The sequence below is a fragment of the Grammomys surdaster genome, unplaced genomic scaffold (assembly GCF_004785775.1).
Source record: "Grammomys surdaster isolate TR1022 unplaced genomic scaffold, NIH_TR_1.0 128, whole genome shotgun sequence".
Taxonomy (NCBI): Eukaryota; Metazoa; Chordata; class Mammalia; order Rodentia; family Muridae; genus Grammomys; species Grammomys surdaster.
Genome location: NW_021604586.1, coordinates 6,715,929 through 6,786,989, shown reverse-complemented (window position 1 = coordinate 6,786,989; position 71,061 = coordinate 6,715,929). Strand labels below are relative to the sequence as shown.

The 71,061-nt window shown below is 51.5% G+C and overlaps 1 protein-coding gene and 1 non-coding gene across 3 annotated transcripts; one reads left to right on the top strand and one right to left on the bottom strand.

The window, feature by feature from the left end:
• Nucleotides 1–15,505: 15,505 nt before the first annotated feature.
• Nucleotides 15,506–57,230, bottom strand: Acsf3 (acyl-CoA synthetase family member 3). Of its 2 annotated transcripts, none has more exons than XM_028753640.1 (10): nt 57,152–57,230; nt 51,908–52,597; nt 50,972–51,127; nt 48,787–48,941; nt 46,838–46,983; nt 42,140–42,249; nt 29,913–30,039; nt 20,337–20,471; nt 19,798–19,909; nt 15,506–15,960 (listed from the first exon to the last, which is right to left on the bottom strand). In XM_028753640.1, the coding sequence occupies exons 2-10, from the start codon at nt 52,571–52,573 to the stop codon at nt 15,819–15,821; spliced, it is 1,749 nt and encodes a 582-aa protein (XP_028609473.1). In that variant the 5' UTR covers nt 52,574–52,597; nt 57,152–57,230; the 3' UTR covers nt 15,506–15,818. The 2 variants fall into 2 exon arrangements, with proteins under 2 accessions (XP_028609473.1, XP_028609472.1); XM_028753639.1 differs by having other exon boundaries at nt 57,114–57,215.
• LOC114609527 lies at nt 32,714–32,834 on the top strand. The gene has a single exon (XR_003709545.1). It is a non-coding gene; the product is annotated as a small nucleolar RNA SNORA72 (small nucleolar RNA).
• Nucleotides 57,231–71,061: the final 13,831 nt, after the last annotated feature.

Sequence of the window (71,061 nt, the reverse complement as noted above, 5' to 3'; positions counted from 1 at the left end):
TGTTGGTCACGGAATGTAGCGCAGGATACCCCATAGCCTTCAGGGCCCATAGTGGGGCCTATTGTCCAGAAGCTCTCTAAAACATACACAAAAAGAACAGTCACCTGCAGCCGGGTGACGGTGCCACACACCTTCAATCCTAGCACTCAGGAGGCAGAGGCAGGTGGATCTCTGAGTTTAAGGCCAGCCTGGTCTACAGAGTGAGTTTCTTGGAGAGACAGTACAGATGTCTACTCATTGGATAGAGAGTCCATGACAGACCAAGTATAGCTACACTGAGAAACCCTGACTGGAAAAAACAAACAACAACAGCTTTGGCTGCTTTGTGCTGAGTGGGATGAAAGCCATTGAATGACGGAGGTGAGGGTAGAGGCACGCATCATGTCTATTGGGAAGCTTTGTACTCAACAGCACTTCAAATCTCCCTCAGCCTCACCAGGCTTCCTGGGCACTGATGCTGGCAGACCCAGGCGGGTTCACAGGAAGATACCTGTGGAAGCTTTCTCTGAGCTGCTGCATAAACACCGTGACAAAAATTGTAACTTGGGGAAGGAAGGATCCTTACCAGTTACAGTCCATCACTGAGAGAAGATGCGGTAGAAGCCTGAGTCAGGAACTGGGAGTCAGAACTGAAGGACAGAGGAACACTGCTTACTCGATTGCTCCCTCTGGGTTCCTCAGCTACTTTTCTCACGAAGCCCAGGCTCACCTGTGCTAGGGATGGCTCCGCCCACAGTGGGCCAGGCTTATTACATTAATGAGCAATGAAGACAATGTCTCTCAGGCATATCCACTGGCAAATCTGTTGGAGGCAATTTCTCAAACAGATCCCCTCTTCCCAGATAACTCTGGTTTGTCTTAAGTTGACAAAACCCCAGCACGATACAAACAGAGCCAGTGAGGACCAGTGTTAATGTGCTGTTTGAGGTGGATTTAAGCAGTGAGTGTGGAAATGTTCCTCTCATTACTAAAGCAGGAAACCAGGATTGGCTCACGGCACTGAGATCTGGTTCCTGGACTGAGCCTTAGACTAGCATTTTCTCACAGATACCTCATGGCCTGTTATCCCCTGCTCATCCCCCACCTAGGCCGGCCCCTCTGGCAAATGTGCCAAGTATGTCGTTAAACCACAGGCCAAGCGATGGTTCAGTATGTGTGAACTCATCTCCTGTAACACAAGCCTGCTCATGGAGGAGACCAGTCCTTTGTGAACAGGCAAAGAGTTTGCCAGCAACAACACGCTCTTCCCACAAGGGAAGGGCCCAGTGCAACCTGTAAGCCGCTAGAAGGGGCCTAACCCCTCAGCTGCCCTACCTCTAAACCCTCTGGCTCTAGAAATACTGTCCTAAAATAAGTAACACTCAGTAGTGATTTCAGCACACAGGTGGCCCTACAGGTGTCCCAACCTCAAACTTTCATCACTTTTTTCCTGAGTGGCCCTGAAATCCAGACCTTTTCTCCGCAATCAGGCAGACTACATGAGTTCTCCCCAGGAGTCCTGCCCTGGGTAGGCTGTGCCAAGAGCCACCCAGTACCAGCGAAGAGTTTCAGACCTACTGAAAGCATTCCTCTTCCTATACTCAACCCTCAACTTCTTAGCAGGTATTAGGAAAATCCCGCAGACAAACTCTTGACCTGACACAGGAAACGGTAGCCACTGATCGCATCTGGCCACTTAGGTTACGCAACACTCACACCCTCAGTAAAGCCACACTTGAGTGTGTGCATGACCTGTAGGTCTCATGTGGGATACTACAGAGGCAGGGAAGGTTCCTTCAACAGACACGCTTCCCCGGAAGCAGGAGAATGTTTCATCCCGTTGTTCTTCAGGTTAGCTCGTTTTTTGTTAGATAATGTTGGTGCCTTAACTCGATGAACTCATGAAAAGGCTTAAAGACAGTTTTATGTTTATGTTTTTTTTTTAACCTGGCAAGGCTATTCTTTTTTGCAAAAAAGTATATGTCATAAGACTGGAGATATGGTCCAGCGATTAAGAGCAATCATTGCTTCTGCCATGGACCCGTATGCAGTTCCAAACACCCACTCCAGTAAGGGATCCAGCATCGTCTTCTGACCTACACGGGCTCCTGTGCACATGTGGTGCACATACATGCACTCAGATGCACAGGCACGCACATGGAACTTCTGGAAGGACACTACATGGTCACCTAAGCTGAGCTGTCGAGAACTCCAGGACACAATGCTCACTTAGTTGTAGTCTACCCTGACTGTGTCTCATCTCAGTGGTGGGAGTGCACCCTCACGGTCTGATGTGGCTGGCTAATTCATACGGCACGAAGGGGAGGGGCGTTAAAGCAAGTCAAGTCTCCAGGACATCTGGGAGCTAGGCAAACAGGCATGCTCACAGTTTCCAAAGACCAGAGGGCTTTACGGAGTTCTGGCCCTTAGCAGCCCAGCCACCTTTGATCGACAGGGGAAAAAAGTTTCTAAAAAAGTCCTCTGTCTTTATTATACATTCTGGCTGCCGAGCCCCAACCCCCTCGAACTCATCCGGCATATGTCGACTTCTTAAAGTCTCTGGTAAAAGCAGACTCTTGTTCTAAGTGACTGGAGATTGTTTGGCTTTGATAAACCTTTGGGTCCCTAGGGCAAGGAGTTTCTAATTCTAGCTCTCTAGCATGGCTTCAAGTGAGCCTGTCTTCCTCGGAGTGGTCCCTTGACCGGGTGACTGACTTCGCTCAACTAGAATGTTATGTTTCCATTCAGGCCAGAAATCTCATTCTCTTGACCAGAGGACCTTTTCTCTTTGTAAGCCCCAACTGCTCCTGTAGTATCACCCCCTCTAAAGAGGTGACCCTGGAATCATTTAGGGACCAGATCATTTGGAACCCTTCATACACTCAGGTATCTCTGGCTTCTGGCAAGAATGAGGCTGTCAAGAGGTTTGGAGTCTTTTTTTTTTCCTCCAAGATAGGGTTTCTCTGTGTAGCCCTGGCTGTTCTGGAACTCACTTTGTAGACCAGCTTGGCTTTGAACTCACGGAGATCTGCCTACTTCTGCCTCCTGAGTGCTGGGATTAAAGGTGTGTGCCAGCACCGCCCATTCTTTGGAGTCTTTTGACCCTAGACTGCCAGTCCAATCTTCCCTTCCCGCTCTGTTCTCATCATCCCCTGCCCCTGTCAAGGTACCAGAACTGCTAGAAGGAATTTAGGAAACACCCATTCTGGCTACTTCCAGCTGACGGGGGTCGGGAGTAGTAGTAGTAGTGTGTGTGTGTGTGTGTGTGTGTGTGTTTGTGTGTGGTGCAGGAGCACCCCTGCAGTGGGCCAAACTAAACTTTAAAAAAATTCTATTCATTTATTTTCTTTGTATGGGTGTTCTGTCTGCATGCCTGTGGCTGGTCTTTACGGTGATGAGCTCAGCACCTGCTTTCAGGACCCTCGATAGCTGTAGAGAAGCTAGCATCAAAATGGGGTTCCTCCCAGATGGCGTCTGAAGACTCCCCATCAGCCTGGCCCTGGGGGGGGGTCCTCCTTCCTAGTGCTTGTCCTGTTGGTATCTCCCACTTCTGTGGCTGGTTCCTGCCTCTGGTGGTGCCATGCTGGCTCCTGTGGCAACCCCGGGTATGTGCTGCTTAGGAATATGGTGTGACCCACCCTGTCCTGGGCTCCACGGGCCACAGTGGCTTCCCAGGTAGTGAGAAGAGCCAGCAGTTCCAGTCCAGGTGACCTAGGATAAGTCTGGCAGTCAGACACCATGCTTCATCACATGTGTCACCTTTGGTGAGAACCCAATTTTATCTTCTTTATGTCCTATACCACCACCAAATCTCACTTGAGTTATTCTTTTTTAAATCTTCTACATAATTCCACGTTCCTGTAAAAGGGGGAGGCACCAGGACAAACATAGGAAGCGGGCAAGGGAGGAAAGGAAGAACAGAGTAGCCACAAGGGCTATCCTGGAGAAGGTCAGCCTGGGTTACAGAGTGAGGCCTTGTTTCACCCCTCCCCAGTATAATCAACCAATTAATTAAAATACACTGGGTCTAAAGGTCGCATGTGAAGCCACTCAAGAGGCAGAGACAGGAGGATTACTAGCCTGGGCAACTTAGATTCTGTGTCAAATTAAACTAACAAAGGGCTGGGGCCTTGTCAGTGGTAGAAAAGGCTAGCCCAGCACACATGAGACCCTGGATTCAGTCCTCACCAGCAGGAAAATAAAAGTATGGAACACTCCAGATCTATGGACAGAGAGGCTGGGTGGAGCAGGTAGGATCCAGTAGCCTGGCTGCTGCTGCTGCCCCTGCAGGCTCCTGCGTCCCCAGAGGCTGCCAGTCCCAGTGCCACAGGGGTTAGGACAGGGCAGGGATGCTGGGTCCTGAGCTCCAAACCTCTGGCTTTGGGTATGAGCACCGATTCCCCAGCTCTGGTGCTGGCTGAATATGTCTTCCCATCAGACAGGGTACCTATGCAGGCAGAGGCCCAGCCTTGAGCTCACTTGGCTTCCTGCGTGTCCTAGCTAGGGCCAGAAAAGTCCACGAATTATAACTGGCTTCTCAGTATCTATCTGCTCAGGAGATAGCCTCAGCTCAGAGGTTCCTGCCATGTCCACTAGCAGCAGCAGGGGGCAGTGTGGCTCCAGGGACACAGTAGAGGACGTACCTGGTCCTGTGGCTTCCCCTGTCATTAGACCAGGGCTGGCTGAGAGGTTGGGGGTGGGCAGAGGACAGGGGTGCAAGGGCAGGGGTACAGAGGGCAAGGGTGCAGAGAGCAGAGGGCAGGGGTGCAGAGGGCAGGTACTTACCTACACCCCCTGGTTGAGCTGGAATAGTTCTGCTGACTTCCTGGGAGAAGACAGGGTGAGCTGAGAGCCTTGAGTCAGGATTGGTGGGGCAGGAAGTCAAGGAGAAGCAAGAGTAGGCCCTAGAGCTTGGGACATCGTGTGGTACACAATGGCTGAGCCACACACACACACACCCCGTGTGGCTTTACCTCCCAATCTAGTTAGTGTGTTGGCCATGCCAAGGGCCAGGTCCACAGGGCACTGGATCTCAAGGGGGCTGCATGGTCAAGAGCTGGAGGCAGCTGGAGCACCGATGGGGGAGGGGGAGCTGGGGCAGAGGGTATCCTGAGGTGGTTATGTTTTCTTAACAGAAGGGTTTATTCAGGGCTTAGAGTTCACGAGGGATGGGAGTTCATCAACAAAGATCACGGCAGGGAGCATGGCACCAGGCAGGGCACTGGAGCGGCAGCTGAGAGCTTGGTATTCTGAGTCTCTAATGCCAGGATGTTGGAAATGAACTCCGTTCACCAGAGGCCTCAGTGTGTGTCTGCTGTTGTCAGGAAAGTTCCGTGTTGGTTGGGGTCATCTCGGACAGGCTTCCCCTGGGGTCGAGGGAGGAGAAACCTTGTCCGCCAAAGTAGGAGTTGGTCAGGTGGAAAGGCCGGGGGTGAGGCACAATCCCCTCCTCCGTTTCATCCTTCCCAGTCCAGCTGCTCTGGGAGCAAAGAACAGGGTTGTGCACAGGGGCCCGGGCCAAGCTAGAGCCCTGTCCCCACTCTACTCTGAACTCGGATTGTTGTCTTTCGCTCAATACCAAGAGGGTTGGTGACAAATTTGGGAGCAAAGAATCTGAAACAGCCAAATAAATCACATTAATGACCATTCAGATAGAATCAGTCAATGGAATCGAACCCATTTAGCTGATGAGACGTCTCTGCCTCCCCCTACCACCAGTCCCGGTGCTTTCCAGCTGGCCTCCTCCAAGGATTCCTGGCATGGCTTCACAGCTTGGAAAGAGGGGAGCCACCTGTGTGTCCTTTTTAGCCACAGAGCTCAGGAGAAAGGCTGAATCCATGAGGGCGATGGGAAACATTGCGTCCCAGGGGCCAGTCCCTGCCGCTGTTTTGCACAAGAACATGGGCCAGCAGATTCCAGGAAGGGGGTTCACGAAGAGCAACATGGGAGCCTGCAGCCAGGTCCAGAGTTCCAGGCTGTGCTGGGTGTGGCCATGAGATCACAGAGAGTGGCCAAGGATGTCGCTGGTGCTGGGGTCTGGTGAGGAAATCCGCTGGAGCACACTTGGGCCTGTCTGGCTCCTCTGGTAGGGATGCCAGCACACACACTGGCTAGGGCTGCCCCTCCTTGACATGTGGTCTTGCCCACTTTAGATGGTTGTTAGGCACACCACCACATCAAAGGCAGGCCACCTCCTGCCAACATGTCACTGTTCCTTCGTGGCTCTGTATCCAGACCCTCCATACAGGTAGAATGTTCTGGACTCCCCCCTCAGTCTTTGCACACCCCAGGAACCTGCCCTGTGGCTGCCTCCTTGGTCAATGTCTGCCTCTTGGTCTCCTGTGGGCAGCCGACCTTTCTAGATTTGGCTTTGTCACATGTAGTGTCTTGTTAGGGTTTCTGCCGCCCTGAAGGGACACCATGATTGCATCAACTCTACAGGAAAGCACTTAGTTGGGGCTGGCTTACAGTTCTGCGGTGTAGTCCATTGTCACGGCGAGAAGCATGGTAGCATACTGGCAGACAGGGTGCTGGAGAGGCATATCCCGATTGGCAGGCAACAGGCAGAGAGTGAGCCATTGGGCCTGGTTTGAGCTTCTGAAATCTCAAAGTCCACTCTCCTGTGACACATGAGGCCACACTTCCAATAATGCCACTTCCTGTGAGTCTATGGTAGCCATTTTAATTCAAAGTACTACACCTGGCTAGGAGTTCTAACATCCCCAGCTCTCCCAAAGCACCTGTGTCTCCTTCCTAAAGGGGACATTGGCTAAGTCACCACAGAGTCTCCTGCCATGCCTGGCTTCTCATTACTGCTAGAAGCAGTGCCAGACCAGAGCCTCACCACAAGACTCAGTGTTAGCCAGGATCATCTTGGGGCAAGGATGAGGCACTGGCCTTTAGTGGGCTGTGTACCCAGCCAGGATCTGGACTTGACACCTTTGTCTTCTGTGGTTACATCTCCCAAGGCTGTGCCACAGCCTTGCCACCTCCCTGATCCCTACCTCAGTTCCTTGTGCTGGTCCCACAGATGGAAGTTTTGCGGCGGCCTGCCTGCATCTGGTGGACTTGTGTTCTGGGTGAATGGCTGTGTGTCCTGCAGAGTTTGGGTGTGTTCCAAGAAAGGGAGTCTTGCAGGGAGGGACCCTGGGAGGCGGTTCCTTAGGAAGGTACCGAGAAATGATTTTCTATAGGATTCCCTCATAAGAGTGTTCCACACAGGGCATTCCTACAAATATACCAGTTAGGATTTGTGCCAGGCGTCTGCCAACTTCCACAGTCCTTTAGGCCTCCAGGACAGGGTGTGTCTTTGATTGGAAGGATCCTGCTGATAGTTGCAGTTCTGTGGTGGGGACTAGTGGGGCCTGACCTGGTGGTCTGTCACCGAAGGTGGCTGGGGCTCTGCAGGCCAAGATTCTCTCCAGAGCCCCTCAGATGTCCTGTCCTAATGATGTAATCTGAATGTGCAAAATGCAGGCCTCCATTAGAGCGGGCAGGTGGGGTGGGGGAGTGTTGTTGGCCTCACTCCATGAAGCCACCACTGGCCTCCCAGACTCAGGTCAAAGAAGAACTGAGTGTCAGCCTCTGGCTTGAGAGAGAATTTAAACCTGAAGGGAACAGGCTCATTCAGAGTGCACTCAGGTGTGTGTGTGTGACTGTGTGACAGGGACAGCCACCGGACTGTTCAGCCACAGGGGAGGGCAGACACTGGCGGATGGTCTCCATCTATGTCTGGGTCACCACTGTAGCAAGGACAAGGGGTGTCTTAAATGCACCCCTGGAAAAAGACCAATTGATTTGGGTGTTAAAAGGGCCAAAGGCAGTGACAGTGGCTGAGGCCAGGAGCTGGAGTTACCCCCACACTACCACCCGGAGTGAGGGGAACGGAGGTCGATTCGGGTGTAGATCATGTACCACTTGATGCTTAGTGGGAGAACTGAGCCTGTGGACGTGTAGCCCTTGAGCCGGGAGCCTGTGAGACAGTACGCTCTCATCCTTGCTCTTAAAAACCACACCTTTACTTCTTGTGCCAAACAAAATACAAGGACAGTCACTCGGTTGGCTGAGGCAGGAGGATTGAGAGTTCAAGTCCAGCCTCGGCTACATAGTGAGACCCTGTCTTAAAAACAGAAGCAAATCAAAAACCAAAACATAAAAGAGACATTTTAAGAAATGCACCAAGACAGCAGAGGGGCACCCTGTGAAAGTCAAGTCTGCCCACGAGGATCCATTCAGTGAACAACTGAGAACGCAGTAAGAGAAGACATGGCCAGCTTTATACCGAATATGCATTTAGAAGTCTTAAAGGAACTTGTAAAAGAACATAAGCTTGATTTGTAGTTTCTAAATAATCTGAGAGGGAAAAATGCAGAGGTTAATACAGAAGAACAAGGAAGCCCGATGGACAGCCAACACGTAAGACACGTGGTCTACGGAAGCCCAATGGGAAGCCAACATACAAGGCACATGGTCTACAGACGCCCAATGGGCAGCCAACACATAAGACACGTGGTCTACGCAAGCCGGATGGGCAGACAGCACGTAAGACAGGTGGTCGACATTTATTGATAATCACACCAGATGGGTTAATCTTATATTGAATTAAAACCACAAAACTGTTACTTAATGAAGCCGTGCAGGAAGTGAGGGAGAGACTTAAAAGATGGACGAAGTGCCAACCCGGCCGTCGGACCAGCAGGGCAGTGGATGGAGAAAGGGGTTAGCAACATGCAGCAATCCACAAGGGCCAGGATCTCTGGGCTGCCAAAGGGCTGAGATAAAAGCCTTGCAGACTCTATGGTGGCCACTCTGTGAGGTCAGGCCATTAGGATTAAGCTTAGACACTGGCACTGCTGTCCCAGAGGGCCTTGTCTCAAAGGCCTGGAAGGCAGAGGTAATTTGGGCAGGCACAAGCTCAGCTTGGGCTCTCAGGAGGAATGCTGAATTCATCTAGAAGGGTGGGTGGGTCCACAGATGAGTCACCCGAACACTTCCTGCAGGACTGAGGAAGGTACACAGGACACACGGGCAGACACAGGCCTGAGCTGCCTTATGCCCGAAAATCTGAAACCTGCAAGAGACCCGTACACGCTCACGTGTAATTCCAAGTAAGCCAGGAACCGTTAGAAAATGGAATCTGGAACCAGACACCCCAGCCCTCCTCCTTCCCAGCTCAGAGGTCATGAGGTTTCAGAGGCCAGTTTACTATCCTGCAAGATCGCTGATTAAAGGTAATTCTGCAGCCTGCATCCAGAGCCCATGGCAGGAAGTGTGTGTCAGATCTGAACTTTCAGCTGTCTCCGAGGCATGGAGACACCTGGTATGTGACAACCAGCAGGGTCTGGGGTTGTTTCCAGAGCTAACTTACTGTAGCTCCCAGCATGACTTGCAAAGCTTCTCACCAAGTGGGGTCCGAGACCAGATGGAGCCCCAGGCGTTCGGCTCAGTTTTCTTTGGGAATGAGTTTGCAGGAAACAAAAACACTAAAACAAAACCCAAATATCGTTGCTTTTCGGAGCCTTCTGGGTTTTAGGATTGGAAATAGGGCCCTGCAGAGTCACAGTCAGATCTGACAGGGAGCTGTGTCCTCACATATCCACAAACCTGTTTAGCAAACGGTTCCAGGAGCAGGAGGGCCTGCAACAGGAAGTCCCCAAGAGAGACTGGACCCAGAGAGGACAATCAGCTTAATGGTGAAGAGAGGCAGTGTTTGCTCAGGGAGTGTGGTAGAGGAGCCAGGGTCCTCCACTGCCCTGGGGAAGGAGCTGAGGAGTCCGGCAGGAGGAAGGAGCCTCGGGGTTTATTTCCTTGGGAGTTTCCAGATTCCTTAGAGGAAAGAACGATAAGGGAGGAAACAGAACTCTGGACAGGTCAGAAAAGAAACCAGGGAGGGACCCAGGCTTGGAGGCTTGAGGATAAGGCAAGCCACCCAAGAGCACCCCAGTAAGCAATTTAAAAATGAAAGACAAACCCATCTCATCCAGGGTCCACCAAAAGCTGCAGATATCTGAGGTCAAATCTCTCCAAAGACAGGAACCACCCAGAGGGAAGTATGAAAGGTGGCTCCAGGCTGTGCGCTTTCAGGGTCAGATTCACCCAAGTTAACCTATAAATTCTGCAACTTCAATAACAATCCTAGAGAAGGTTTTGTGTAGAACATCTTTGTTAGAAATAAGTTCAGGGCTGCAAAGAAGAGAGAGCACCATTCCAACGGAATTGTCTGGACAGAGCAAACCCGAGTCTTGGTCAAGAGGGTGTCCTTGGAAGAGGGGGCTAAGACAGCAAATGACGGCCTTTTTCCATGTTGGCTGGGTCTGACCTCACAGGCTTATTCAACTGTTCAGTCTTAAAGAGTCATTTTATGTGTCTGCGTGTTTTGCCTGCACATAGGTATGTGTACTACACACATATGTCTGGGGCCCATAGATGTCAGAAGAGGGCATCTCATACCCTGGAACTGGAGTTACAGATGCTTGTGAACCATCATGTGGGTGCTGGGAACTGAAGCTGGGTCCTCTGTAAGAACAAATGCTCTTAACTGCACCCATCTCTCCAGCCCCAGATTATACAGTTAAATTAGCTCACAAAGTAGTGGGTTTCCATAGGCGAACATTTGAAAAATTATATATGCTTTATATCTATCCACATATATACATATATACATGTGTATTCATTCCATATTTATTTAAATAAACAATGAATCTGTGAAGTTTCTAAGTGCAACAAACCCAAACACATCCATACTACAAAAGCCCAGGCTTATAAATGGGAACAAGCAGAATACCTAGGTTACAATTATAATTTAAAGGAATATGATCTATTTGTATATAATGGAACACATGCATACACACACACACACACACACACACACACACACACACACACATGAGACAAGGTCTACGTCCTGGCTGTTCTGGAATTTGCTATGTAGACCAGGCTGCCCTCCAATTAACAGAGATTCTCCTGCCTCTGCCCCCCAACACCACCCTAGTGCCAGATTTAAAGGAGTGTGCCATCATTGCCATTGTCCAGTGCCACCACCACCACCATCACTGCCCACTGCCACCACCACCACCACTGTCACTGCCCACTGCCACCACTACCACCACTGTCACTGCCCACTGCCACCACCACCACCACTGTCACTGCCCAGCTTTGTTTTCATATTGCTAATTTTAAGGTACAATAAAATCCATTAGGAATATTTTTCTCATTCTTCCTTCCCCATCTTTTTTTGAGACATAGTCTGCTGGCCTCGAACTCATGACAATGCTCCTGCCTCCACCCCAGTGCTGGAATTACAGTTATACGTATACCACCACGCCTGTCTGGCTTTCCATTGTGCCAAGGTGGATCACATCACATCCTGGACCGCCCACTAAGACACACCCCAGACACCTTCAAGGGCTTCCATCTGCACAAACCCTCCAGTGGTCTCTCCTACATTCCCAAACAACCTTCTGAGGCTACAGTCGTATAAGAACATTGAATGCCAACTGACTTTCATATTCGCCACTTATAATTCATCCTTGAGTGTCCAGCATCTCAAATTCTCACTTGTGGTTAGATGTCCACTAATTCCCCAACTTTCTCCTGAAGTCCACGGAGAAGCTCCATTTTACAAAGGCATGCTAGAACTCATGTAGGGATGAGCCCCTTCCCTGTGGTGGTGAACTCATCCCAGAACAGTGGAGAGTGCTTTGGGGTGTGGGATCACATTCTGTGAGCACTCAGGACACCAACTGTCTTCTCCAGGTGGAGGTGCAGCTGATGTCGAGAGAGCTCCACCTGTAGATAGACCCAGCTGGGTCCTGTGTCACCAGGAAAGTCTGGGTTTTGCTTTTATTTTGTATATTTTTTAAGTGAGCGTTTGGCCTGCATGTATGTCTGTACACAACACATATGGATGCCTGGTGCCCAAAGAAGCCAGAAGACAGTGTTGTATCCCCTGGAAGTGGAGTTCCAGATAGCTGTGAGCTGTCAAGTGGGTCCTGGGAATCGAACCTGGGTCCTCTGGAGAGCATCCTGTGCTCTCAAACACTGAGCCATGGGTTTCACTTCTTGAAGATGCCTGAAGCAGACGCAGCATGAGCCTCTGACTCAACAGACTGGTGTCTGTTGTGGGGAGCGGCAGCTCCTGTCCTTCCACAATGCTTAACACATCTTAAAGAGTGATTTCCCTCTGCACTGGCCAGGCTCGTCGCTGTCCTGGGACAGGAGCAGGTGTCACAGGCAGGGTCAGTGCAGAACTGGTAATGGCCCATGCACCTTCTTCCAGAACACGTAACTCTGCTCTGGCTGACACCAGCTGCTGGAGCCTCCAAGACAACCAGCATTTCACTGAGCAAGGCATTTCTGAGACCAGAACTGTTTCGTCTGGACAGCCGAGTACACATGTGTTTCATGTATGTTCAATGCATGACTGTGCCTGGAGGCGTGAGTCCAGCCAGTCTGATGCAGTGCTGTCCCTTTCTTTTTACGGAGTAGCTCTTTCCTGTTAAAGCAGGTGCTGTAGGAGTGGCTTAGGCACTGATGGTGTGGCAGCTGGTTGTCGCTGGTTCTTTACTGGGGGTGGGGTGGGGGAAGAGCTCTGACAGTCTGGATGAAGGACACTTAATGGTCTATCATCTTCAACTGATCAACCTGTCATTCAGGGTTATACCCTGCAGGTCAACGACCTCCTTGTGCTTCAGAGGTGATCCAGAGAAGGGGGTAAGGGCCACCAAAGATGGGACATGCAGATGTGCCTGACCCAGCTGAGCCTGGTCTGAGCCTGTACCCGAGCAACCCATGTGACATCCACAGTCCTCAGGAAAACCTTTTACAAGCCTGAACACAAACATGGTTACTTGTGACAGACACTAGCCTCTCCGACATGTGCTTTTACAGAGTCAAGCGTCCATGTGTACCACGTGTGCACGCACCAGTTCCACAGGTGTTCACTCTGATCACACACAAATGCCCTAGGCAGGTGGGGAAGAGGTGGGACAGACTCCAGAGAGGCGGCCAGGACGGATGACAGTCTAGGGCTCTGGACCTGAGCAGTGAGTGCAACCTCCACTGTCGCCCCCTCTCTCTAGGATTAGGACGACCAATCTTCTGTTGTTTCATTTGCAGTCCAGAGGTGCCCCCCTCAGTGTGTGAAAAGCAGCCGCAGACGGGGGCACCCAGTGTGTCTGCTTGGGCAGTACCCACTGCCACCTCTAAAAAGGGCTCAGCCCACAAATGGTGCATCTTGTACCCTGCCGGAGCGAGGCAGGTCCCCGTGCCTGACCTGTGGCTATCCTTCACCGGAGCTGACAGCGCTTTCCTGGGCTTTATTAACGACCGTGTCAGCAGCTGGCTCAGGATGCTGCAACTGTCTTCAGGTGATAGATCACAAAGGCCTTCCACGGCTATTTATTTCCAGTGACCCCCATCTCCCCTCCGCTATTGCTCACTTAAGAGTTATGAAGGTGAATCAGGATAATTTGATATCGATCTATTTGCTGAGCTAAATTGACCGCATGGTGGATGTTAGCAAGGGCACTCAGCTCTACTAGGGCACGTGGAGGTGGCTCTGACCTCCTGCTCATGGCTACAACAGGGACACAATTACAGGGACCAACACTGAGGGCCAGGGTCCCAGGTATCGGGGAAGTGAGTCTTCTTGGATGTTGGAAAGTTCTACAAGGGCCATGAGTCCCCAACACTGCACCCACAGGAGTGTGACAAGTGTGACAATGGATGTTTCCCATTCTGGAATGTGATGCTATGTCTAGAAAACAGTCAAGCAACAGTGGCTTTGAAAACACCATACAGAGAATGGCAAGAATGTCTGTGTGTGTGTGTGTGACACGTGTGTGATATGTGTGTCTGTGTGATGTGTCTCTGTGATTGTGTGTCTGTGACATGTGTGTGATGTGTGTGTGTATGACTGTGTGTGTGATGTGTCTGTGTGTGATGTGTGATTGTGTCTGTGATTGTGTCTGCATGTGTGTCTGTGATTGTGTGATGTGTGTGTCTATGTGCACACTCACGCAGATCTCCGGTGGTGAGGCTGACTTTCCTCTCCACTCTGCAGAGCTGCCTGAGCTAGTGCGGCTCCAGTTTCAGGCTTACACAATGGTTCCATGACATCTTACCTTTCGCTATGCTGGGCCCCATCAGGGCTCCAGACACCTGCATTACCACTGAGGATGTGGGGGCTACAAGGATCTTCGCCCTGCTGTCTTCTCAGGCTCAGTTTACCAGGAGAGCGCAGAGTTGCTCTCTGTCTCCCAGGAGCACGAGGCTTCCCTGTGAAGGAAGACCTTGATGTGCTGGCCAAGAGCCAACAGAGTAGGTGTGCACAGCACGGGTGTCTCCTCCCATGATGCCGTGAGGATGCCTTTCTTGAAATGTAAGGACTGAGATCTGGGCTGGCCTATGACACCTGCTTTGGAAGGTGGGCTCCAGGTGCAGTTGGCTGCGGCAGCGGTGACACTGAAGGCAGTCAGAGAGCCAGGGATGGCGAGGGAAATTTAAGAGCTGCTGGGAGGAGACCAGCCTAAGTGTCAGCAGCTCCTATGGCCATGGCCTAGGCAGAGTGACCTCTGACCTGGGGAAACCATTCACCATGGCTCACTTAGGCTCAACACACAGAAGTCAACCTTGCTTAGGGCATGGATGTGGCTGAGAGCTGACCTTACATCCCACCATTCCTGAGACTGTTTTGTACTGACCTCGAGTCCAGGGTCTTGGGCTCAGTAGCAGATGTGTTTTCTTTAGTGAGATGGTCCAACACAGGGTGACACTGCATATGGTCACTCCCACAGACTGCACTGGGATTCTCTGGAAGTCCTGCCCTTGGGGATCACCACAATGGACTGGCTTCAGGAAGGCCCAGATATCTGACAGGACCTTAGGCATTCTGGTTTCTGGAGCCAGAGCATTTTCCTTTCTACAGATTAATAGTCCAGTCTAACCTGGGGCTCCACCAGGCCTTGTGGCAATGTCAGAGGCCCCATCACTTGATGCCTGCAGATTGCTGAGGGCCATGTGTGGACACAGGGCTATCATTAACACAGCTGTCAGTAGCCCCAAGGGGGTGGGGAGAGACAGACAGACAAACACAAAGAGACAGACACAGAGAGCTGTATCTCCACATGGCCTGAGAGCACATAACCATGGATGAGTCTGAGCTGGCAGGACATCTAAGGTCTGTGGGCTGGAAGACTGAGGTCAGGGAAGCTTTCAGGAGCAGAGCAGGAAGAGGTTTGAGAAGAAGACATCAAAGGGGACACAGAAGACCAGAAAGACACCAAACTGGGGAGAGACAAGGTTAGGGAAGAGAAGCTTCAGAGCCATTTGGGGATGGCCCTGGGTGGCTACAGGACTTCAAGTGTTCTACTGCACACACAGCAGTTCCAGGCCGATAGTCCCAGCAGCAGGAATCCTGGTCTGGGGGCTGTAGGCTCCACCCAGTGCTATTCAGCGTCCTACGTGAGCCAGGAGCTGTGACGGCTGCAGGAAGTGTGCACGCAGACACGCGACTCGGTCACAGGTCGTAGTTGGGAATCACGGACATGCATTGTGTCTTTATTTCATCTCTTCTCACTGTCCCCTCTAACTCTCTGGGGTCTGCCCTCAGGAGAGGCAGCAGCCTCGGGCACTGGAGAGCTGGCCACACACTGGACCACCGAGGACACAGCCAGCGGTCAGGGTCACCTGAGCTCGACAATCAGCCTGGGTTGGGGAAACTCACTCGATGATTCATCCTAGTGGATTTGGTTTCGGTCAACCTGATTGCATGGGAGAGGGTTCCATCTGAGGGTCTCTGGAGCTGCTCCGAGGCCCACCCAGCACACGATTGCTGCTCTCTAGCCTTGGGCTGGCTGGCTCCTGTCGTGAGGGTAGAACTGCTGGAGGAGATCCTTCTTGTTCACCTTGCCCATCTGGTTCCGTGGGATCTCCTCCACCAGCAAGAGCTCCGAGGGCACAGCGTAGGGTGCCAGGACACCTCTGCAGAGACAAGCATAGCCTGAGAGAACAGCATGCCACCCCTGAGAAATGTAGGCATCTGATATACCCAGAAGCCATTGTGGTCACACCCTGACTGTGACAGATGGCAACAGGACCGTCATCTTCCCTCTTGCTTCCTGCAAAGTCAGGTTGGAAGCAGCAGTGACGTGGGTAAGGACACACTTAGAGGAGGGAACAGAGGAAAGGGAAGAAAGCGAGCCCTTTGCTCTCCTCAGCCAGCCTGGTCTCTTCTTGTCCTGGGTATAACTGACCACAGGCTTGCCTGCTGTCATTCCCTCCAAAGGGAATGAGCTGGCACAGGGGAATGGCTCCTGTAGGTGGCAAGCATGGTCAACTACACACAAAGCTTCTGGGTACCACTAGAATTTAATCAGAAGGGAGGCACAGGTGGGCGCCCTGTGTTATCTTTCCTTCCTGTTTTTGGTAGGGAAAGGCTGTGGTTCTGTTCTGAGGCTCAGACGGCACTGACAGGGATGTGAGTCCTACAGATGTTCCCCTGCTCCGTGGCACGGACAACCAATCAGAGATCACGTGGAAGGCCTGGGGCAGAATCCATGCCTGCCCCCAAGTTCCATGGACTTTACCCAGGGCTCTAAGTGACACCCTCAGGAATCTATAGGCGTTTTAACTTTAGATACAACTTCCAGCCTTCTATGTCACACGTGTTCCTACCTGAGCCTGAGAGCCGGTGACTCTGGTGTGACTGCTCAGATCTCCCAGCAGAGCTGTCGGGGGCACCGTGGGTGGCACTTGAGCCTTGCTTCTCCAGCCACCGTGGACTGTGTCCTTTGATCTGGGTGGACTGGCCTCATTCCCTATGACTTTATCCCAAGAGATCCCAGCCCCTCCCCTTCCTAGCTTGTGGTCCCCATTCTTCCTGGTACCCCCATCTTTTTCCTCTTGTCCTGTTCCGTTTACCTGGCCTGTGTATTTCTATGTGTAGAAACTAAACTGGGCAGGTTTTTACAGGAAGGGCCAGTGCAGTGTGATGTGGGGACTGGGTACAAACCTCTACAACTGGCTCAAGTGGCTGGCTGGCACTCAGCCCCAGACAGAAGCACAGCATGCCCACTGCCTGGACTCCCTGCCCCATCATAAGTAACAGACACATGAGCTTCCAGATGAGCTGTATGTCTGGGTGGGACTGGAAGACGTGGGAGTGGGCTCTTGCCCCTGAACACAGGAGGAAATGTCCAGTCTCGATTGCAGTGGTCCTCAGAGCCCCTCCCTCAGCTCGGGAATGTTCCTTCTCTGGTACTGCTAGAGTCTCTGCAAGTGACACCAGCATCTAGAAATGCATGTTCTCTGTCTACTGATGACAGCATGGCTTTCACTCTGTAAACGTGCCGCACCACATGGCTGGATTTCTGAATGCTTAACCTCCCGTCTCTGGTGTAAGTGCCACACGATCATGATGTGTTGGCTCTTTTGTGAATAGGACCTAATTTCTAGCATTTGGTTAAGCATTTTGTGTCTGTCTGACAGGAAACTGGTCTGGGTTTCTTGTCTGGTTTCGGTAGTAGGGTCGAGGGTGCCATGAAGTCAGGTGGGAGTGTCCCTCCTAACTGGAATGGACTCGTATGCACTTTGGGGAGTGTCCCCTGAGTGCTTTGGGCCTGGCATTTGCCTTGTGGTTTTTTTTAAAGCTGGGATTCAGCTTCATAGACACAGAACTCTTCAGCCCTGGCTCTTGGATTAGTTCTGGTAATTTACAGACGTCACAGGTACTACCAGCTACAAGGAGGACACACTCAGGTCTGTGTGGACCTCCTGATGATCATTGGGCTGCTGTGAGGTGTAGGCTGTACCTCATAGCAGGTGGAAAACACAGGTGGATGACACAGGTGGAAAACACAGGTGGAAAACACAGGTGGAAAACACAGGTGGACACAGTGACACCTGTGTTCTCTTTGCTCCTTCCTGAATCTCCTTGTTCTCATTTTAGCCCAGGCTGGCCTTGAACTTGCTATGTAGCCAAGACTGAGTACTTAAGGCCCAGACCTGTGCCACTTCCCTTCCAGTCAACATGGAGAAAATTTGTTGTTAGTGTCTTCTCCAGACAGTCTCCTTCTGGAACTCGTATTAGCCAACTACAACCTCAGGACAAACACTCTACTCTCTCCCCTTCCCACCACGCCTCCAATGGAGTCTGGACAACAGAGTTGTCCTGTGGCCTGAGACAACAGGGTCACCAGCAGCAAGCAGTATCCACCAAGATGGACCTGGCCATCATACGGGTGAGGATCTCCTGGGCCACATGGCCCTTGCAGATATCCCCAGAGGAGGAACACCAGGGAGCTTAGACACTCTTCTCTGAGGACTGGGTAGGGCTGGGGTCCCCTCAGGTCCCCAAACACAAGAAACAACTGATGGGAAGGCTACCCACTGTGGGGACAAAATCTACGGGGCCACAATTCCCTTAGGACCACTCTGCGATGCTTGGTGGCCTCCTTGCAGAGGAGGAGCTCCAGGGAGCTTAGACACTGTTCCTCTTCTACCCAGCTATAGCTCCCCGCGTGGTCTAACCTCAGCCCCTCATTTTCAGGTCTTCGATACTCACCATGAGCCTGAATACCCAAGCAAGGACTTCAGCGGCAGACACGGGCCCTGAGGGGAAGCACTCAGAGTGCAGGAGCCACCAACTTGTGCCACGGACACAGGTCACGGCCTGAGGGATTCAGGCCAATGTGGGACCTCTGTCCAACAACTGCAGTGGCTCTCAGCAGAGAATGCCTGGTGTTTTTCTTCTCAAAAAAGTAATTGTTTAATCAAAGCAGCAACCGGCCAAGCAGACTGTTGCCTTTGCTAAGCTATGGAGCTCCAACTGTGATTTTGCGAATCCAGGGGAATCGGTAATTGCCCAGCTGTGTGGCCCTGATGAAACAAGGACTCCTGCTGCGTGCAAAGTCTCGTCGGACGAGCCAAAAATAGTCCTACGCTGAGAGAAGGCGAGTCGGAGTGGGCGGTGGGGGCAGGAGGAGACAGCCAAGTGGAGGGAACTCAGATTTAAAGAAGGAACCTGAAGGTGTCTGCACAGCGGAAGGATATCGGAAATTGCCAGGGGCTCAGATGAGAGAAACTGGAGTCTACCACAAACAACATAGGGGGCAAAAACACCAGCACAGTATGGTGGCCATAGTGGCACACACCTTTAATCCCAGCACTTGGGAAGCAGAGGCAGGCAGATCTCTGAGTTGGAGGCCATCCTACAGAGAGAGTTCCAGGGCTACACAGAGAAACCCTGTCTCACCTCCTTCCACCCCCCAAAAACCCAAGATAAGCATCTCCAGGATCCAGAGAGAATAAGCCCCTGGGTTAAGGAGGGAGCTGTGGGTATAGGCCTAGGCATTCCTAAGCTCTGAAGGCCCCACAGTAAGATATGAGACACGTAGGCCACCCTCAGGGCTGCAGGGCCCAGGCTGTTCTGTGGCTGGTGGTGCAAGTTTGGCAGGATAGGGAGGGTTACTTAATGCAGCACTGGATTGTCAGGCACTTTCTGGGGGTCCTCAGCCTCTAAATGATTTGGGCTTTATAAATTGATACCAGGATATCTGCTTCTGTCTCAGGAACAGAGTATTACTGCCTCCCAGCTTGGTTTGCAGTAGAGGCCCTTCTACTGCCAGGTCTACATTTACTGAGGGAAGAGACAAAACTACCTGTGGGTCACACTGCTAGGCTTTTCAACTTCATCCTCCCCTCTTCCAGAATCCAGAATGGTCCGCCCAGCCTCCCAGCTCCAGGACAGGCCCTTCTGTCCCCAATTCCAAATGGTTCCCTTACATACCCTAGAGCCCAGGACAGTCCCTTTAGCCCTACCTGGCCCACTCCTTGAGCTCCCTGTGGGACAGTGAGTGTCCTTCTTGAAGAGCTACCACAGCTGTGACCCGCTGGCCCCATGTCATATCCGGAACTCCAATCACAGCGACATCTGAGGACAGCAGAACAGGTTGGAGATGCCTGGGAAGGTCCTGATGACCACAGCAAGCTGAACAGCAGGCAGGAATGTGTGGAGATGCCAGGCAGTTAGCTGCAGTGCCTGTGCCCAAGCCCCTGGAGCAAGACCTGTGGGAATGCCCCTCCTTGGAGTGGAGAGCGTCTCAGGGGCTCAGCCTGCTCCTGCTTGGGCTGTAGAGCAGCTGTGCATTCTGGCCAGGCCTGCAGGGCACTCTAGTGCAGCAGGGGGCAGCTTGGGATTGCCATCGTGGTACTGTGTGCAGGGGACAGAGGGAGCATAGAGACACTTCACAGAATCCCTGCTAGCAGGTGGAAGAGGACCCTTAACAGTCTAGACTTTAACAGAGGAGGCACTATGTGTTGGGGCCAGTGCTCTAAGCCTGAGGTCACCATCCACTCACCTGTGATGCTGGGGTGGGCCAGCAGGTGCCGCTCGATCTCCAGGGCGCTGACTTTATAGCCTCCAGTCTTGATGATGTCCACTGACGTACGCCCTCGGATCCAGTACCTATCATCCTTGAACACAGCGGTGTCTCCTGGAAGAGGAGTTTCTGTGACAGCTCTGGACAATCTGGTCACAGGAGACTTCAGTTCTCCCGATTATCACCCTCAAGAGCCCCTGGGGACCACGTGCACATGTGCGTCCCACCATTCCCACTGTCCAGGCCCACCTCCAGTAGAGGCTAGCTCCACCGGCATGTGTCCTTCTCCGTTCCTCTGGCATTGGCACGCAGCCTTACAGCCAGCAGGGGAGGGTGGAGCCCACCAGAATCCATGGCATGCTGGGAACCTACTGGGCCACCGGATTCTAGAAATATCTTGAAGTTGAGCCACCATGGACTATGTTCCTGTCAGAGCAATCAGAAACAGGGTGCAAAAGACAGCAGCCAACAGTTTGCGGCCTCTGACCCTGACCTCTGCCTCACACAGACACATGCAGGGTACCGTCTCACGCTGCCCCACCCCTGTCCACAGCCGCTGTCATCCTACTGGGGGTGGGTCATTCTCAGCTCCTCCAACAGGGGGATGCCCTGTGGAAAATGTCTTCCTGCTCTCCTGCCCTTGATCCTCACCAGTCCCAGATAGCCACAGTGTCTTTTTCCTAAGCGGACTGACTGCCCCACTTGCTCTTCCCACACAGGAGTGTGGGGCCCGGCGAGCCTGTCATGCCCCACAGAAGCACTGCAGCGCCAGGAGCAGGAGCCGAGCTGAAGCACAAGGCTGTATTTCCGGCTGAGTCTTCCTGCTGCACGGTGGCGTGCGTGTGTGTGCGCACGCATGTGTGTGTGTTTGTGTGTGTATGCGTGTGTGTGCGTGTGTGTATGTGTGTGCGCATGTGTGTGTGTATGTGTATATGTGTGTGTGTATGTGTGTATGTATGTGTGTGCGCGCATGTGTGTATATATGTGTGTGTATGTATGTGTGTGTGAGTGTGTATGTGTGTATATGTGTATGTGTGTGTGTATGTATGTTTGTGTGTGAGTGTGTATGTGTGTGCACAGTAGTGCCGGTGTGTGTCCATGCACACACATTTGCATGATTATGGCAGTGTGTAGGCATGCAGATGTCAGCAGCAGCCCTGACAGCAGTGCTGAGGCCTCACTGTCTGTTCACATGCTCCCTGCACTCCCTGTGGGTTATTAGCTGGAATAAATCATAAATATTTCATTATCCATCATGCGGTCCGACACGGGAAGGCACCATCCATCACCTCACTACTCCCTGGGACTTGCAGTGCAGGGCACACTCTAGTCTATTAAACAAGATGGATGGGTGGCCTGGATGAGCTCAGGGCTTATTTATGGAAGAGAGGGAAGAGGCTGGTCCCTGAAGCAAGGACTGGCACTGGGTAGTTCTCTCTTGTGTGGCAGCTCTGTGTGTGGCAGGTGGCAAAAGAGCTGGATGGGTAACCTCAGCCTAGACCAGGACAGGCCTTGGGCAATACTGACAGAAGGGAAAGGACCCAGGTGTGGCCTACGGGGTATACATGACTTGTCCTGAGTCCTAAGGGACCCCCTATCTATGGGGTACACATGACTTGTCCACTGAGGGTCCCGACAGGAAGCTCTGATGCTGCTCCCATGGGCCTCCACTCACTCACTGTAAGCTATAGCACAGCTGAGCCACTGCCCTGCCCTGAACGTGGCTTCTTTTTGGTACTGCAGGAGATACCATACTGCCCACTGCAAAGCTCCACGCCCTCTCCCCATGCCCCGTGCTGTTAAGTTTCATCTGGTGAGAGCCCTTGGGATACGGAATTTTGTGGGTTCTTGATTTGGGGCCATGCCCTGTGCTGCTCCTTTCTCTCTTGAGGAAAGATCTAGGCACCGCTGGGCACAGTCTGCTCTCTAGGCAGACCCTGCTTCACACTGCCAGTGCCTGAGGACTGGCTCTTGCTTGTGATACACAGAGTCATAGGTCATGCATTTGGGGAAGTCAAGAGCAATTGCTCCCGGAGGAGGAGAGGCTGTGGGTCAGGGCATATGGCCAGCTCTCTGTGCAGAGGGCAGGGGTGAGGGGAGAAGGTGAGGCCAGCTCTCTGTGCAGAGGGCAGGGGTGAGGGGAGAAGGTGAGGCCAGCTCTCTGTGCAGAAGGCAGGGGTGAGGGGAGAAGGTAAGGCCAGCTCTCTGTGAAGAAGGCAGGGGTGAGGGGGAGAAGGTGTGGCCAGCAGCAATGGCCCTGGAGGTGCAGAGTGCTTTCTCCACACAACCGCTTGCCATGGAACACTGAGTGCACTCGGGACAGCAGCTCTTCAGAGCCACCTAAGCATGGCGACATGCCTCATGCATGAGCATGTAGGACTGTCACAGTCCACGGCCTGGGGACAATGTAGGAAGACGGGTATCAGTGTCTGTCCCCCTTAGTGTCCCCTCTGTGGCTGGAAGGTACTTATGTCAGCAGTACTGGGAGGAAGGAGTTGAGAACTGTGCACCTGGTTATGGTTTACCTTCAAACCTCCTTGACGTGCCAGCCTCTCTAAGCTTGCAATGTGTTATCTCACGATCTGTCTATAGAACAACTCTGTAACTAATAAAGGCCACACCCAGGTTTTCCCTCTGCCCAATTCCATGCTGCTTATAGCTCATGATTTCCTACAGCTGGGAAGACCTCAACCTCACTGTGCCCTCACAATGCTGACCACAGAGTCTGAGCCACTGGGGGTGTGCTTAGCCTTCATCAACCTTGCCCTTGCAGACAGGCTGTATAAATCTCTCTAGCTGGTGCCTGTTCCCAGGTGATGGGCAGGATGAGAGTGTGCTGGGCTTTTGCTCCACTCAGATGTCAACACACAAAGCACTGGTAGCCCAGGCTTCCATCTCTACTTGGATGACTGGATTCCATTCTCCTGAATAGTCATGTGCACGGCAGAGCCTGATGCAGGGCAAGGAGCTGAGGTCTGCCATCAGCACCTCCACCAGAGCACGGGCCACGTCTTCTGCAGGTTGGTACAGCAGCAGTTCCATGGCTCCAGCCATATTTTTGCTCTTGGCACTGTCTGAGTCTTGAGGAACCCATTCTCTCTGGCCCACTGGGTGTCGTTGTCCTTCAAATGCTTGAAGGGCCAGCACAGCATGCTGATGCCAAGGTCTGGCAAGCTGCAGGGAACTGTGAGCTGTGAGCCACATGGCCTCAGGTGGAGGGAGAGCCTGGGTGTGGTCTCCATGGTGTCCACAGAGTGGTTTCTGTGGACAGACCACTAGGTCACACATCACAAGCTTAGAAAAGAGAGCAAGTTGAGGAGGCTTGAAGTTAAGTTTATAACCAGAGGCTCAATTCTTAACTCCTTCCTCCTAATAATGCTGCTGACACAGGTACTTCCAGCCAGAGGCAACAGCAAGTATTCAAGGGGACACTTGGGGCAGTGAATGTCCTCACAAAAACAAAGATTCAGAATTCAGGGTGCATGAGAGTGCACTGGAGGGGACCCTGATGCTGGTGCTCCAATGGTGACAGGCAGTATCCAGTCTTCCCATGGCCAGCCAGCTACACAGGCTGAGCTGTTTTTGCTCCGGGGCACTGAGCTGGGTCCTTACTTGTCATGTGGCAGAACATCGGTGTCACCATACAAGAACTATTCTAGATGTGCCCTTCGGTCTCACTATGCTGGGTTCTAGGCTATCTCCAGGGACTGAAAGAAGGAACTACTACCTTGGTTTTCCTGTGAGGGTGCGTTCTGCTCGTAATACCCACAAAGCAGGAGCAGGGGCAGGGGCCATACCCTTTTTAGACCACCAGGCCCCCTGCCAGGGAGGAAGGGGATGTTACCGGCAGAAGGCTGGACTTGGCATCAGCATGGCAGAGGAGGCTAACAGACTGGCATGAGGCTAAGGGCCATCTTCCACAACTGCAGCCTAACTCTGTCAGGCTACCTCAATGGCAAGTGGTTTCTACACGGGGGGCACCAGGAGGCTGGCTCTTTCTGGTCAGGCTACCTTGCTCTGTGTCCTACAGCAGAACCCTCACTCTGTCTGTGCCAATGAGGAGAAGGCTTCCTGTTGCCTCAGGAGAAAGCCCAGGAGGCCCCAGGATCCCGAGGCCCTCAGGATTCTGCTACCTGGGATCTCTAGCACAGTCTTCCTCATGTGAGGGGGGCACTCAGTGCCTTCCTCCTGGCATTAGCATGCCTTTGCCTGCCATCCCTCCCCTCTTGCATGCTCCCAGGCTAGGACCTTCATAGGAAATTCCCTGGAGGTCACAGTCTCCAGCAGCCTCCTGATATTCTACTGTCTTGAGACAATTCCTTAGAAATTCACCTACTTTGTGACTTTTGACTTGTTAGTGTGAGGCCATTTTGGCCTCCAGCTTGTCCTGGCCTGTTCAGTACAACCTCATTACCAAGGGCCAATGTAATTAAAGACAGGGAAGCCAGGGCAAACAGGCAAGGAAGAGGCTCTGAGCAGCTGAGATACCAGGCTGCTGGGAGTTAAAGACGGAGTCTTCATTCTGAAATGTACATCAAACAAGTTAAGTAACTTTTACTTTTATAACCACATATTTGTCAGAAGGCATTGATCTGGATTTAGCCTCCTTGGTCTGACCTGATGTGTGTACCGAGGGGATTTTGTTCCGACAGAAACAGCATGCAATCAATAAAATCTTATTACATGGATTTATGCACTACTTTCAAACCCAGTGCTAGTTCATGTGTCTGCCTTAAACTGTAATTGAAAATAAATCTGCGATACTCGGATTCTGGTTTCTGGATGCAAGAATGGAGAGGGCAGTGCCTTCTGAGGGGCCTTGTCAGGGACGCTGCACATCACCTCCCATGGTCTCTCTGCTCTGGCTAGGGACCCTTCAAACAACAGCACAGCAGCCGCTGAGGGCTGCTGGTCTGGCGCGGTGCCAGGCATCCACAGGCAGCTGCAGGATGACATCCTACACTTGGGATTCTGGTTCTCAAGGCTGTGGGGACCCAGGACCACATGCCCTCTGGCTTGTCTCAGCTGCCACAGTCCTGTCTCCCAGCACTGTCAATTCCACCTGGGCCTCTCTTGTCTGACAGAGGACGTGGCTGAGGTGGGGACGGGGAGGGTAGCATGACCCTAACCGAGGGTGTGCCTGTGGCAGAAGGGAGCCAGCTGTCACTGGCACCGAAGCAGAAAGCCTCTGAGACCTGAGCCTGGGGGCCAGGATCTAGAGAGGCACGAGAAGGAGCAGGACATAAAAGCAAAACAGACATGATAATGTCCCAGGATCCTAAGCCTCACCAAAAGCTGCCTGGGAGAGTGGCAGACCAAGCACAGCTAGGAACCCCAAAGACAAAATCAACAATAGTTTATTTGTTTGATTTTAAAGGCATAAATCTTAAATCAGGGAGAAGAAAGAAGAAATTATATTTCAGCAGTTGAATGCCAGAAAGCAGACAGGCAGTGGTCAAGAACTGTAGAACTTGGAGGAGCTCCACAGGGCAAAGAAAGAATGCAGTGTCCATTACTGCGGGCCTCGGGCTCTACATGCTCTGAGAAGGGCAGATCCTCAGGAAGGACTAGAGGGGCCTGAGCCCTACAGACCCTGGCCTCTCGAGCACAAGCAGGCAGTATCCACCAGCCCGAGCTTAGCAGAGCAAATACTGCGTGTGGACTGAGCAGGTGGTGGGAACTATCTTTGGGAGTGAGGTCCACCAGAGGATGGCAGGATGTGAGGAACCAAGTGGCAACAACAGCTCATCCTCTGTGAATGGGGGTCAGCATCCCTGAACCCACCAGCAAGACTGAGGGGAGCAGATGGGAGGGGCGTGGTTGTTTCCACACTCACAGTACTCTGGAGTCTTGGGTCTTCTGGGCTATGGTTGGGCTGGCTGGGCTGTGAAGGTCTAAGCCATGGATAGACACATAACTCGAATTTAAAAAGCTTGCAAACTCCTGCCTGGAACATTGTTCCTCATTGTGCAGGAACAACCCAGGGACACAGACTGCTAGCACTCACACCATCCTGGCACCAGGGGGATGAGGCCACCGTCCTGCAGACCTGGCCTGTTTCATCCACATGTAGCGCCTGAGGTCAAGGACTTGCCGTTGGGAGCAAAGCACAGGCTGGTGGGTGCCCTCCTTCCCTGTGCCCGCTGGTCAGGAAGGTGCTGATGCTCTCCCAACCTCCCAGGGGACAGTCACACAGCAAGGCAAGAGCCGGAAGTGCAGCCGTCAGAAACGGAGACCCACACATGCCTCCACTGGCTGTGACAACGATCAACAGCATACAGTTTATGGGAAGACTATTAATCAATGGACAATTGATTAAAAACTAATGATAGCCTTTAGAGGTTGCACTGGAGAAGCCACTCAGCAGAGCTAAGGAGACTCCCAGCAGCACTTGGTACACACAGAGAGCAGAGGAGAAGGGGAGGCTTCTGCTCAAATGGCAGTGCGATTAGGGATATTCACTTCCCTGCCTGCCTCTTCTGGCCAACACGGGTTACGTGGTGGGTGGTGGACAACACCATTACCAGGGTGGCCTCTTCCCCTTCTTCTACATGTCTCATGTCCCCATGGAAACCCAAGTTGGGGACAGCACAGCCTGTCTGGAGGATTCCAACTCCCCAGAACGCCCAGTGCCTTTGGGGTCTTGTTAACTCCTGCCCTCCCTGCTGGTGCCTTGCTCTCTCCACGGCAGAGCTCAACACAAACTGCCCACCATGTGTAATTACTGTGGCATGAAGGCAAGGCTGGCTCCCAGCCCAGATCTTGGCTGATTGCAGTCCTGCAGGCAGACAAGCAGCCTCTGCCTATCACACAGGGGGTTCATAGGTCATGACTCACGCGCTACCATTCCTATGGAGGGTACCGGTGAAGGTCAACAGGTTACATCTGAAAACCATTCACAGCCATGTGTTTAAGAAACTTTGCAGCCTGGGCCCTCCGAAAGCACACGATGGCCTGGTGTAGATCAACAGGGAAGGGCAAAGTCCCCAAAGCCAGCCACACACACAGACCACAACAGAGCCCCAACAGACAGGCACACACGAAGCAGGGCACAGATCTGAAGGTGGGACTGCAGGACATGGTAGGCTTGTTCTGGAAGAGCAAAGGCATTTATCACTCCTTCCCTGTGGCTTAGAAGTTGCGGTGACTTTCCTGAGACCAGGATTCTGTTCTCTCAGGAGCACCACAGCTGGCTGCCCCCTTGCAGGCTTATTGGTAATCTACCTGTTTCCTGTGCACAGTAATGAATTGACTCAGAGCGCCGAGATTCCATCCACTCTGCTGTAGGGACCTGGAGGACCAGCTCTTTAGCTCTGGCTGTCCTCAGGTGGTCCCAGGAGAGTTCCTGTTTCCTATCACCTGCCAAGGACAGCCTAACTCCAGACCCCAGGCTCACCACGACTGCCTGCCTGCGGCCCAAACTCCAGGCAGGCCATGGGTTCTAAACAGTTTGCTGGAAGTCACAGAGTTAGGGGGACTAATTCTGGTAGCAAGGGAGGCCTCGGCTCCTTTCTGAGTAGCCACCGACCCTGTGAGCTCCTCTACTTATTCTCTGGGCCAAGAAGAATCGCAGAAAGGAAGGTGGAGATCCTCCTCTCATCTTGACCCGGACGGCCTGGGAGAGGGCGTGGAAGAGCTCTTCCCAAGGGCCTGGGCAGCCTTTCTCCAGCTTACACTTCAATCCGCGTGGCAGGAGGGACAGCTAGGGAAAGGGTTAAGTTTAATTTATCCTGATTTCTACTTAATATCATGCTCTCCTCGTAGGAGCGGCAGCTGCGAGCTGATTGCGCGCTCTCATTATGCAGCCTGTATCGCTAATGGCCTGTGACAAAGGCTTGCCAGCTCCCGGCCTCACCCCCGAGAGCCAATTAAACACACACACTCCCTTCCTGTTTGCAGCACGTTACAATGAAATTAAACTGAATTTCAAAATCGTTTTCTCCTGAAGACATCTCTTTACAATAATTAATGCATGCTATTCCTTTTCAGCAGAAAGGCCCACCCGGAGCGCTCACTGTCCACGTGGCTCCTGCTGCACCCCAGGGCTCCGTGAGTCCCAACATCAGTAAAACCTATAGGGCTTGCTCCGTGTTTCTAAAGGGAGGAACACAGCCTTTTATCCAAACCTAAACATAAAAGAAGGTGACCACAAAGCAAGTTGGGATCCCGCAGGGACTGTGCAGAAGGCGAAGGTGGAGGGGCCTGCCACACGTGGGGTTCACTCAAAAGCAGGGTTTCCTAAATACTGCACTGGAGGGACAATAGTGGGAGGTTTGTTTCCCCCAGATAGCTGGCATTAACCAGGATGTTTACAGAGAGAGCACTGGGGAGCCGTGTGTTATATGCTTACCGCTTTCCATCCCTGATCTACTGATACAATCACCACAGAATCACATCAGGTTCTCCAACACCGAGCTGGTGAGACCCTGCAACAGTGGTGCCTGAAGAACCAGCAGGGCATGCCCAGGAGCTTGTGAGTCTCCACTTGTGGACCCTGGGCATTCCCTGGAGGTGCTGGATTGATGCCCCCACTGAGCTAGAGTATATTGGCCCAAGGTAGCCAGGACAACACGTTTCTGGGCTGACCAGACTGAGGTCACATCTGGCAAACTTATAAATTGCCTCCTCCTTACTTACAGACCCCACGTCTCTCAGATGAGCCACAGTACCCACCTGGGGCACATGGCCCCCACAAGGCTTTGCTCCCCAAAAGAACATGGTCAAAACCGCCTCTCTTACATGGGCCAGGATGTCACATGAGAAACAGGCCTTTCTTTTTGAAAAGTATTACCTTAAGAACTAGAAAAGAAAGCATATACACAAAACATTAGAAATCTAGAAGGGCAAAAAGGAAAAGCAACCAGAAGGCTGACGTCCTGAGGTCAGTGTCTCACGTGCTGGTGATGAACTTCAGGAAAACCACACCAGCAGACGGACAAAGCCGCATAGCCAGCAACTCCAGCACAGCCACAGTGTCCTTAGGACACGATTCCCACAAGATAAGGAGGGGCTCAGGAGGACTGACGCTCAGAGGTCACAGTCCATACAGTGTGCCTCTCAGCCTGCACGAGCCTCCTGCCCTCACCCAGGAGCCCCACAGGCCACACAGAGGAGACCAAACTTGGATATGCAACCTAAACCAGACCAAATCACGGTAAATGAACCTGCTTCTGACCCACGGTGGGGAGGGGGATTTACAGAGCAAGAGGATGGCTGTGTGGACAGGAAGAGCAGGGTACCCAAGAGAACAGGGGGGCCTGACCTCCGGGGCGGTAGGACCACAATCATGGCATCAGCAAGGCTTTGGCAACGTGGCCAGCTGGCAGGGCAGTGCGAATGCTATGTCTGGAGGACAGGGCTCCAGGCTCCTTTTAGAGCAATCGCCTCAGACCCTCTCCAGTAGCTGGCAAGAGGCACTCAAAAGGGTGTCAAACAGCAGCCTCCAACCGCTTCCGCCTTCAGTGGGAGGTTCTGGAATGCACAGGCTGAGAGACCAACACAGACCAGACCCTCCTCCACCGCAGTCCCCTCTGCCACTTCAGAGTTTTGTCCTACCTGTTCTGAACCAGCCATCCGAAGTGAAAGCACTTTTCGTTTCTTCGGGCTTATCCCAGTATTCTCGAAACACGGAGGCTCCCCTAACTAGCAGCTCCCCTTCCTTTTCCTCAAACCCTGGGGTCACCTGCAGAAAGGAGGAGAGACATGCAGGTCAGAGGAGGGCAGCACTGGGGTCTCCTCTGCTCCTGTACCCCACTGTTGACCCAGGCAGGTGGCTTCCAACTCCACCACAGATCAAATGGTGTTTTTTTTTGTTTTTGTTTTTTGTTTTTTGAAACCAGATAGTTGGAAATCTTTAGAACTTATGATCTTCAATGGGTGGACCTCAGTCACGCATGAGCCTGGGATCCTCCTCTGTCCTTGTCCTGAAGTTGAGGCCAGTGCCTGTCCACTCTTAAAAACTGTTCCTGAATCCCACTTCTGCATACTTCTCAGAAGCTGTGAAACATTTACCAGCACTACCCAAGCAGCTGGCAGCACCCTGACTCTGGACAGCAATAGCTTTGTTCAGAGTAACCAACCAAGGGAATGAATTCCTGGATGTCAAGTAGACCCTGTGGCCACTCTGGCACTGTCATGGACACGATATGTCTTTACCATGGGGCTTCTGTTTGTGGTCACGCTGTATAAACTGGCTGTGTAATATCAGCACATACACTTGCACCTCAGATACAACGCCTGAGGGCAGTGGTGAATGATTGGCCTTGCTGCCTAACAAGTCTCAATCCACACTCCTCATTGTTTTTAAGAGCGCCAGCCTTCTGCTCTTTCTCTTGAGGCATGGTTCTGTAGCCAGGCTGGCCTAGAACTCACGATGTACCGTGACACACACTGGTGGGTGAAGGAGCCTGCTGACAAATCTGATGACCTGAGCTTCAACCTTGGAATACTCTGCAGGAGATTACCACTCCACAAGCTGTCCTCTGACCTCCACATCTATGTTGTGTCACACACACATGCGTACATGCATATGTGCACACACACACACGCACACACACGCACACACTCACACACACACGCACACACTCTCACACACACACGCACACACACGCACACACACGCACAAGTATGCCCACTTTCCTGCCTCTATGAGACACAGTGATGCAAATCCTAATTGGAGGAACTGCAAGAAAAATAAATGAATTAAAATTTGAAAAGAAGAAATAGAAGGGCTGCTATCTGCAAAAGACTCGACATGTATGAAATTCCCAATATATTACAGACTCAAGTCAAACAATGTCCTTGGACTAGCGGGTGAACTTAGCCAGGTTACTAGAGGATGCAGCATGCCCGCCCAGAGCTAGCGGTGCTGCTACAGACTATCAACGAACAACTAGAAACCAGCACGTGCACACACTTGGTTATCTGAAACAGAAGATAAAGAAAAGGAAAAGAGGAAAGAGAAGAAACATTTGAGTATGTCCAACAAATCATGACAGCACCTGCTTGCTGAAGATGGCGCACACAAAGGCAGGTCAGATCTAAGTGAACAGAAAGACACACCATGTTCATGGATTGGGAATTAGTAATTGTTAATTCTTCCTCCAGTGATGTACAGGTGTGATATAATTCCAATTAAGAACCCCAAATGACTCTTTGTAGATACAGACAAGCTGGTTCTTGGGCTGAGGGGCTGGGAAGATGGTTCAGTGGACAAGTCCTTGCCATGCAAAAGCCAAGTGTGGTTCTGTGTATCTGTAATGCAAGCATGTGGCCATGTGTATCTGTAATGCAAGCATGTGGCCATGTGTATCTGTAATGCAAGCATGTGGCCATGTGTATCTGTAATGTAAGCATGTGGCCATGTGTATCTGTAATGTAAGCATGTGGCCATGTGTATCTGTAATGTAAGCATGTGGCCATGTGTATCTGTAATGTAAGCATGTGGCCATGTGTATCTGTAATGCAAGCATGTGGCCATGTGTATCTGTAATGTAAGCATGTGGCCATGTGTATCTGTAATGTAAGCATGTGGCCATGTGTATCTGTAATGCAAGCATGTGGCCATGTGTATCTGTAATGTAAGCATGCCACAAGATGAGAGACGGAGACAGGAGGGTTCTTGCAGGTTCAAGGGCCAGCTATCTTGCTATAAATGGTAGTGAACAAGAAGTCCTGCAAGGTGGAGACAAGGACCAACACCTGAGGTATTCCTCTGCTCTCCACATGCATGTAATGGCATGTGCATGCCCCCCCATACACAAATAAAAAAACTGGTATGTGCAGGATTGTAGGGAGTAATAGTTCAGTGGCAGAGCACTTGCTGAGAAGGTACAGGCCCTGAATTTGATCCCCAGCACTGTGAAACTTAAATTCAAAAGTTGACATTTGTAGTTAAAGTAACTGAAAGCAAAGGGTTAAGCTGCTGGAGTCATACAACACTTTTAAGACACTGTAATGTCAAAGGCATGAAGGTGGCATGGTGGTGGCAGTGCCCAATCTGCTCAAGCACGTGTAACTGACGTTCACCAAGGCTGCAAAGGCAAGCTAATGAGGGATGTTGTCTTTTCACTAGATAGAGTTGACCAGCTGGATAACCATGTACAAAAGCAATAATAGTAACGTCTTCATATACTAGGCAAGATTCATCTCAGACACACCACAGACTTAACCCCAAGTCAGGCTTTCAGAAGAAAACCTAAGGAAGATTCTTTTAGTTCACAGACAGGCCAACTCAAAGTTTAAGTCATGAAAAAAATAAAAAAAGCAGGCTTGACCAAATTACAAACTTGGATCTATAAAACACAGAATTAGAAAACAGTCCATAGAACAGAAAATTGGCAAACCATGCATCCACACAGAACTCTTAAAATGAGTCTGTAATGATCAGGTCAGGCTAAACATCACCCCAAGCAAACCACACATGTGCCCCAGACCGAGTTCTTTCCCTAGGTCTGGTTTTCAAATGCTGGGACAAAGCAGGTAAAAGGAAACAACAGAAACACACCCCTAACGTTCAGAAACAGCTCCTAAAAGAGTCTGAAGCCCAGGGCTGACTCTGCGGCAGATAGGTGGGTGTCTGTGATGACCAAGGACACCTTAGCCACTAGAGCTAAGCATGTGCTAGGAGCGTAGTGCTGGATGCTGCCAGCATCCAGAGTGATGTCAGGAGCAGATTCCAAACACCAGAACAGACAGAGTCTGTCGGTGGTGGGATGTGAAGCAGGTCCACCCCTCCAGGGGCCGTTTGAGAAGTCCCCACATACGCTACATCATATACCAGTGGCCCTTCCAGGATGCGTCATATACCAGTGGCCCCTCCAGGCATTGACCTTACAGACAGAGATCCTTAGTTACAGAAGAAAACCTCGAAATTAACATTTATCAAAAGTACTCATCAAGACACAAGTCTGGAAACAACTTGTGTTGGTCAATTTTTTTTTTTTTTTGCTGCTGTGACAAGTTTCTAAGAGAACAACTAAGGGACAAAGGAATTATTCTGCCTCAGGGTTTCCGAGGCTTCATTTCTGGACCTGTGATGAGGCATCCCAGCGGAAGCTGAGTGGAGCAGGGCTGTCCACCTTATGGTGACCAGGAAGCAGAGAGGGAGGAACTGGGAGAGCTCACTCACCCTTAGTGATTCATTTCCCCCAAACTGGCTCTATCTCCCAATAATGCCACCCTGCCAAGATTCCATCAGAGGCTAAATCTACTGATTTGATCAGAGACCTCGGGGTCCACCAACTTTCTAAAGCCCGTCTGCTGTCTTCCAACCCCCAACAGATTCTTCTGAAGATACCTCAGACTCAAATCACCACACAAAACAAATGTCTCATAAACAGCAATTAGTGAACACCCACCGCCTGGAACATCACTTCGCACCAAAAAAAGGAGCACACATCACCTCTGGATGTGTTCAGGCTCTGTTTCCAATGTGACTCCCCAGGGTTCTACCACGTGATGTCTGGGAGGACTTGAATGGAGAGCAGGGCTCAGTGCTGGAAGGAACCTCTCTCCGTGGTAGAGGCTCTGGGCACCGCTGCTGTACTCTACAGACATAGTAACCCCATAGCATGGTCATTTCAGGCCTCTTACCTCCTCCCACCCACCCCGCCAGGCGTCCTCACTCTGTCTTCAGATCCACACAACCCATTAATGCCATCCGACTAGTCACCAGCTGTGTTGTGGCACCAGGAGTCAACCCTGACACCTCTCAGTGGGCAGCTACCTTACTACACCCCACCCTCCCTCTCAGATCCCCCCTAGGGACTGCGCTGAGTTCTAACATCCCAGAGCAGCTTTTCCAGTCATGTGACTTAGCCCAGCTTGATAGTAACCATCACCTGTGTAAAGCTCACTGCATGGGTTCTGTTCGACTGGAACAGAATAATGCACACGGCTAACTCAGTAACAGAAGGCTCGGCTCCACACAGGAACACTGTACTCCTGTGGCTAGAAAGCCAATCAGCGTAACCCTCCCACGTGCGACTTTAGGATCTAGTGAGAACTCAAACATGGTGAAGCCAGGCTCCCTCCACAGCCAGCTATACAAGGACAGCTGAAGACCCCTGCCCCACACAGCAAGTCAGTGCCCGGCTCATGCGGTGGGCAGGCAGGATCTTTAACCAGGGCATCACTTTGAACCTTAACTTCAGCTTCCATACAGTAAGAAACAGAAACATGTATTCCCAGGCAAGCGGCATGAACTAGAAGCATACCAGCTTATTAACCCCGAGACACATGTCTGCCCTTCCCCCAGTCTCAGCAGGCTGCATTTCTGGAACCTGGCTGTGGCTCATCTACCGTGACAAGCTGAGTTTTGAAACATACATACGACGGGCTCCTGAGGATGTGCAGTGCCATCCCACTGGTACCACACCAGCTTTCCTGAGACCAGCAGCTATCTCAGCATCAGCACCCAGGGTCCTAGGACACTGGCTCCCAAGACTCTCAGTTCAATCCTGCTTAAAACCCAGCCAAACCTCTCCCCAGGCACCTCGAACAGGTTCACCATGTCTGAGGTCATGGAGACAGACGCCTACCAATCCTGACTGAACTCAAAGCACACCCAGCTATGGCATCACAACAGGACCAGGCTTGGCAGGCACCACAAGAAACAAATCCTCCACTCCTGGGAAAGGAGCTGGATTCCCTCAAATCCCCAGGCTTTAGTTACCACCAAGGTCTTCTCTCCCCCTAGATCTGCTTGTGATCCCACATGCGAAGTCACGGGCATGAGCCTTCAGTGCCCGGCTCACCTCACTCACGGATACCCTCCAGTACCACCCATGTTTTCCCCAAATGACAGCTCATCTCCCTTTTTTGAGATCAGGTTTCATCATGCAGCCCAGACTGACTTGGAATTCATAATGTGACTACCTCAGACTCCTGAGTGCTGGGCTTATAGGCACGCGCTGACATCCCCGGTACGCTCCCCTTAAAAGGCCGAATGGTCCTCACATTCCACTGTGCATGCTGGGTGCACAATGCATGCTGGTCTCTTAACTGATGCTATTCACTGGCTATTATGAAGTGCTGCAGCACACACGGCACAGCCTGTCCCATTACGACCTCCCATGTACCTGCACAGGGACTGTGGGAGCTTGTCCTTCCTCTTGTCCCTGTTCTGATAGCCCTCCATACTATATTCCATGATGACTATGATATACTAACTTATGTTCCCATGGTAAGCTCAGGTCCCCTCTCTATGTCCGCCCCATGACCTTTTGTCTTCTGATGGCTGCCATTCTAACAGAGATTACCCACATTTATTTTGGCCTACGCTTGGATTTCCTTGACAATTGGTGATATTAGTATTTTCAACACACTTGTTGACCATTTTGTGAGAAGTGTCTAGGTCTCCCGCCCTTTTCAATGGCTGGCTTATTTCCTTGGCAGCAGAGTTCCTTCTGGATTTCAGATGCTAGTTCTTACCAGATGCATGGTTTGAAGGGATTTCCTCCCATTCTGTGACCTTTTATAGATTTTTCTTGGCCAGAAGCTTTCTAAATTAACCCGATCCCAGAAACTGATTTTTGCTTTTGTCTGCTATGTTCCTGAAGTTTTATCCAAACACCTCTGCCTAAAGCACTGTGGCCGATCCTTCTGTCTTCTGTACTGTCCAAGTTGCTGGTACTACATTTAAGAATCCTTGACTTGGAATTGGTTCTTTTATACAGTCAGGTTTTGTTGTATATTTGTTTTTGAGTCAGAATCTCAGCTAGTGACTCAGACTTGCCTAGAACACACTGAACATGCCCAGGCTAGCCTCAAACACATACCCCTTGTGCCTGCATCTCATAAGCGCTGTGATGTCAGCAGGCAGGACCCCCAACTCTGTTCTTGTCTTTCTGTATCTGGGCATTTGGTTTTCTCAACATTCATTGATGAGACAGCCTTCTTCGTTAAATGTCTTCTTGGAACTTTAAAAAATTTGAACCACCCGGCTACAGACTGACTTCTCATCCTCTGTTCCGTTGTGCTGGTCCACATGTATGTCTCTTCTTGGTGGCAATGCTGTGTCCCTGTGGTTAGTGGTCTTTGGTAGCTTTAAAGGCGGGTAGCTGAAGACCCACAGCTTTGTTCTTCTGGCTAAAGAGGCTTTGGTTACTCAGGATCATTTGTGGTTCTATGCAAATATTAGAGTAACTTCTGTTTCTGTGAAGATGTCGTTGGTGTTTTGATAAGGGTCACAATAACTGTGCAAAACACTTTGGGTATCGTTTAAGTATGGACTTAAAGATTTATTTTTATTTTACGTGGTTTTCTACTGTATGCAGGTGTATGAGGGCTTGTCTATACGTATGTATGTGCACCACATGTTTGGAGTATCCTCAGGGCTCAAAGAGAGTATTGGGTCCCCTGGAACTCGAGTTACAGATGTTTGTGAGCTGCAGTGTGGGTGCTGGAAACCAAACCCAGGTCGCCTGCATGAGCAGCAAGCGTTCTTAAGAGCTGAGCCATCTCTCCAGTCCCACTTTTTTCGATTCTTTTTTTTTTTTTAAAAGATTTATTTATTTATTTTATTTATGAATACACTGTAGCTGTCTTCAGACACACCAGAAGAGGGCATCAGATCTCATTACAGATGGTTGTGAGCCACCATGTGGTTGCTGGGATTTGAACTCAGGACCTCTGGACGAGCAGTCAGTGCTCTTAACCGCTGAGCCATCTCTCCAGCCCACTTTTTTCGATTCTTATCAATGTTTTACAGTTTCCGGTGTAGAAATCCTTTCCTCCCTAGTTAAGTTTGTTCCTAAGTGGTCTATTTTATTAATATATGCATAAGCCACAGAATACCTAGCAGGGGTCAGTTCTGTCCTTTGTCCATTCTTGGGGACTGAACTCAGGTCATCTGGCTTGGCAGCAAAGATCTCTATCTGCTGAACCATCTCTCTTACGATAGTTTATACTTTTTAAAAGAATATTATATTTGGATTATTTTCTTGACATTTTTTTTCTAGATTACTCACTATTAGTACATGAAAATGCTGTTTGTGTGCCCTGCAACTTTTCTGTTTTTAAATCTGATAGTGTTCTGAATTCATGTCTATGTAATTTCATGTCATCTCTAAACAGGGGAGTTTTATTTTCCCCTTTCCAAGTGTGATGCTTGGGTCAAATCTTCTAGTATAGTGTTGAACAGTAACAAATCAACAACAACAAAAAAAGGTTAGCCTTGACTGGTTTTAGACTGTGAAGGAAAACCAAAACCCTGCTCATTCAGGATGATGCTGCCTGGAGTTTGTCATATCTGGCCTCTATGTTGAGGAGTGTTGTTTTTCTGTCTAATCTGTTCAGAATTGGTAATCAAGGGTTTCTGGATATCATCAGATGTTTTCCTGTATTCACTGAAATGACTTGAGCACAGGGAATGTGCAGACAGAGATGAGTGGCTGGCTGGGGCCCAGGGTGAGAGGACCGTGGGGTGGGAACAGAGTGACTACTGACAGCTATGGTTTCCAGAATGACAAAGGGGTTCTAAAACTGATGGCAGAGACTGGTACACAGCAATCACAGGTTTATGAAAACACTACTGGGCAGGACATTCCAGGGTAAACTGTGCATGAATCACACCTCAACAAAGGACTTTAAAACCAAGGCCCAGACAGTAATAAACTACATAATTTGTTTTCCTGGGGGCAATGACAGGGAGACCCTGAGCTCCTGGGAGGGAACTTGGTTCCCAAAGAACAGGCAGGGCTCGAGGCTACTCAGGACTGTGTCAGTAGAGAAAGGCCGAGAAAACAGGAGAAAAGCTGGGGTGGGGTACTCTCCAAGTGCCCCACGTTTCCAAGTACCACTTCAAAAGGCACACGGGTACGCAGGCCCCATGCCCAGAAAAAGGCATTGAGTAGGGCTGAAGAGTTGGCTCAACAGTTAAGAACATTCACTGGCTGCTCTTCCAGAAGACCTGGGTTGGACATTGAAAAGCTAGGCTATCTGTAAGCCAGGCTGGGTGCAAACAACCCATCTTTTGGTTTGAAGACTTCTCACCTGGGACCAGCTGTTTCCTGATTGGCCCTGAACACAGCGGGTAAGCACAATATCTCATAGCAGGACACATGCCTGGCAATGGTCATCCCCATGAGGTAAAGGACGCCAACGTCTGACCCTTCCCAGTGGGGCAGGTACAGCAGGTGACACATCAGGCCAGATGGCACAGGTAAGGGGGTAGGGAAAGGAAGGAGAAAGGCGAACCAGGGTGCTGGTGGCTGCAGAGAAGAAGGCGACGGCAGAGCTGACAAGAGTGACGGCTTGTGTGTGAGGAGCTGATGAGGTAATTAATTTCTTTAGAGAAGTGTGTTTGCTCCAGCGTAGCTGCTCCAGCCCACCCTTTCGCTGCACATCCTCAGCGAGAGAAGCAGTGCTGTGGAAAGGCCCTGCCTACAGGGCGGCATTATCCACAGCTGTGCAGCCATTTACTGTTGATAGACCCCTGTTGTCCATGGTTGGTGTTTGGCTCTCACGTACTCGAGCAATTTGAGAAAATAAAAATAAATAAATAAATAGAGAGACAATGCCTGCTGCACTCACAGGCCCGGCAGCAGGAGCCAGCTGGAGAGCTGAGGCCCACGAGCCGTGCATCGCAGCCGACAAAGCAGGCTAGTGCATGGAGGAGCAGTCGCCTCTTCTACATCGAGGGGTCAGGCTGGGAGCCCTGGGAGCCTCCACTCTGAGGAGTCTCTGAAGCTGGAATGACTTTAACAGAAGCCCTGACCACAGGCAGGGAGGGACCGGCACAGCCTCGGCAGAGCCTCACCGCCTGCCCAAGCGACAAGACTCAGGAAGCTGGGGACAGGGAGGCAGCTAGTGGAACGCTGGCTGAGATGCATGGTGACAAAGGCTCTGGGCTAAGTAGGTGAGGAGAGAGGGGCTCACACACAAGGACCAGGCTTGGCAGCCCCTGCACACAGGGAGTGTTCCTACCCAGTTCACACTCGGTCCTTGTGAAGGACCCAGAGGCCCATCCCTCTCACTGCACACGGCTACTACCTAGAGGAGAAAGCCTCAGCTCACAGCTCGGACTTGCTTTGATACTATCTCCTTGATCCAGGGACACACCACTCCCTCCCCCACCTCCTCCTAGCGTCCTTCTGACATTAGAAAAGTCTGATGGCCAGACAAGCTCTTGAGAATCAGAGAGCCTAAGTCAGCTGCCGTTTTAGGGGCCCATCTCCTCAAGGATCCTTGACTTTAGAAAGTCCAGAAAATCTACACAAGGAGTTATGGGTGGCCACCCTGGGGTTCTGTCAGTCATGGATGGAGGAGAACAGAGGTTGCTCTCAGGGGCTTCAGTAGGCGGACAGGGAGGGCCTCTTCAAAGCAACAACATCAGTGACCACAGAAAACACGTCTGTCCTCTGTGAGAGAGAGACTAGGACAAGATGAGGGCTTTTGTTTACCCTCCCTCTGTGATCTGATCAGGTAATCTTTCCTAGCCAAGGCAGGAGTATGAAGAGAGAGATTTAGGGTGATCATATGGGTAAGTTCTAGGCTGTCGCTGTCTGTGTGATTAGGCATGGAACTGAGGGCAAGCACTCTACCGCTGAGCTCTCCCCAAGCCCAAAGTCATAAACTCAGAAGTCAGACAATCTGACTTCGCCAAATGTCACGTGTCGGCACACACTCACAGGAACAGCATCCCATCTTTAAACTGTGCTGAGGGTCCGGCACAGACCAGGATGCTCACGAGGGTTTATGCCAACAGGGGCAATGAGCAGGAATGCAGGGTCGGGTCAGACACTATCCAGGGCCAAAGGGGCACCAGCATTTTGTGAAGGCAGCACCTGGCTGAGACTACACACCCCAGTAGGTGAGTACACAGGGCCATGTGCACAGATGCTTGCTGTGTACAAAGGCAGAGCACCTTCTAGAAGGCAGTGGGCACAGCCCACAGGAAGTCCCACTTGTAAACCTGGCATTCTCAGGCTACCAGCAACAGCCCCAGAGGCATGCTGTCCACACCACACATATGGACAGTGGGCACAGTGGGCACTACCCATCACTAACTACCAGTGAGACTTTTGTTAGGAGGAAAAAACCTCCTAACATTTAAAGTCATGTTCTGGAAGCCTCACAGATAAAAAGGTCTTAGGATTTACAATTATGAGAAAACAAAGTGTCTATGAACTCAGCTTAAAATGCTGAGAGAGTCTATGTACTGTCTACTATACACACACAGACAGACACACAGACACACACACACAGAGACACAGACACACACACAGACATGCAGTGAGCAGCAGCTTGCTGTGCAGGTGCTAAGAAGTTTCACCTCAGACAGTGTCCTGCCCTACCCACCCTGACCTAGGCCACAGTTCTGCTGTTTTCTGAAGAACAGGTATTCCTGAGGTCCACTTCCTAAGACACCTGAGTGGGAAACCCCACTATGGTGCAGCTTCAGCCCTTTACGACCCTCCCTGAAAGAATCCACCAAGGCACAGGCTGGGGACCGGTAAGACTGGGGGAGGCAGGTGGCCTGGATGTGTGCTCTGTTGTCTGAGCTGAGGGTGGGGCACAGAGGGCACAGGGCCAAGGGCCAGGAAAAGGTAGGTGACTACAGACACTTCAGCATGAAGGGTGGCAGAAGCAGGGCCAGGTAGGGGGTCTTGGTGCAGCTTGATGGGGCCTGTGGGCAGGAGAGGTAGGAGATGCCCAGTCAGGTCAGTGCTCTTCAGAAAAGGCCCCAGAAGGAAGAGTCCAGGGAGTAAGAGCTCACTCAATAAGGCATCAAGGCAGCTCCAGGGCAGGCAGGAGACACCACTGACCCCACCCACAGGGGAAGGGGTGGGTATGTTCCTCGGACAGCAGAACATTTACTTCATGATGAGACAGGCTTTTCACAGACATCAGCTCAGAGCCACCACGTCCCACTTTCCCCTTGGTGGAGACTAAGGTCAGCAAGTGCAGGACCACAAAGACCGCACAGCGGCCTCCCCTCCGCGGGGTGGACTCCAGGGAGTGCTGGAAGGCTTGCTGGCGAGACATCAGGGAGGGCACATCTTTGCTCACCCCCCTTTCTTGGGGTCACAGTGTCAGCAGCACACAATGCCCTGTCAGTCTCTGGGATAATCACTTCCTCTCAGGTCAAACTTCCATTTCCCATGAATCCTAAATGCTTCTGTGGCTAAGGTTCCTTGTCTCAGAAGTTCTTAGCTCTTTTTAATGACGTATTTGCTTATTTGTTTTTGTTTTATGTGCACTGGCGGTTTGCCAGCATGTATGTACGCATGAGGTGTTGAATCCCCTGGAACTGGAGCACCCATAGAGGTGCTGGGAATTGAACCTGGGTCCTCTGGAAGAGTAGCCAGTGCTCTTAAACACTAAGCTGTCCCTCCCGCCCTCTAGTTCTTATCTCTTAAAACCCTTAATTGAAGAAGACAACCCCTCTCCTCTTATCCACACTTGCCACGTTAAAAGGCACATAAAAAGTTGAGACCCACTTTCCTGCAGATGAAGGGGCTGAGCACATGGGGTTCCAGATGGCACCAGTACCTGACAGCTCAACGCTCCCACAGGTCCAGTCTGTGAGGATTGCTGCTGTGTTGCCCCATGCTCCTCCTTAGGAAAACCCCTTGATATGTCCCCCAAGGTCAGAGCTAGGGGGAGGAGCAAGGCACACTCAGGCTAAGCTCCCCCAGGCTGTCCTGGGAGGGAATGGAAGACCCTCTTGGGTGAGGCTCAGACACACTAGCACACAATCCGTCACACCCTCGGCATCTCTGTCCAAGGCTGTCCCATCCCTGCATGGTGAGGAAGAAACCTCCAAAAGATGACCTCACCTTCGTCCCCCTCTCATTTCCCTCTGCGTGGATGATGTAGGGGGAACCCTTCTGCGGGTTTTCTGAGATGATGCGTACTTCCACTCCTGGCAATGGGGTCCCCACAGAACCTGTAGAAAAATGGGGGAAAAGGTAGGAGTTGGAGAGCTGCAGTCTTGGGTCTGGGCTATGCGTCCTCCTGGGTGTGAGCCATGGGGATTACTGTGAGAGGTCAATGTGCTCTGTTGTAGTGACAAACTGTGGTGTGAGAAGCCAGCCGTGAGCCCAAGCTCACTGAGGCTATGGTGGCAGCTGCTGGTGCACACCCAGAGTCACTGTGGTTACTGCGGCCTTGCACTGCCGTGTGCTACCGTGTGGACTCTTCACTGCTCCTGCCTGGGCGGGGAGAGCTGGCCACCAGCTGGATGACCCAGGGAAGACTTAGATGAGGGGACAGATGTGTGCAAGGACTGACTAAAGCAGATCACAGGTGCTTCCCAGAAAGAGCTGACGTGAAAGTGGGAGGGTTTCATGTATACTGGGCTGTCCCGAAGTTCTGGTAGTACATTTCCTCCTGCAAAGCTGAGACAGACCCAGTTGGCAGGCATATGTCCAGGAAGTCCCTATGGTTGTGGACAATGCCCTGTGTTGAAGTTTCACTCTGCTGCTGATTTGGGGCCCTGAGCTCACATGCCTTGGTGCCAACAAGCACAGCAGGAACAGGGTGGAGAGCAGAAAGGTCACCATATCCAGGCATGAGGACAATGTCCAAACACACCTTTCTCCTGAGGATTCACTTTATATTTCAGGCCTTTATTTTAACCACTGAAGTTAAAAGGAATTTAACAGGACAAGTCTCACAAGCAGCAGCTCTGTGGACTCTCTTCACATGCTCAGTATCTTGGGGTCAGGCTCCTGGTGAGCTCTGTGTGCTTGGTCCCTGTTTTAGATGACGCATATGAGTCTCCATGGCTGACATTCCACTGCAGAGGGTCAGGAGGCATGTCGATGGGGAAGCTGCCTAGGGGTTTTTGACTCCAGGTGTTTAGATGCCTAGGCCTCACCTCTAGTGAAGTGAGTCACCCCGCTCCAGTCAGACAGCTAAGCAGCTCTGTGTTTTGGGTTCTGAGACTTTAAAAATATGAGTGTCTGAGCTGAGCGTGGTGGTGCATGACTTTAATCCCAGTAGTTGGCAGGCAGACACAGGCAAATCTCTGAGTTTGAGACCAGCCTGGTCTACAAAATAGGTTCCAGGACAGCCAGAACTGTTACATAGAACTACAACAACAACTAAAAACCTGTCCCCTAACAACAACAAACAAACAAAAACCTCAAAACAACAACAACAACAACAACAAAATCAGGGTGACCATGTGGGGCATAATTAATCATGTCAAGTGCACAGCTCAACGCAGCGAGGACGCAGGAGACTGCTGCCTCTGCATCTCCAGCTTCAAAGTCTCCTCATCACCCGGGACACAGCCATCCCAGAGGAAACCTCCTTCCCTCTGCTACCCAAGTTCTGCTTTGCCTCTGTGTGTTTCCTGTTCTAGGGCTGCAGGCAGACAAGATCACAGAAACTGTAGTCCCAGTATCTTCTTAGTGGCCAGGGCTGTAGACGAGGCTGTCTTCCGCGCCATGGTGGGGTCATTTCCTCTCTGTCCCATCATCTCAGAGTCCTCTGTCATCTGCTAGGCACTTATATGCTCACACAGCCTTCCAGATGACCCTGGGACCACACTCCTCCTCCCATGAAGTCCCTCTTCAGTGCTGAGGTAGCTCGTGTCCTCTAGACACCCAGGCTATTCCTCCCAGCCAGCACGTCTGCTAAGACCTAGCTGCTGGGACAAGGGCTTGATCCAGAAATCTGACTGTTAAGACAAACGTCAACCTACTGGAACATGCCTAGCCTACATGTTTCAGTCAGAGGCTATCTGGGGGGCCTAGCCTCTTCATGCCTACATACCTCACCCCTGTGTGTGTGCATGGCCAGCCCACGGATTGCCATCAGTTGACCTGTCACCCTCTGAGGTGAGTTAGATGACATCTTGAGGTCTTCGACAGACTCACACTGCACAAGCATGCCCTCAGCAGACGGGACGTGCTGACATCACCAGCGACCTTCATCACAGTACTAGATATAAACAGGTCTGCCACTTTCCCTCAGAGGGAGGAATGCACTCAGTTCTCACGCCTGCTGAATTCCTGTTCTAGAGACCTTAGGAGCTGAACTCAAGCTGCACCTGAGCTGAGGACTGTAAGGCTAGGAGCAGCTTTCAGGTCGTGGGAGCAAAGGAGAACCCCATGAGTGGAGCAGAGCCTGGCCTAGAGCCATCTTTGGTAAGCAGGTATGTTATTCTCCTTCCCTGTCTCCAGCACACACACAGCACCAGAGAACCACAGAGGATCCAGGATCCATCTGAAGTCAACACCACAGGAATAAGGCCCCTCTGAGGCTGGAGCAGACGGCAGCAGTCATTTTTCTAACAACTGGCCACTCTTGAAAATGATGTCAGTTCTTCCTAGACCTCTAGCCTCCGTATCTGAGGGTGTAAGAGACACAGCCTGCATTTCTGCATGCCTGGGTCCAAACAAGTGAACCAGGTCCCAGAGACCTGTTGTCCTGGGCTAGAGAATAGCTGCTCCCAGCATCCCACACCCAGTCTATGGGTCAAAGTGAAAGACGCAGACAGCAACTCACAACTCCCTCAGTCCACAGGAGGCCAGCAGCGGCAGGGCCACCAGGGACCTCAGGGTCCTTTCAGCTCACCTGAGCTTCTGTCTTACATTTGAACCCCTTTAGGGTGAAATGGGCCCTATATACCGCATACGGAGAGTCCCCCATGGCTGTATATAAGTCATCCTTAGAGCTTAATGAGAATGGCTCCAAACAGCTCACACAGATGGCCCCGTGACCTCATGAGAATGGACCCCATGGCCTTGTATGAATGACTGCCCATAGCCTCATGCAAATGGCCCCCAAGGCCCCGGAGAGACAGTCCCGCTGGCCTGGTGTAAATGCTCTTCATGGCCTTGAGTGACAGCTCCCCATGGTTTCACGGACCATCCTAGGTGCTCTCTGCTTCTTCCTGGCCTGGCCTCACTTTTCACTCTTGCATCTGCTGTCATTATAGCCGTCTGGCCCCCAACCCCCTCCAAATCTGGGCTCTGTTAGAACACTGTGCTCCCCACAGCTTGGAAGTCAGTTAGAAGGTCTGGTCCTGAGTCTGGTTCCAAATGGAGTGACCTTGGGCAGCTCTGTCCCCTGGTCCTGATGGTGTAAAGTGATCTAGCACCAGGGGCCACGTGAGAAGACGCACACACACTCTGCTCTGTCACAGAATATACTCCATGATGCTCCCGTGGAAAGAGGTGACCACGCCTCCTGCTGCCAGGCCTTTCCACTCAGGGGACCCTGCCGTGCTGCAGCTCCAGTCTGTGGCTGGACTTGGCATTCTTGGGCTGAAAAACCACTGTGCTCTGGTCAGTTCCTCAGTCTAGAAACTCAGGGCCTTAGCAGAAGAGCAGCTTCCTAGCCGGGGTTGTCACAGCCAAGGAAAAGGATCACAGGACGGGAGGGAGGGGATCCAAGATGGCTCCCTTAGTCAGGAATCCACCTTCTATTTATTTCTGACAAGCTGCTGTGGCCACGGTGGAAAGAGCTGGTCCAGACATGGTGCTGGTATGTGACGGTCACCGTAGGCACAAGGCAGGCTGGCTGACTGGCCAGGGTGCTGACAGTGGTATCCAGAGTTTGACACCCACATAGTTTCTAATCACATACTGTCTTTTCAGGACAAGCACAAGCCTGCACTCTGGGAGCCAGCTCCCACAGAGAGCCCACTGTCTGGGCACCTGCCACCTGTTCTCATCACTTCTGCCTCGGACCTAGCACAGATAGGTCTGTTTTATATCTGGATGTCTGCCATTTTCTGACTGGCCAGAGACCTCTGCCCAATCCCCAACCCTCTCCCAGCACTGGGTACAGCATCACCCTGATCTACACAGTAAGGCAAAGGAAGAAGAGCCAGGCCACCTTTGGGAAGGACCGTGTTGGAACTGCCAGGGTTCAGGACTCATGAGGGTGGGAACAAGAACATGGAAAACACTCTGAGAGCAGTGGTCACAGGGGAACAGTTAACAAACAAGCTAATGAACGTATAAGCCCATGCTTGTCTGTATCATGTAATACAGGTCCACGCTCACACAGAAAACCTGTACAGATATTCTAAACTCCATCATAGCTCAGGACAGACAGGAGCCAGGTGGTTTGGGATGATTGCCAGGTCCCCAGAGGGACAGATGGACATTTTGGTCACTGAGCAGGGAATGAACTGCACTGGTCAATGCACACAGACACATGAACTCACAGCACAGAAAAGCAAAGCCCTGGGATAGGAAGTCAGGACTGTAGCTACTTCCTAAGGGTGGAGGAGGTACTAGAAGGCAAGGGGACTTTGAGCTCAGGTTGGGCTCTCTGCAAGGGCACTGCCACTCACTTAAGCTTGGAAAGAAGCACCCTGCTATCTTCCCTCCACCACTCACTCCTTGGGAGAGAGGGGACAGGAGCAGAGGATGGCTGCACCTGAGAAGTCGCTCCCTGCCCTGTAGTCTGCTGCAGAAGACAGTATCCTCTGAGTCCTTCTAAGTGTAGGTGGACCAGAAGCCACATGTTGGGCACTGGGAAATGGGAGACAAACAGCCATGGGGCGCTGGTACCTGGCAGGCGAGCCTCCGTCAGGGGGTTGGACAAGGCCATGCCAATCTCTGTCATGCCATAGCGCTCCAGCAGTGTGTGGCCCGTGGCACTCCTCCACTTCTCCAGCAGTGGGACAGGCAGAGCAGCAGAGCCGGACACCATCAGCCTAGGCAGCACAAGCACAGGGGCTTCCTTAGCTCCGGCGGGGGAGGCTCACGTGTACTCTTACTTATGAGTGCACAGAACATTTCTCTTCCATCTCTGGATCTTATACTTACGATAAATTAGAGTAGGGCTTTTTTTCTTTTTTGGGTGGTCAGGTGTGGTTGGATTTCAAGACAGGGTTTCTCTGTGTAGCCCTGGCTGTCCTGAAACTCACTATAAGGACCAGGCTGACCTTGAACTCAGATCTGCCTATCTCTGCCTGCCTCTGCCTCCCTGGAGCTGACATTAAAGGTGTGTGCCACTGCCACTTGGCTAAAACTGGTTTGTAAAATGGGCTTTTCCCAGTGTGTCTATGTAAATGTAAGCAGGTCTTTCAGAGGGATGCTGGCTCAGTGTGTCCATGTAAGTGTAAGCAGGTCTTTCAGAGGGATGCTGGCTGAAGCAGCATCTTTGCTGGCACAGCAAATAATAACGATGCTGCCCACCAGGAGTCTGAAACCACAGCGCTCACGTCATGGAGGAAAGGCTGCAACATGGGCAGGAGGAGGCAGATGCTGTAAGGCAGAGCTGCTGAAGCTGGAGGACACGTTGGGGACTGGGAACCGGAGGTGACGACAGCAACGACAGTGGGAACATCCAAGAGTCCCCACGTGGCTTTCTGCTACAACCCCACAGCATGCCACTTGCAGAAAGGAGGGTCCTTTGTGTTCTTCTAAATTGAAGTGTGAACCAGCCCCACTCTTCTCCAGAAGTGTGTGGCCAACAAGAGCCCCGGGAGTCTCATTCCCTGTGCTGAGGACTCTGTACTTCAGGCAGCAGCTGTGCCTGTGCTTCTATGGGATTGGTGGGATCAGAAGATCCTTCCCTGGCTCTGGCTGCTCAGCACTGGATGCCCCAGGATGTTTCAGATGGCAGGCCTGGGTATGGGCCCACAGACGCAGCCAGCAGCTGTTCCATCAGAAACAGGCCTCTGGTTTCCTCAGTGTCTTTATGGACAGGGAGCATAAGAATGCCAGGCAGAGTCAAAGCTATCATATTCGTCTCAGACCATCCAGAAGTCTCCGGGGATACAAGGCACTGCTGCCTGTCCTCCTATCCAGATGTGGTGCACGCACTGTGGCTGCACCCACACAGGTCATGCTTGGACCTTAAATCAAAGTTGTCCCAGCTTCAGTGCCCTTCCCACAGGTTACACCCCTGTCCTTCTGGCAGCAGAGAAGTACCCTACCCATATGTTCTGGAAATGTGAATCTGGTCCATGCATGTTGATCAGGTGATCCAGTATGATCACCTCTGGTGATCAGGTGATCCAGTGTGATCACCTCTGGTCAGTAAATCACAGTTTAACATAAAGTCAGGAAAGAAATGATGTCATTGGGCTCAGGAGAGAGAAGGGCAAACTTCATGGCACTGAATGGCCCCCAGGCCTCAGCTTATGGCTGTGAGGAGAGGGGCCTGTCCAGAAGTTCAGGGAGGAGGCAGGAGGACAGTGAGCAGCAGGGGCAGTGTGTGAGGAGGCCTCAGAGAGAAAGTCAGAAATAAGCAGGAAGAGGCTGGCTCTGTTCTCAGCCTTCCACAGGCAGAGAAGCAGAGATGTGTAAGTCAGAGATACCAGGGGCAGACAGACACATGGCTGTAGACGACATAAAGAGAATCCAGGCAGAGGACAGAACACAGACGTGTGCAGAGGCTGCCGGATGCACAGAGCCGTCATTTAATGGGAGAGCTGAGCAGACAGTAACAAGGAGTTATGCCCGCTGACCGCCGAGCCTCACGGGAGGGGATGTGGGTTCTTCCTACTCACCTGATTCTTTCTTTACAAACTGCACACACAAAATCCTGGACATGAGGCTGCGTGAAATGCTTGTCGTAGTAGTCCAGCAGTTTGCTGTAGATTGTGGGCACTGCCATGAATACGTTAATCTGTGGGGCTTCAGAACTCAAGAACTTTTCCCAAACCTAAAGGAGACAGGGAGTGAGCAGCATTCAGCAGTTAGAAGCTAGCACGGCTGCCGGCCACACAGTGCCTCCTGCCCATTCCCGGTCTGTCCTCCTGACAGAGACTGTTCCTGGGTGAGACGAATGTGTCCATCAGTGGCTCCAGCTCAGAGGGGCTCCTGTGCCTCTGAAACACTCCCAATGGACATTGCGTCTGGTCTGTGAGGAGGAACAATCCAGAAGCAACCCCAGCTTCAGCTGTGACCACACGGGGACTACGGGCAGCCTCAGGAATCTGGACGTGCCCGGTGCAAGTAGGAGGTATAGGCTTGTTGTCTTATCCAAAAGCCTCACGTGAACTTTGCATTTTACCCTACAACAAACTTCTAATAAGCTTTAGTATAAAAGACACTTAAGTTTCTAATCAGTTAGGTTTTTGTTTCAATATCCTTAAGACAAACTGGTGTCCATTTGTTGCTCTGAGGCACCCAAGGCTGATGCCAAGTAAGCAAGCCACATGGTTGTGTACCTGCTCCCTGCTCCACAGCTTACACACACACACACACACACACACACACACAGACACACACACAGAGAGAGAGAGAGAGAGAGAGAGAGAGAGAGAGCGCGCGCAGATCTCACCAGCCAGGCACTGGAAAACATAACCCGGGATGTTGAGTCCAGCCTGTGCAGGGTCACCTGCCACTGAGCTGTGATAAGGAGCCTTTACCTCAGATGCCAACAGAGGAAACACACACCTCTGGGAGCACAGAGCCATATATCAGAGAGTATAAGGGAACGAGAGGTCACACGGGGCACAGCCTGGAAGGCCAGGTGCTGGGTTATTGGTCCAGGGCAGGAAGGCGCTCAGCACTGTGTCAGGGTTCAGAAGATACACAATGAGAATGCAGAGAAGGACAGTAGACTCCCGTGAAGAACCAGCAGAAAACCTGAAGATGCCAAAGGGACGAACTGGGCAGACTGGGAGATAGATTACAGTGCAGAGCAAAGCATGAAAGAAGCCAGACTGGGGTGGGGAAGGGTGGGGGCGGGCAGATAACTTAAGCTCAAATCCAGGAGGAAAAGAAGGAACAGTGTAAGGTCTGCAGGACAGAGCAGAACAGCGTCACATTGTCATCTCAGGCAAGGACAGAGTCTGGCTCGTGGACTGAAAATTCGCCATTGTCGAAAGGACAATTCCCCATGCTGCCCTCAAACTCCCATGCTTCATCCTGCAGACACTGACAAGAGGCTCTGGTACCTTACAATGACAGGCAAAGGTCTCAAGAGACAGAACAAAGGAAAGAACAAAGGTGAAGGACCTGCTCCTTCCAGTTCCCAGAGTAGAAGTCACGGACGACGTGAGCCCACTCTAATGCAGTGTCCTCCGGCCGCTGCGCTGATGACACTGCCCTACACAGGTGACGCCACACTACTCAGCAATGCTGGCCAAGCTGCCATGTCCCCTCCCCATGGCCAACACCACATCCCTGCTTCCTGTCTACTGGCAAGGGGACAAGTGCACTGGCTCCATAGGTGTGCAGAGAGCAGGCTGCTGCTCACAGGCTGCAGACGGGAGGAAGGGACGGGGCTGCACAGGGAACCGACCCTGATTAAACATTAATTAGGAGAGAAGGCGAGGGAGGTGAGGGAGGCGTATGGCTCAGGAGCCGGAGCCTCTAGAAGCCATAAAAAGGAAGGTGCAGTGACCTCAGTGGAGCCTTCAGGTGTAACTCCCTCCAATACCCTGATTCTGGCTTTATAAAACTCATTTAGACTCTGCCCACCAGACACTGAGGAAAGTAAATGTGTGCTTTTCTCTTTGTTTGTTTGTTTGTTCTTTGTTTTTTTTTTCTCTGTGTAGCCCTGGCTGTCCTGGAACTCACTCTGTGGAATAGGTTGGCCTCAAACTCAGAGATCCGCCTGCCTCTGCCCCCTGAGTGCTGGGATTAAAGGCGTGTAACACCATCCACCAGCAAATGTGTGCTGTTTTGAGCCTCCAGCCTGCAGTGATTGACTGGGCCTGCCAGGAAGCCCTGATCCACACCTACCTGCTGAGCGCTGAACTCTGGCAGCATGACACAGGTGGCTCCTACCCACAGCGGACAGAGCAGCTTGTTGACCACGCCATGGACGTGGTGCAGCGGGAGGACGTGAAGGATCACATCGTTTTTTGTCCATGCCCATGTGTGGACCAGCCCAGTCACCTGTGGGGAACAGCACTGCCTGTGAACAGCGCAGGGATGGCCCTGTAGACAAGTCTCTAGGGGACCCTGACCAGGGGAAGAAGAACAGAGAGGGCTCTTTACTCCGCCCTTCTAGTGGCTCCTGAAGTCATGGTGGCTGGACCACCGAGGTGATGATACTAGCTCCAGCAGGCCACCACAGCCTGTGTCTCCATTGAGGTAGGAGGTGGTCTCTGAGCCGACCATCTCCTGCAGTGATGCTGCACATGACCCATCATGCCCGTGAGCCCGGGATTCACTTCTTCCCTCTTCCGCGTGCTGCCTCCCACTTCACTGCATTGCTCCTACTGAAAGGAGACTTCCTGGGACATACACACGCTTTTCAGAAAGTGAGCAGAGTCAGTGACTCACCGATGAGTTTTCCAAGGTGATTCTGGGCATGGCAGAATACAAAGCTAATGCACAAGTCCAGAGCTGACAGAAAGTGGCTCCTATTTCTAGGGTGCCCTTGTAAATTCCAACCTTAGGTAGTAATCATATACCCTGACCATGCAACGATTCAGTTTTGGTGATCATTCAGTGATCTCCTAACCCCCCTGATCTTTTGCCTCATCACCATGTACTGTAAGCTGATGGGTCACCAAGCATTTCAGAATTTACAGGGTGGTGACAGCTGTGAGTGACTGTAGAACAGCAGGCCACCCCGGGAAGCACCTCAGGGCCCCACTCAATGACGACCATAAATGAAGCCAGGATGGTGAGAGAGGAGTAAACAGCCCCAGGAGCAGACCCAGCACTCACCACAGCTGCTAGGTTACGGTGGGTGCTCAGGGCACCCTTGGGCCTCCCCGTGGTCCCGCTGGTGTAGAAGATCATAGCACCTCGGTCACGCCACTCCCTCTCTTGAGCTGGCAGCTCTGTGGGCTTCTCTGCTGCCCCACGGTAGACAGCAGGTGTGAGAGGCAGAAGAGGGACTCCCAGCCTCTGAGCCAGTGGACCCAGCCGCTCCACGTACTCCTGGCCAACCACGACCACAGAGCTCCGGGAGTCCTGGATGAAATACTCCAGCTGGGCCTCAGGGTGCTTCCAGTATAGTGGGACAGCAACTCCACCACTCATCCAGGAGGCCCACTGCGCTACAACATAGGAGACGTCATTGGAGCACAGGAAGGAGACCCTTTCTTCCTGCAGATCCCCAACCTGACAACCCCGAAGCCTGCAGATCTCCTGGGCCAGACAAAGGCTGCGGTCATACAGTTCCCTGTAGGTGTGACAGCCATGTTTGTCAATAAGGGCGATCCTGTCTCCAAAGGCCAGCGCACGGATGAACACCGGGGCACTCCCATCAGTGCGGGCCTCTGGGGCGGTATACAGGACGCTGTGTCCTCTGTGTCTTCTGGGAATCAGCTGACTGGAGGCCAAGGACCAGATGAGACGCCTGAAGGGTAGTGTCAAGTGGGGTGGCATCACACCGACAAACCACTGGCTGGGCTGGGGAAGATGAGAATACAGACAGTAAGCATCTGTTGGTCACCCAAGCCCTGCCCATAGCAAGGTTTAAAACACACCCTCCAAACACTCGCAAAGACTGTGGAAACTCCTAACATAGCATCCCCTAAACAGACGGGCTAACACTCTCAGTAGTACAACCTGTTTAGAAAGTGTCTAGTATCAAAGCCTTTATATTGGATTCTTTAAAAAGCTCAAAAACATGCAAAAGTCCCAAATAATTTCACATTGCGAAAACCAAATAAAGTATACTGAGGTAAAACCTGAATAATGGATTTTGTAATTCTGAGCCTGGGAAATCACTAGTTAGTAGAAGCAGGCATTGCAGGGACTCAAAAGTCACCCTTGCCCCTCTCAGATCACATCTGAGACACAGCCTGCTCAGGAGGAACACAGAGCTGCCTCTCTCCAGCATGTCCCAAAGCAGAGTTATTCAGGAACTTCCACCCAGCAAAACTTAAGGAAGGCAAGTTCCCAAGGCTAGACCTCAGCTGGTCTTCCCAAATACAACTACTAAACTGTAACGAAATAAGCATGGGGAACGTGCTCAGGAGCGGGAGGCCACTGCTGAGCTCTGTGGCGCTGCTCCACTGCACATCAGCTCGGGGGACCCTGAGGTCCATTCCAGAACAACACAGAGGGGGCCATCACACTTCCACTCTGCACAGGGCACCTAGCAGGTCCAGAGGCTACCCAATGTTCTGGATCTGCTTCCCTATGCTAGCTAGCAACGTCCCTTGCCCTGGTTTTATAACCCTCATGTCACATATTTCTTACTGCTTATCTGGCAAGACTACAGCCCTGACCCTGTCTCGTCTCCAGCAGCTAGAACACATCACTGCCCACTGAGGAAGGCCCTTTGGCTTCTGCCACACCTATGTACCAGTCACTTGTGGCTTTCATTAGAGAAGCCTCCCCAACCACAGTTAAGAGTCAAGAGGCCACACCTGCTGTGGCAGGCACAGCTGAGTGGACCTGTCATCAGTGCAGAGGTTCCGGTGGGCTGAAGGCACTGCTCCCTGTCTTTAGAGAGGCATTACATACTGACACTAGACATCACTCATATGAAACCAATAAAGACACCTGCCGATGGGCAGGTGTCTAAAATTCCCTGACAGACACATGCTAGCATGCTCTGGGCTGACAGCTGAGAGCCTTGTGCTATCCTAGAAGGCCCAGGAGAAGGACAGAGGCAAGACTGACTATACCCTGCCTCGCCTCCCTTCAGTTCCCTCTACATCTTGAAGCACGACCTCACATCACGTTCCCTCTGTGAGGTCTGCCTCCACTAGCACGCTCTGTGACATGTACCAACTCTTCTTTTTCTTTAGCTTGCCAGGGGTAAGCCGACATGCCGCTGCCTGCTACGTGTACTAAAAGCAGCTTTGCTTTTAGGCAGTCTCACTGTGTAGCTCTGGTAGTCCTAGACCTCTCTCTGTAGACCAGGCTGGTCTTGAACTCAGAGATCAGCCTGCCTCTCCAGTGCTGGGATTAAAGGTGTGTGCCACCATACCAGGACAGCTTTACTCTCTTATATACAGAGTATTTGCGATACTTACACAATGACCTAACAAAACAAATTCTATATCAATAAATAGTCTGAATACTAACTTTAGTTCTGTGCTCAGGATCTTTGGGAGTGATTCTGTTGCCTGCCTTCTTGCTGGGGTTGGCTGCTTTCACCTCTATCCAGGCGCTCTGGTCGAGGAAGCAGGAAAACTCCACCTCACTTTTCTGTGCAGAGGTTAGCTCGTGGCTGCTGGCAGGCTCTATGCACCCTGGTTCTGCACAAATCAGTTCTCAAACACTGGCTCCTGAAGACCACATGGTCTAGACAAGGGAGTGAAGGCCCCACAGCTGCTCTGAGGTCTGCTCCACGAGGGCTCAGAGGTCCCTATCTATTCGCACCCTGGATTTCTACTTCTATAAAGACAGTGACAAATGCAGGAGACAGCAGGGCTAGGCAAGGGAAGCCAAGAGCTCGACAGCCATGTGAGCTTTCAGGAGTCAGCAAGCATGGAGTAAATTGGGGTGCTTTAAGTCTCACGCCAACGTCTTCTCTATTTGTTGCACAGTCAGAGATGCCAAAAGCAAGAGAAACCCAAAGAGAAGACGTGCTGTGTGGTATTTCTGAGTTACAGACTTGGGACCGGATTCCTGTGGGTTAGAGTGTGAGATGTCCCAGGATGCTCTGTTCTGGGGAAGAGTGGATGAACAGGAAGGATAAAACATCTGTCATTCATCTATTCTCTTCACCAGGGAGCAGAAAATAGAGAAACTCACACAGAAGACCTGCTGAGTGAGAGAGACACCAGAAGCATCTAACACAATGCTACACCATAGCCTTCTTTTTTGTTTGTTTGTTTTTGGTTGTTTTGGGTTTTTGTTTGTCTGTTTTTTTTTCGAGACAGGGTTTCTCTGTGTAGCCCTGGCTGTCCTGGAACTCACTCTGTAGACCAGGCTAGCCTCAAACTCTCGAACTCAGAAATCCGTCTGCCTCTGCCTCCCAAGTGCTGGGATTAAAGCCATGCGCCACCACCATCCGGCACACCATAGCCTTCAAATGGTACAACTCCCCTCCTGAAGCACCTGGAGAGCCGAGCACTTGGGAGGTACAACCTCCCTGCCAGCCCGTCACCCAGGTGCGGGAACTCATCAGCTCAGGAAGCTTCTTGGCAAAGGAACCCTAAAGACCAGGTTCCTGATGAAGAACTGCACTGCCTGGAGAGACGACGGCACTTGGGAACAACACACGAGGCTATGGAAGAGCTGTCCTGATATAGGCCTCTAGACCTAGGGAGGCCAGGAGCTTGAATCATGAGAGGAAAGCCCTCTTAGCAGTAGCACAAATACTTGCAACCTTTTCCCCACTTGTTGCATTAACACTATGACCTTAGGGACACAAAAAAGTTGTACATATAGTATGCTCATGCAAGTGCTAATTGGATCAACGGTCCTCCACAGAAGCATAAGCAGATCACGCACTGACACTCAAAAATGCAAGTGCAATAGGGTGCTGGCCTCCGCCAACCTATCTGGTACCCTCCTTTTGACACCTCCGTACCCCATGAGGTGGTAGGGCTGAGCCAACATGGCTAATCGGGCATAAGCAACACAGTAGGTTGCTCCAGATTTGGAGCAGGCAGAGTTGATGATGGAGCTTCAGGACCTCCAGGGTAGGTCCTGAGCCCTGAAGGTTGGTAGCCAAGGACAGACACCGAGTATCAGGAGGTATCAAGCCAGGCTCCTTGTAGAACAGACTCAGTTACAGTTCCTATGGGCCCCTCATTCTGTGAGGAGATACCCACAAAAAGAACAGTGGCCTCCATGAGAAGGAGACACTGACCTTGGGTCAGGGAGGGTGGTAGAGGGTAAAAGCAAACTAAATCCTGTACAGACAGCTGTTCTCATGCTGGAACTGCTGTTCCACCTTCAATTAGTATAAGTCCTACCATGTCCCCTCTGAGGCACTGTCTTACTCTCCCATATATGGAAACAGGACCAGTCCAGGCCTCCAAAGCTGCGTTGGTCTTCAGGCACAAGCACGACCCAAGCACTTAAACATCAGTGCTGTGCTAACTCCTAGCTCATCCAATCAGAGCCAGCTCTTTAGGGCAAAACAAAGTCTGTCTATTCAGGGCATTTTGCTGTGCATGGTCTTCCAATCCATTTCACGTCCAGGGATGCCAGAGAATGCCACATGATACCTGTGGTTTGGGAACTGTCAAAGCTACATGTTAAAGTAGCAATGTTGAAACCTATATCCATTCTCGATAATAAACTACTATTTTAAAAAGACATCTGGTAGCTGGGGTGTATTGGTAAGTGCCTACCATGCATGCAGAAAGCCCTTGGTCCTCAGCACCAACTAAATGGGCATGCTGAAGGCAAAGGGACCAGAAGTCCAAGGACAGTTTGAATATATGAGACCCTGTCTCTAAATTTAAAAAAAAAAAAAAAAGGCCATCAAGAAAGGTTATGTTTACATCCACCTCAAGACAAGGGCAGGGCAGCAGGGACACCTGTTTCACAATAATCACGTTGGCCTTGAGAACACTTAGCGCATTTCTGATTTTAGGATTCCCTCGCGGGTCACCCCACGGCTTAGATGTGCTTCTACAGCAATATCTGGACGCTTTCGCAGGTCTTAGTAGTCAGCCACAGACGAGCTCCCTCCCAGCATGAGAATCATCACACTTCTCCTTTAGAGAAATTCCCGGACCCGCTTCCAAATCCAGAAGCCCTTCCTTGCATGCACGCTCGTCCAGTCCCTGCCGCCTCAGTCTGCTCTCGGGACCCATCTACCCTTCCGAGCTAGGACCCTGGCAACATGCATTCCACATGGTGCAGGGCGCAAACAAATCAGGGAGGGGCCTCCTGTGACTTCGGCCCGGCGGGGGCGGAGGAGGACGTGAGTTTATCATACAAAAGTTTCTCTCGCGCTATGACAGACACCTGCCCAACAGTTCCCACGGCCCCCTGATCAGCTCCAGCTCACCTCGACACCCCCTTTCTTGTTTCCGGCTACGCGCTCACCTGGGGTCAGGCGGGGGTCACTGGGGGTGGGGCGCGGGAGTGAGAGGTCAGCCAGGTGGGTGGATCTGGCCGGAATGAGTCCTACACCTAAAAATGTCCGCAGGCGAAAAGTGTCCGACAATCTAATATGTCCCCGCGCATGAAGAGCCTGCTTTATAGGTTCCGGAGTCGAGCGTTCCTGTTCATTCGCATACGGTATCCGGTCTCAACTCCTGAGAAAGACTGCCAGAGAGTGACCTTTAGGTGCTTGACAGCTGTTACCAGACCTCTAGATCCATTGTCCTGATAGAATAAGTACGGTTTGCAGTACTTATCGGGTTGTTTGCATTGGGTCCTATTTAACTGTTGTTATTGAGACAGGGTCTCATGTAGCCCAAGCCGGCTTTGAACTCGACAATGTACTTAAGGATGATCTCCCTCTACTTCTTAAGAGATGACTAATTATGTATGGGTTTGCTTCGCTACATTCAGCTTACGTAGTGCCAAGGATGAAACCCGGGGCTTTACACGTGCCAGACAAGCACTGCAACAATTCGGAGATGTATCCTCTGCCCTCAACGATCATTTTAATAGGCATGATGGCTCCCGTGGTCAAAGGGACCATAAAGCTGTAGTCACCATCTTCCCTAAAACAGAATGTAAATGGACTTCCTTGGTCCCTGAAGAGGGGCTCCTCGGCTTGCAGCTGGGGGTCTGCATGCTAAAAACACCAGGTGATTTTTAAATCTGCGACACGGATCAGGGACTGCCACAGGATGGAGGCAAGGTCTCATTCTGTAGCACAGGCTGGCATTAAACACCTGGTAATTCCTCTGCCTCGGCCTCCTGAGTATAGGGATTACAGGTCTGTGCCACCACAGCCAGCTTTAGAGTAGGATATTAAACAATTTCTGTACAGTTAAGATAAACCTCGAAAGCTAGACACTAAGGTCCGTTTGTCAGTGGCAGCAAAGCTAGAGACAACTCCTCTACCTGCAGCAGCTGGAGAAGCGGTGCAGACCTCCAGGTAGTTTGTAAAACAGGGACTTCTTGACTTTGGGTTTCAGGGTAATTCATTATGAAGCACATTTGGAGTTATTAAGACATAGCTTTAATATAGTTTTAAGCATAAAAATTGAGACAGGCTGATAGATGAGGGAGCTGATTTAGGCAAGGACGGTAGATACCCTCGTAAGGATGTGGGCTTCTGAGTCTTGTAAAGCACTCAGTGTCTTTACAATAGCCATACACAACATTCAGGAGGCTTCTGAAGTTATATTGTTTCTAACAAACTTTTTGTTTCCTTTTCTTTCCCCCTTTTTGGCAAGTGAGATCATAGAGAGGAAGAGACAGAGTATCAACGTAAATCACAGTGTCTAACATTGGGATTTACACCACAGGCCCTAGGACTTCTATGCTTAAATGTCTACTTCCAAAGCATAGACCAAGATGTGGCCTGGAGATGAATCAAGTCAGCTTCTGTGACCCCCTGGGCCTTGGAACTCATCAAGAGTCTGGATTTGGGTTTGGAGTGCCCAGTTGTTTGCATAACCCCCAGGGTTGGATTTCCAGCACTGCCTAAACCAGACATGGTATTGCATGCCTGTAATCACAGTATTTGGAATGTGGAAGCAAAAGGATTAGAAATTCAGGTTTATCTGGCTACATAGAGAGTTTGAGGCCAGCTAGGGATACATAAGATTGTCTCAAAAAAAAAACCCAAACAAACAAAAATCACAAAACCAACAACAGAAGAGATAGAATGGCTAGAGAGGTAGCTCAGTGGTTAGAGCATGTACTCCTCACCCAGAAGATCTGACTCTGATTCCAAACACTTGTACCAAGCAGTTCAGATCCATGGGGGATTCTGTCTCTGTGGATGGACAGAGACATACACACACACACACACACACACACACACACACACACTTATACAAAAATAACAAGAGGCCCACAGGGTCCCACCCCACCCACCCCCTGAGCTTCTGATTGGCATTTCAGTGACCATAGCACAAGTTGTCGGGAATGACCAGACGTTTGAGGTTATCCATATAGTCACTAACATGAGAGATGTGGACTAACACAGTCTGGAAAAATAAGTGCAGAGAGCAGGGATTTCCATGCGTGGAGAACTCCAACATGACCCCCACTACTGCCCTCAGCTGAGGTACAGAGGTTCTGCAGGATCAAGATGCTCCAAGAGAGAGTTTCCCAAAGACCTGAGGGCTAGGAATAGCGGTGGCTAAACAGAATCCTCTACAGAAGAGCTGGAAACAAGGGAGGTATCTGGACAAAGAGCCAAGGTGGAAAGCAGAGGGGAAAGAGACTGGGTGGGCACTGGGAAGTTCCGAGGGCAGGATTTGAGATTTAGGAAAGGGAAAGTGGAAAAGACAGAGCAAGGGAATTCATAGGAGAAACTCAAAAGAGTCGGCAGAGACAAGGCCACGAGGGCCTGGCACAGTGGATCGGGTGGCCACGTGGACTTAGCAAATGCAAGGGTGGAGCATAGCAGTTGCTCCTCAGAGAGAGGCTGTGAGCACAGGCCACCAGAGCACTTCCTGCTGCGGGCAAGTGTGAACACCGTTACTCTTGCCTTCTTCATCACTGGCTCCCCATCCTGATCACGGACAGGTGCCTGTCAACAGATGTGGGATAAACGGAAGTAGTCAGACGGCAGCACCTGCAGCCTTGGGCAGGAAGCCAGCTCCCACCTTCCCTCGAGGAGATGGTTGAGCCATCCCACGTGACAGTTTCAAATCAAGACACAGCCTCTTTTTCCACCTTGGGTTCAGGTGGTGGAGATGACACTTCACTTTCTATGCCACATCTCACACACTAGATACCAGACCTTTCCCTGCCCCCATCACATGCCTGCATACTCCAGACACCTGCTGACCCCCTAACATGTGCACACTTACCCTTTCCAGAAAAAAAAAATCTCCTCGCTGCCACATCCGGGAAGGGACTTAGTCCCTCCCTCAAGTCCTTTGCACCTCCAGCTTAATGAGCACAAGCTGCTGGGGGCGCCTGGGTCACACCTTCTCACTTGACTGAAGCATAGCCCAGATCTGGCTGGCAGTTTGCTCATAAAGAGAACTTCTGCAAGCTGTGAACATATTACCTTCTGCAGGCGGCCTGTTCTGTAGGAGCCTGCACTGGTGTCCTGGTGAGTCTACAGTCTCTACCCGAGTGAACTTGCTCACGCCATCCTGAGGCCAAGAATTTTGGAATTGGGTTTTGGCACAGGGCTCCTAAAACACTGTCAGCGTCCTAAGAAATGGGAACTCGGATAAAATGGCTGTTTGGGGTTTTTCTGTGACTCCTGACTCATAGCCACCTCTTCAACAGGTCACAGAAATTAAAGATTAGAATTTCTCTTCCCCAAGCAGGTCACAGAGGCTCAAATCCCCAAGAAGTATCGGCTAGACAAGCCTGGCTAAGTATCTCCACCTGGCCACAGGCCTTGGTCTGTGCCCCTCACCCGCTCTGCCCAGCCACACCTCCACACAAGCCCATTCACTGTTATGCTCAGGCTGTGATATCTGCTCAAAAGCCGGAGAGGAGAGGAGAGGGAGGCTGTTGGCACGTGAGCACACTGGAAATTGGTGTACCCAAATGGTTTGGTTAGAAGCTCCTGCATGGGGGACACTTCTAGCCCTTTACCGTTCCCCTTGTCTGGCTGGCCTCTTTTCCTGATTTATGTCCTTTTAAATAAACCAGTAGACATTTCCTTGAGTTCTGCGAGCTACTCAGCAAACTGACTGAACTAACTAACCGGGACCTGGATCTAAAGCCAGTCACAAGTGCAAACCTTGATCCATTGCTTGATCTGACTTCATCCACTTTTGGACCACAACTCTCCCACAGAGCTGCTCTGACTATATCCAAGGCTGGCCCACACAGGCTCTCTGTCCATGTCTCCAACTCATCCTCCTGGCCCTTCTGTCCCATACCTAATCTACATGGCTCCTGTCCATGTAAAACACCTCACTCTCAAAGTCTATTCTGCTCGTGTCTACACTTCATCTACACACCCCCTCTGTCCACATCACCTACGCTTCCTCTCCACAGCCCTGTTGTCTGGCCTTGGAGAAGGTTCTCGTGGGTCTTCAAAGTTCCAGGAACCCACAGAGGGCTTGACTCTACGTTTACTCCAGTAGATACGGCACAGGGCATTTGTTGCGAGCACTTGGCTAGCCTTTTCTGAGGTGTGAGTAAACAAAGCTGGCTCACAGGGCCATGTAATAGACAGGGAGCCGTGTGGGACTGTCATGGGATCGGAGACCCTGGCAGGGACATATTGAGACCCCAGTCCTTCCAGAACTCCTTCCCATGAAGCTACGAATGTCAGGCCTCACGGGGCAAAAGTGTCCAAGTGCCACACATGTGGCTTCCCTGCAGCTGACACCAGCTTGGCATGGGCGCTCCCAGGGACTGGCTCCTTCCACATGGCACAGCAGCACATCTGCCAGCTTGGTGAAGCAGCTGCGAGAGGCGCCCCTGCTGCCCCTTGAGGTGCCAGTTGGGAGGCAGCAACTCCCTTCTGCAGACTACCTGTGGCTGGGGATCTATTTCCTGGCGACTGAAAATTTGATTTGTTTCCAAATCCTCCATCCGCTTCCCACCTGTCATTTCTCTTGCTACACTCCTCCTCTGCCTTCAGTCAGCAGCCCCCTCCCCCTATCTCATCAGAGCCCATGTGCTTCTCATCACCGGTGCCAGGCGGCAGGCACCACCTACGCCATCTGAGCAGCCTTCCTGTCACGGGTGCCAAGCTGGCACAGATATAGAACTGTCGGTGCCATGAGCCGAGGTCCAGGGGTCCCTGGGCTCCAGAGTTGACCCCCAGAGAGAGGAGTATCTGTCTGAAGGCCCCCAAAACTGAGAGAGTCCAGAAATGAGGGCCAGGCTTCATGTCGCCACTGATGCATGAGTGATCACCGTATATTACAGCGAGGCTCTGCGTGAGCCGAGGGAACTGGGTGTGAGCGGGGAGATCCGTTGAGGCTGAGCCCCCAACAGGAACTCTAAGCAGACCATACCTGTGAACTCAACCCTTCAGCTTCAGGAAGAAGCTGCAACATAGCTTAGAGGTTTATAATGACCACATTTCCCAGGTGCTCTCCTGTCTGACTTGCTCTTTCTGGCCTCCTGAGCATCCCTGACTTTGCAGAGGGCCCCAGGGATGAGCCCTATCCACGAAGAGCATCTGGCCTGACCAGAATGTCATGCTCTGGGATAAGGAGATGAATGCTCCTTCATTTTCCATTCCCTAGCTGTGTGAGAGGGAGGGAGGGAGGGAGGGAGGGAGGGAGGGAGGGAGGGAGGACTGAGATTTCGATGGAGTGAGAAGGTACTGAGGAGGGACACAGGACCCTGTGAAGGGGGTTAGGCCTTTGAAACCTTCTGGGAAAAGTCAGGAGTCAAGAGAGGCTGGAACTGACCCCTAGAGGAGACTGGGTCCTAAGAGTGGCCTGACAGACCCAGGTCCCTGAGGCTGACACCCAGGTAAGGGCACTGGGCTGTACAATAGGAAGAAGTACGGAACTGTAGGGGCGGAGAGAGCAAAGCCTTATAAAGAAGACATAGCAAATGTTTAAAAATAAAATTATGCCTGGGGAGGGGGGCAGCAGCTTGGGGCACCCTACTGTGGGTGGCCAGGAAGTTAGTACAGGGCCTTCAGGAGGGACCAAACCTTTGATCTACTTAGCACAGTGGAAAGGGAGGCCGAAGGGCCTGATGATGCCCCCTTAGTGCTGGGCCCTGGGGTCTCTGGGCACCCCGACCTTATGGCTTCCGGCATTCTGGAGTGGGCTTGTGCCAGTCTGCAGTACAGAAGGCACTGGCCAGAGTGTGCCCTCTGCACATTCTGCCGAGCCCCTCTCTGCCTCAGTCTCCCTTCCTGCACTTCTCAGGGTCTTTCCCATACAGTGTGGCTTCCAAGACCCAACTGCCCTTGAACAGGATCCAGTGTCCATGGGAAGACCACACTGGACAGTGTGGGTAGCCTGCCAGACCCAGTGCCTTGAGCCTCACAAACAGCAAAGCTCAGGCCCCAGGACATGTCCTGAGGATGGGGGAATAGGAAGAGGAAAATCTTGCAGGAGACATTATGGCTAAGGAATGATAGCTAGGTAAGGCCCACATACATCCACTGTGGCGTTAACCCAAGATGAGATTAGACGGGAAAACTGTCACCATTCACTGTCTTTCCGCTTGGTGCCAACGCTAAGCTGTGGGAGTCACACGAAACTCCCCCACTTGAACGTCTCCCACCCTGCCTGACAGACATATCCACCCCCAGCGTGACTACGGGTGTCCCACTTTGTTCCCTGTTGCTGTGGTAACGACTATGACCAAAACAACGTAGGGGAGGAAAGGGTTGGCTTTTCTTACACCTCTACGGTGTAGTGCACTGAGGGAAGTTAGGGATGGAGCTCAAGGCAAGACAGACCTGGAGGCAGAAACTGAAGCAGAGGCCGTGAAGAAATACTGCTGACCAGCTCGTTCCATCCACTTTTCTCACACAGCCGCATGCCCCAGACCAAGGGTGGCCCTACAATGGACCGGGCCCTCCAACATCAGTTATTAATTAAGAAAATGCCCCATGGACATGCTCACAGGCCAATCCGATAGACATCAACCCCTCTCAAGTGGGCTTCATGTTCCTCCTTTGCCAAAGCCCCATGGTTAATATTGTCACCGCAGGGGCTTTACCACATGTGGATTTTGAGAGAACAAAAGCAGTTGGTCCCTTGAGCCTCCAGATAACCTCAATGTCCTTACAGGGACCCCATACTGTCCTCTAGAATGAGCCTGGATGGGGGAGGGGAATGACAAGGACTTAAAGGGGCCTGTTGCAGCTTAGCCTTTACAAACCCTGAGGGAAGGACAATTTCTCTAATACTGAGCACAGAGCCTGAGGCACGACCAGAGGTTCAGTCCAGGTCTGGCTGCTCCGGCCAGCGCTCAGTGCAAACGAGTCATAGCCGTGGGGCAATGCTGGCTTGTGTCCCAGTGCCCAGGCTTCCTGGTGCATGTCTGTCAGCCCTCCTGGCCAGACGGAGTCCTGCCAGCATGGAGTACTGCCAGCAGTGTGTCTGGCCTTGTGGCCCTGGAGACAAGGGCATATGTGTCTGTGCACAGAAGCGTCACATCCACAGAGGTCACCCAGCATGTACCTGCAGTCCTGGGACTTAGGAAGTATAGTGCATCATTAGCATGGCCTGGTCAGCTCCAGGGCATCCTGGGGCCTGTCTCCTCTGCCCTCAACTGGTTTCAGCTGGGAGACTCTAGGAACCTTACAAAACAAATAAAATAAAAATAAAAATAAAAATAAAATAATAAAGCACCTAAAGAATAGGAAAAAATCCCACTGAAGGAGTCCCTCTGAGGCCAGTCTCGATTTATTCCCATTTGACAGATGGAGAAACTGAGACCCAGAGAGGTCTCCCCCCCAACCCCCAGCTTTTACAGAACCTCACAGCAATCCACACCGGGACAGGTCAGACCTCTGCAGCTGTGCGTCTGTTTAGGAACAGGTGTCTGTGCTGCTCTGTAAATATTTGCTGATGATATTGATAACTCAGGCAGCCCTGAGCTCCGTGTGTTCCGGAAAGAGCCCCTGATGGTGCCGGCATTAACACCACTGCATCTAAATTGCAGATCTGGAAGCCAGCCATGAGGTGTTTCATTTGGTCAACATCATGAGTATATTTTTAAGTCTGACCTTACTTGGGCAGGATGAAAACTCTGTTCACTGTTCTACCACACCCCCACCCCCGCCCCACTTACCCAGCACCCTTCCTCCACTGTTCCTGCTCCTGTCTACAGGTGAACAGGACAGCATCAGGGCAGGAGGCAGCCACACTCTCTATCCTCCCCTGCTTGGCCTGGTGGATCCCCAAAGCATTTCCTGGTTTTCAAACCTCAGTGTAATAATCGTGTACCTGCGTCAGGAGCTCAGACGGGTGGCCCAGGACACTGCCGTAGTCAGTCTCACTGTCAGACACAAAGCCCAAGGGGCTTTCCAGAAGGAAGTGTAAGTGACCAGTGGAAGGTAACTTCCAGGGGCTTCGGGTGGGTGGGCCTGTGCTCGGAAACCACTTAACAGCCTGTCCAGCTAGGATTTCAGTTTCGGCGAGGCCCGGATTCTGGGTCCAACTACTCTTGGAATCAGTTTTCCTTATGTTGAGATATGAGATTAGATGGTTTACATGTTTTTAGCACATACATATGCCTTGAAGTCCTCCTCCTCCTCCTCTTCCTTCTTCTCTTCCTCCTCCTTCTTCTCTTCCTCCTCCTTCTCCTCTTCCTCCTCCTCTTCTTCCTCCTCCTCAAATATCTTCCATAGAAGTCCAATACTTGAGTATTCCAAACCTGTAATCAGAACCACTCAAGTTCTTGGGGACAGGTTAGAGGATTGCTAACCCCCCCCCAGTGCATGCTGGGATAGATCACAGAATCATCATCTCTAACCCCATTTTTGAGCAAAGAAACAACACATTAGACCCTCCCTGGCTCTGCATGGCTCTCTGCCCACTCATCCCCTCAGAGTTGAGGGGCTCAGTGGCCACTCAAAGATGCTCTGGGCAGGGTCCCAGAGTATGATTAACCGGCTTTGCTATTTAAAACCATGTGACTTCGGATAGGTGACTCTGAACCTCAGTGCTCTTGTCCAAGGTCAGCGGCTTCAGGCTAAGGGCGTAATGCCAGCTGTTGGCTATTCAATAGATAAAGTTCTATTGGCTCTGTTAGCACAGAGTCACATCTGCCAAAATCCCAGTGGCCACCGTGGGTGTGATATAGGTTGATGGCTTTCGTACCAGCTTCTGGCGATCATAGTTGTGGTAGTTGACATGTCAAATGTCCCCTATAGGTGCAGGCATTTGGACTCTTGGTCCCCAGTGGGTGGGGCAGTTTGAGGGAGGTCTTGAAGCTGTGGCCTTGCTGAAGAAAATACTTCACTCAGCAGGGGAAGCTCTGAGGTCCAAAGCTGTGCCCAACGTCTGCCTTGCTCTCTGCTTCCTGCTGGTGGCAAAAGATGTGATCTCTCAGCTTCCTGCTCTTGCCACAAAGGTCTGTTGCTTGCCACCCGCCATGTCTTCCCACCACGATGGGCCTTATCCCTCTAGAACCAACAGTCAAGACAAACTCCTTTCTCCCTAAGTCACACTTGGTCATGGTGTTCTATCACAGTGACAACAAAGTAACTGAGACAGATGGCTTTCATTTTCATCCCCGCAGTCACAAGCAGTAAATGGAGGGTGACCAGAGATAGGGCCCTGGTGCTGTAGACCCTAGAGCTGGTCTGTGTAGGGTTGAGGCCCTGGTGAGCACTGCAGTAGCCATCTCAGCACTGAACGGTTTCTAACGGCACCACAGTTCCATTTTTACATAGCTCTGATGCTGCAGCTGCACCTGTCTCTGCTTCTGGCTTCTGACCTGGATTGGGTTGATAACTGCAGCCACCTCTCCATTCAGAGCTGGGCAAATGATCGCTGGGTCCTGAAGACAGGAGTCTTAGCACACTCCCAGGCCAGTCACCATGGTGCAGAAGCCAGTACAGGAGGGCAGGTCCCTGCTCAATGTGCCTGTTGCCTATCTGATTGGTCATTGCACAGAAAATTGCTTCTTGTTTGGCTCAGTGGGTCTTGCCATCAAGTTTGATGACCTGGACTGGCTCCCTAGGATGCACAGAATGGAACAAGAGAGGGACAATTTCTGCAATCTGTCCTCTGATTGCCACACGCACATTAGAGTGCACACATGTAAATAAATATTTAAACAAGACTTTCTTCAGCTCAAGGGAAGACAGCCCTGTCACCACAGTGGGCAAGGATAGACACCTATGTGTGCCATTATAGAGGGCAGGGGGCGGGGTCTCAAACAAGCCAGCTTCCAACGTGTTCAAGATGCAGTTTCTCCCTCTCCTCCGCTGACCCTCAGTGTCCACCTCAGATGGAGTCTCAAAATAAAGACCAATCTCAAGATGAGGAGGGTGTCGTGAAACTCAGGCTGGTATAGAGCCTCTCTCGGTTGAGAAACCCATGAGCTGGTACTACAGTTTGACCTCTACTCCAGAGTAAGATTTCTAGGGTGTGGTGATGTTTATGTATAATTCCAGGCAGGAGGATCCTGCGTTTGAGGGCAGCCTGGGCTATGTAGCAAGATATCATCTCAAAAAATTTCATAAGAAAAAGAAAATAGACTGGCCTCCTTACTTCCCTTGATAATAATCTTCCGGGTAAACTCAAATACCCCCCCAACCCCCCGCCTGCCGCACCCAACGCAGACTGAGCAATTTCACTTCCCGGTCCCCTGGGTGGGTGGCACCCAGCACGCTGGTGGAACATTCCAACACCCACACACTGAATGCTTCAGTTCTGGAACAGCTGAGGTAACCCTCTGGGAAACTGAGGCCTGAGGCCTCGAAAAAGTCCGGCCTGGCTGGGGACAGCACCTCTGTTGTCATGCATCTAACTACAGCTGCAGCCTAGAGGTCTTAACCCTTCAGAGGAGGACAAACAGCCAGCTCACAGGCCTCTTGCTTGCCTACAGGGACTAGGAGTTGGTGCCATGAAAATTCTATACCAGTCCTAGCTCTGTGACACACTTATCTGGGGCTAGAAAGAACAGGCTTTTCTATTCATGGGGGTGAAAGGAGAGGCAGATACTTCTAGAAGCAGAGCCAGAGTGGTCTGGTGGAGGTAGAGCCTCTAGCAGGTTGTGGCCCTGGTTTTCCTTGTACTTGAAGCCTTAGGTGCTTCCAGGAAAGGCCACAGGAAAGCTTCAGGTAATGAGACTGGGTTCTGGTCCAGCTTGACAGAGTCTGAGGCAGCACCGGAGAGGTTGTCTCTGAGGAAGTGTCATAGCGTTGTATTTTGCTCTCAGCAGATTTGTGTAGCTGAGAAAGCCGGAAGGGCAGAACTCACAGTGTTTTCTCCATGAGTGTCCACATGGCCTGGTAGCTTGCTTCTGGGGAGAGGAAGAAGCAGCAGCCGGGAGGATGACTGCCTGCACACACGGGGAGAGGAACAGGAACCTGTAATCATTCTCACTGGCAGGTGAGAGGACTGAGCTTGAGAGAACGCAAGCTGTCCAGGTCAGCTGTACCAGGTAGCCATCTTGAGTCTGTATATGATGCTCCATTGACTGGCTCTTGCCTGATAGACCAACAAAACCAGTAAATGAGGGGAGGTACTGGGTGCATGGCAGAGGCAGAATAGAAAGGCCTGGGCTATGCGCACTACAGGATGTGGGACAAAGGTAGAACCACAAAGTGTCCAGGACTCTGGGGCTTACCATAGGCCCAAGACCCAGATCTTAGTCTGGGCCAAGCTCAGGGACAGTCCTGTGTCCTCTTCACTGGACCAATGGCACCTGAGTCAGACCAGGCCGATGGATGAGCTTCTTCCTGTAGTCTGGCCCTGGGCGACTTGTGTCTCTTATGCCACGTGGCTTTCTGTAGTCACATGACACAGGATGTGTGGGCAGGGAATGCAGGACAGAAGTACAGCTCTTACAAAGCTCAGCTCATTGTCCCAAGCCATGTCTCTGAGTGCCCCGGGTGTCTTTTCTTGGCTTGGCCTGGCTGGATCATACCTGGGGCCATGGTCCTGTCTACCTCAGCCACTTCCCTGGTCTTCTATGGGAACTCTGTGGTTGTTCCAGAGCCCTCAAATAGAGTTCAGAGGCTGACCTCATCTTTTTAGAGAGTACCGTCTGGTGTGGAAACCTGCAGAGACCTTGCTTGCTGCTCATGATGAAGACAGAAGAGCTTGAGGCCAGAGCACAGAGGACACCTGCTCCCAGCTGTGTCACCAAGCTGTCAGCTTCTCATGCCTACAGCCCCGCTCCCACCTGTGCCCCAGCAGTCATGGCGTATGGTATTTGGGAATGGTAGGGTATGACCTCAGAATCCAGGTCAGCATATTCTAAGGGGGGTGTGTGCTTTGAACAGGGGATACTTCTGGAAAAGAGGGGAGAAGAGAGAGACACCAGAGCTGGGACATACTTAGTCCCCTTGATGTTTAGAGGGCTGGTCCACAGAGACAGGAACGTGCCTGGGGCTCTGTCACATGAGGGAAACTGTCCCTTTAAGGCCAGGGTCCTGCTGTGTTCTGAAACTCTTGGTTAGAAGATGAGCACCGGTTCAGGTAAGACTATATCTAGGACTGGCTTCAAGCCAGGAATATCACCCTCCCTCTAGCTTGAGAGAAAAGCCAGAGCTGACTTTAGATGTCTTCAGATAAGCCCAGGTAGAGCAAGGGACCCTCTATTTTGATGGAGAAAATCTAGCAGCTCTCGAGCTTTTTATGGTATGAACACCCTTAGGTGTCCCTCTGCAGAATCCTGGGTGCCCCCTCCCTCTCATGCCTTCACTCATGCCCACCAAGCTCATGCCTTCACTCTGACACAGCAGACCAGTCTGCCCTTGATTGGCCGTCTGCTGTCCCCAAGACTTCCTGCTTTCCTACCTTCTGGAGCCCTGCGACTTCACTGAAATCACCCACTGCCGTCTCTCCCAGCCCTGCATCCATGTGGCTCTGATGATGTGAAGCACCAGCAAGAAGCAGCCAACACGAGTCACGTGTGTCGCCACTCTCCGTGGCTCTGTGACAGCCGCTGTGACGTGCCCTGAGAACAGCCGCCCTTACAGCCCCTGCACCATTCTCTTTAAGAACAGACCTCAGAAGCACACAAGCTATCCCTGAGCTGAGGGCACCTGTCCACTCAGGGTCCCCAAAAGGAAGTGCTGGATGATAAAAGCCAAAATCTTGGTCATGGGCCAAGAAAGCTGGGGCTTCTCTAGAGGGGTTGCATCAGAGATGTGTTTTACTTCCTGGTTTTAAAATAATAGAGTATTTCGTCATCTCTTAAACATTCCCCAAGAGTCACCTGTACTTTCTTCTAGGGTAAAGTACCAACCGTGAGGCACCAGGGGGACAGGGACGACACCAGGCCTAGAGTGAAGGACATTCTTGGAGTTACCAAGTAGGCATGCCCAAAGCTACAGACTGCCACGGCTGCACACTCATGCTGACGCGTGTCCAGCATCTGTGGGTAGAGACAGATTACAGATGTGAGGGATCCTGAATGGCGACTCACATCAGAGAACGTTCTAGAATGCTAGGAAGGAGGGAGTATCCTAACAGGCTCTGGAAGCCTGTCCAGGGCTTCCCTGCTGGGCTGGAGTGTGGGCAGGGGGCAACATGGCCGGGCAGGGCTTGGTTTGGCTCTGCAGATCTGATGTGCACACAATAGTGGCTCCTCCCCAGGATCGCTGTGGGTTTCAGAGACAGCGCAGTGTCCGTGCGGCTATAATGTTTAAATAAGCACAGGCAATCCTGTTAAATCTCTGTTTAATAGCACAGGAGGAAGTAGGAGACAAGAGAGACAGATGAGTGTCCTCCCCAAGTAGCTCAACACAGACCCCTGTCTCTCCATCTTCCTCTGTCTTCAAACTGTGTTCATGGGGGTTTCTTCACACCTCTAAGGGGAGCAGGGTGCAACCTCTAAGGCTCAAGGTGTGTGTGTGTGGTGTGCATTCATGTGGTGTTTGTGTGTGGGGGCGTGGTGTCCATGTGCGAGTGTGCAAATGTGTGTGCTTGTGCACATGGTGAGCATGAGCGTGGTGTGTGGTGTGCATGCGTGTGGTGTTTGTGTGTGGGAGTGTGGTGTGCCTGTGCATAGGGTTGGGCTGACTGGCCACAGCTGGCTTCATTTCTGAATTCCTGCATAGCCAAGGCTGTCCTTCTGCTACAGGAGACAGTGCGGCTTGAAATGAGACTTCGTGATTTACCTCCCCAAACCCTGAAGATATTTCTGTTACTTCCAATGTATGGTTTAAATAAATTGATGTGTTTAATGAATTGCTTTAAATCCGACATTTAAACAAACTGATTAATGGAACACAAGTTTTCCTGGGT

Coding starts and splice junctions, on each gene's coding strand:
- Acsf3 (XM_028753640.1), bottom strand. CDS start 52,573: ATGCCACCCCACTTGACACTACCCTTCAGGCGTCTCATCTGGTCCTTG. Junction 30,040..42,139: donor GAAATGAGAGGGGGACGAAG/GTGAGGTCATCT, acceptor TCCTTTCTGCAG/GTGACCCCAGGGTTTGAGGA. Junction 19,910..20,336: donor GGCCCACCCCAGCATCACAG/GTGAGTGGATGG, acceptor TGCTGTCCTCAG/ATGTCGCTGTGATTGGAGTT.